A 72,089-nucleotide genomic window follows, 5' to 3' on the forward strand; every position below is an offset into this window, starting at 1 on the left:
ATTTGTGCACCCAGGTTGGTCTATACTTTTTAACTTATCTTGATGTCAGGAATCTCCTTCCAAGCGTTTTCGGTGTTGTCTTGAAACACCCGATATATATATGGATCCCCGCTCAAGCCAAGTGAACTTTGTGGAGGTCAAAAAACGTGTGCGTGGGTTTTCTCGAGATTCTCCCGTTTCCTGCCATTTTTTTTAATTTACCATTTCATTCATTTCTAATCATCATCGTCTTCTTTAGCCTAGCCGGCATAACCATATGATGTAAAACTAAAAGATTTCATTTTGTCATTTTCTATATGACCACAAAACCATGTTTGGCTAAAGTGTACTGACTTTCTACTGAGTTATTGTCCCATGTATGGACTTTTCCACAAAACAGTTCATCACTACAACTTTAATATAAAATATTCTTATTAATAATGACAGAACAATGAGAGACAATAAGAATATATACAGGGTGGCCCAAAAGTAGTTATACATCCCTGCATTGATCAAGTATAGCATTGTAGCTTATAGGTTAATTTACTTCGGCTGTGTCGAGCATAAAATATAACTAAAATGTCATTAAGAACAAATAATAAAGAAACAAAGTCTACCAGATGGATAACAATAAGAAATGGTATAAAAAGCAATGAGTTGATCAGTACGGGAATGCATACCTACTTTTGGGACACAATGTAAATTGCATAGTAACTTCTAATCAACCATACGCAATCGAATAAAAGAAGTATTACGTGCAAACATGCGTGATGATATAATTCATTATGACTTCATTTCAACTGTGTAGGTGGGAGTATAATTATGTTCAACTAGGGAAGGTGGATAAATCTGGTTAAGCGAGTAATGTAAAACGAAAACAAACATATACGTCACTTTTAGTGAAACGAACTTGTACTAAATATATTGATCGTCATGATTATTGATTGGTAAGAACATTTTATGAAAATAAAATTATTGCCTTAAAAAGCACTACCTTCTGCTGCAGCTTCTCCGCACTACTCAGTCTAATCGAAAAGTGCATGTATAATTTGTCCTTTGAAATGAAACCACAAATGAAGTGAAGCGTAGATAACCAATGACGCTTCTTGTATTATCGGAATGCTACACATGGTATTAACTTATTTATTGCTGTTTGAAAGTAAGAGGGAACAAAGAATTGCTCATATTTTTTTATACTCTCTTGTAAACTCTAAATAAGCATTAAATACCAGAACTACTAACATTAATACTTCTGGTATTTAAGGTTTATTTAGAGTACTTATATCTGAAATTTTTGTATGAGTACAGTACTTAAAAATAGTTTTCAAACAACATACAAATGCAAATCTATTTTTTACGTGCATATTTTAACATGAATTCTCAAACTACTTACGTGACCATATAACTTCAAACTTATAAGAAATAAATAACTCTCAGAGAAATAATAATAATAATAATAATAATAATAATAATAATAATAATAATAATAATAATAATAATAATAATAATAATAATAATAATAATAAGTGTTTAATACTGCACATAAATATTTGCACGAGGTTTGATTGTGTATTGCTTGAAGATACGTATTAAAATAAGTCAAGGTAAGTGGAAAATGTGTTGTGTATATATGTGTAGAATGTAGGCAAAAATAAATAAAAAAAGGCATGCAAAAAAGAAACAAAAATATGATGGATTAAGGTGTAAGCTTTCATACACATGTATATATCTTGAAGGCACAAGAGATGAAGACCGCACGAGGAGACTTAGCCCATTCGCGATTCGCGTCAACACATTCTTGTATATTTTCACAGGAAGATGCATGAGTACGACGCCCCCTCACACTAATATGCATTAGTGTCGTGAACCTGTCAAACCAGGATCTCACAACTCTTCCGTGGAAGAGGATGTGGGGGTGATTTCTCTTCTGTTTCTAAGCAGGGGACTTCTGCTTACTTTCTGTCGCCTTCCTATATATCAGCAAAAGCAGGTGTATCAAAAGAATGATAATGTCGTATATACGTGTGTGGTTGTAGTCCTTGGGCTTTCCTTAAGTTATTGTTGTCGGGGACAAGATTTACAATACAGTCATGGCTGAATTTACCAACAACAAAATCCATCTTCTAACTTCAGAGTAATGACATTACAAAACCCCTGCAAGAGAGTAGCTTTGTTTCCATATATCGTGTCCGTATCAGAATAGTTACCTATTAAGAAGACACTGTGTATGTAACGACGACACAGCGAAGTTTATTACAATATGTTGCGCCCACCCAAAAGACACTTCACGATTATATATCTATAACTTTTATTCCGTGGCATTTCACATCTTAAAAACCTATTTAATATCTATGGCAAGATCATAATTAAATTCCACAAGGTCATAATTACATAGTGTAGCTTTTCGCATTAAACGATCCTACATGCTTATAAACACAACACAACGACATGTAACTTCACCAATGCAATGAATATTAATGTCCACCTACACGTTAATAGTCTGGTAATATCATAAATATACATGACATAGATGAATGTAGATACGAAGGAAGAATATAAGGCAGACTGTGCGGCTGAAGTGTCATCTTTATTAGCTCAGAAACTATTACACACACACACACACTTCTAATTGCACGTAACTACAAAATATGTTACGGGATAATATTATTTAAAAAGTGTATTAATTAGATCACCAAAAATACACAATAAATTATATAAACAAGTATAACACTTACGAAGAGGAGAAATAAAACATCTGCAATTTATTGAAAAGTTCTCTAGAGGGTCCCATATAGGACGCCGAATTTGGTTTTAAAAATAATAAGCAACGATAATAAGCTTTGTTTCTATATATCATGTAACAAAAAAATGTTATATCTGACATAAACGGAAGAGGTTAATTTCATATTTGTATACGAAATACAATGCCAGGAATATGTCGATCTTCACTACGTCTGCATGTACTTATACGCTCTGTAAAAATGCTGATAACCTTCTCGAAAATGTCTCTCCCAATGCATCCACGCACATGCATGATTTTTGATTTCAGTTGCAAACGAGTGTGTGGTTTGTTGACTTACACCTGCGATTTCAGAAATATCCATAAGAAGAAATCACAAAGTGTAAGATCACATAATCTTGCTGACCATTCCTTATATTTTGGTAAAGCATATTCACATTAGGAACATGTTGCTTAGTAGTGAACTGCTTCGTAAATGAAAACCAATTTAACAAACTTAATCGGAGTGATGAAAGATAACAACAATGGGGAATGCAGGTCTTCAAACTTCGAAAAAAACTTGATTCAATTTCGCCTCCATGTATCTAACACATTTTATATATAAATATTCAGTTTTATGTTACAGCCCGAAAACTATGGGTTCGGCACGAAGATTAGTCATTTTCGGTTGTTTCTACATGCCACCCCTTCCCATCCACGCTCTAGGATGCCTTAGTCCACAGTATTTTGACTGTAAGACTAAGTGTACCACTTGTTACTGAGTTATGTTAGAACTTCCATACATCCAATTATATGTTAGATCATCAAAATTCAGTCCAGCCGTCTAGGAGAAATTCGATGGCAAACATATTATCATTAAATTTTATTTTTATATATAAAATGTTCTTTGCCCTAATATATATATATATATATATATATATATATATATATATATATATATATATATATATATATATATATATATTAAGCTGAGACATGTGTTCCATTAGTATTAACGGGAAGTTTATATAGCTTTCTAAATTGACTGGCTCATGAAATACTGCATTTTTGACGTGGATTTCGATTCCCCTCTGCTCCATTATGGTCTTTCATTCAATAAAAAATATAACAGAAAACTCAGCTCATAGACTCATAGACTCAAGTGCTAAAAATGAACAAAATCAGTGAAGCAGCAGCAAATCGTTACATTAAGTTTGGGTGATTCCCGACAGTCGCTGAATCTGGACATCCTAATCTTACGATAATACTGCTCTTTGCGTCTGTAATGTAGAGACTTGTTGTCATGCCCATTTGAAGCGCCGTACCTTCCTACACTTCAGTGCTGAGTAGGAAATGCAAAAAGTGTTATACGTAGTTTCGACGGTGAGGGAAAGAAGAAGAAGAAACAGGAAAGCTCAAGCACGTTTTTCGACCTGATGTAACTTTTTAGAGGAAGATGTTAAGGTTTTACTCAGAAGTGGTTATCAGCAAATGGTTAAGTAAGATATATGTCGAAGAGAAGACCTTACTTTACTCCTCACATATTGGAATAATTCTATTACTTTGCGAGTGCCTGCTGAACGCGTGTACAAGTTTACAGTGCTCAAAACTGGCGAATCCTGGCGTTTAGGGAAGGGTGAATTTGGACACGTTTATTACGATAAGCTGAATCCGGACAATGCGATTAATGAACTAAGAGGGTTCAGAACACTCTCTCCTCTCTAGCTTTTCACGTTTATGAGTGTGAAATAGTATGTGAGGTCTATTGCTTATATCTAGCGTCTATTCATTTTTGCCACAAATGGACTCCGAGGAATCACCAGAAAAAGCTATAAAATTATCTTAGGATCTACAAACACAACTAAAATACGAAATGCAAATAACAAGGTGCCCAAAAATTCTACACCACTGAATGGCTACATCATCTGGTATATTCCCATTTGGTCCGCAACAAGTTCGGGAACATGAATTTCTTTAGTAGAATGAACATGATATGCCAGCAGCTGGAAACAGTTCATCTTCTGTGTCATTAGACTCATCCTCAAACACATCTCAATCGCCTTCAGAGTCCTCAGTTAAATAGTTCATATCTTTTCCTCCCGTTGCTTCTTCCAAACGCACATCCCAAAGGCCAGGTGTAGCTAAAAGATTAAGTATCACGAATTGCTGTTTGTTTCAAACTGTCACCTCAAACACAATCGAGGGTATGAATGAAAATAACTGTGGATTTTGTGAGAAGAATTATTATGCACCATCATCAAGCAAATACGCTTCCTGGGTGTCCTGTATTGTGTATAACACCTGATTTCATGAAAGATGTGTGGGAGGTGGTAAAGAACTGCATTTTATCTGTGGTCAATGTGTCTGAATTATAACTAGTGCTTCAGGAAACTGGCAGACATCATTAACGCAAAAATAAATACATAAATAAATAAATAAACAAATGCTAGTCTCAGTGCAGACATAAGATATGTTTTACTAATAATCTAGTTGTTATTAGCAAAGAATAGTAGTACAATGTAGTTCTAATGGAAACAAATGTGATTACTGTTTAACGATTAAACGCTATAGTGGTAGTTACATTACTGTGCATTTAGCTCACAGTTTCAACAGTAATTAGTATATAAATTGCTATGTTAGTAATTTGTATGCATTTCTCATGCATTTGTACCATATTTATATTCTGTACTTATCATGTTATTATGTTAGTGTAGCCAGATAATAAGCTAAAATATACCCATCATGTATATATCTTCCTTCAAAGTTCAGTGTTCGGAATCGCCAACCCACCGTCCGGATTCACCCTTCCAAATTTACAAATCAAAGATTTTGTCAACTTTCAGAAAATTATTATTTTTATTTCTTAACATGCCATTCCAGGAAAGCTATTTTAGTTTACATGCATACCAATATATCATTAAATAATATGACGAGGTATTGGATATGTTCGTTTAGCGGGGTAGTAGTAAAAGAAACTAACTCAGAACTGTCCGGATCTACCCAAACTTACCCCATATATATATATAGGGTGCTAATGAACTATACCGACACTGGAAGAGGTGATTCATCAAATCAAAATAAGAGAAAAAGTTCATATGGACCTGTGGCGAAAAGTGCAAAGTTTCAGAGTTAGTGCTGTCCAAAATCGCAAACAAGCTAAATTTCAAAAGGCAATATTTCGAATTCCACAAATTGTGGATGTTGGTCCTTATCAGCGTAAATGAAACATGTATACACAATCCAAAAGTGCATATTTTATCAATTTTTAATAAGTGTACAAGGCATTCCCTACAGAGTGTAATTTACATAGACAATGGTCATATATTATGTATACATGACATAAATGCTCTTCAACTAGGTTCTTTCTCAATATGTTCTTACCTTCTAGGATTAATAGCTTATATACGAATTTCAACAACAACAACAACTACTAATAATAATAATAATAATATATAATAATATAATAAATATAATATAAATATAAATAATAAATAATAAATATAATAATAATAATAACGGTTATCAGAGGACCAGTTTGGATTCAGGAGGAAAAGAGGAACAAGGGAAGCAATAATGATTGTGAGTCTACGGCTGATCATAGAATAGCACATCAGAATAAACAAACCAATTGTGATAGCATTTGTAGATTGGACAACGTAGATTGGAATATTATGTTCAGAGCGTTGTTCAGATTGGAATATTATGAGTTGAGAGTAGATTGCAGAGACAGAAAACTAATATACCAACTTTATAGGAACCAGACAGCTGTTATAGGAAGAGATCAGAAGGAAGCAAGAATAAGTAAAGGAGTGAGGCAAGGATGTGGACTTTCAGCTCTCCTGTTCAACGTCTATATAGAAGAAGCTATGAAAGAATTCTTTGAGAAAAAACGAGAAAGGCGTAGAAGTAAATGGTCACGTTTTCAGCACTAAGATTTGCTGATGACATAGCACTGATAGCGGAGAACGATGAGGACGTATGGCTAGATGGAAAGAAAATCAAATACGTTAAGACGTTTCCCTATTTAGGAAGTCTAATATCCTCGAACGGAAGAAGTGAAAAAGACGTAAATTCCAGAATAGCACAGGCTAAAGAAGTATTCAATAGGAAAAGAGGACTACTAGCATAAAGAAATGTGTTGCTGGACGTTCGTAAACGATTTATTAAGACACTGGTATGAAGCGTGGCGCTGTACGGATCAGAGACGTGGACATTGAACAAAGCTGAAATGTCTAAGCTGGAAGCATTTGAAACGTGGTGTTCGCGCAGAATGTTGCACATATCATGGACCGAAAGAAAATGGAATGAGGACGTATTAAACGAAGCTAACGAAGGATGACATATCATGAAGATAATAGGAAAAACAAGAAACAGCATGCTTGGACATCTTATTCGACACTCCGATAGGATTACTGTGCTGATACAGGGAAAAGCAGAAGGAAAACCAAGAAGAGGAAGACCAAGGATAGAATATATAGATGCAGTTACGAAGAAGAGGCCCCCAAGTGAGAGAAAAATTTTAAAATTTCCATGTTGCCCACCAACCTACGGTTGAGGTGAACTAAAAGACAAATTGTCAATTGTCTGTCCTATTTTGTCCTCTTTCGTTTATTGCTACTGCATTTACTCTATATGTCAAGACAACATATTGAATGTTATTATAAATATCAAATTTGAATTTCTTTCTTTTTTTTAAAGTTAATGTCTTGTAAATTACTTCTGTACCAGTTATTTATTGCTTTGAAAAAAGTGTAGCAAATAATTATCACATTCAATGTCAATAACTGGTAAAAGATAATAATAATAACAATAATAATAATAATAATAATAATAATAATAATAATAATAATAATAATAATAATAATAATAATAATAATAATAATAATAATAATAAGTGTTTCTTTCTAGTGGCACGCAACGAGAATGAGTGCCATTTTTGAGGTTTTAAAAAGTGATATTCCTCTAGTAGCCAATTTTATTGTTCCATCTGTGAAGTAAATTGTATATTTGAAGACAAACAATACCATAGTGCATGCCTATAAAATATTATACGATTGATAGATGGCAGCACTTGACAATTTCTTCAATTTGTTGAGATTTTGAGTTGACGCTTACCTCAGAAACCAATCAGAATAGCGTAGCATAGCATATTCATGGTGAATATCGGCACTTTTTTTTAGAACAAAAGTAATAATAATTATAACAACAATAGCAATAGTAACAATAATATATTTAATTAGAACTTTGAAGATCAAGAAACAAGGTAGACTTTTTTTTCAGTTATGCTTTATATTCCTTTGAAAGTCATAGGATAACAAATAATAACATTGTTCTTCCAAAAGAACGAGTTCATTGGTGGAGCAAGGGTCGATAAGAAAAGTAGGGACGGGATAAAAGAAAAGACAATAGATGCGAAGAGTGTGGTGAGGTGGAGTGGCCATTAGATTTCCGTCCTTATACACTAATGGGCTACCAATCATTGAACATCTGCGCCATCTAGGCATTGTTGCATCGGAGTGCAGCTTAAAAGAGCTAATTTTTTTCTGCTTTTATTATATATTTCGTCTTTTTTTTCTCTCTCTCTCTCTTTCTGGGGAGAGGGTCTCTTTTACGGTTGTTCGCCCCATGTCAAGCAGGACTCAGAAAATATAAAGACTTCCGGAAGATCATCGTATTGATTCTGTTCCTGGGTTTACAAGTGCTTCCTCCATCCATGGACAATGAATCAGTCAGACGTTAAGGATCGCCAAAGCGGAACTCAATGGAGTCGATTTTTCCACGAATTGTCACCGATGTCCCCGCTGCTGCCAAAATCATCTCGTATTGTTGACCAGGCCAAGAAGATGAAGACAATTTATGTATATACGATTCACAATGTCTCCTCATGTATGCGTATGCATGTAAGTTTTCGTTTATGTCTATGTGTGTGTGTGTGTGTTTGAAAGAGCCAGAATACGGAGGGAAGCTCGCTAGAAAGGAAAGGATAGTTACCATGAACTGAGGGTATCCCTTCATCCTCTTCAACCCACAATTTCATCACCACCTCCCCTGTTACCTGACAAATGATGCATGCCGTGTGTTTCCCATGTTTTCAGCTTCATTTATCGGCACCCGACACGCCGGCAACTGTCAACCCCACCTTGATTGATGAGCCAAATTAATAAAACGAGATCGCAACCAGGGTGCGCTGAGTGCCACCACGAATCAAGCGAAGAGACCTGCATTTCCCTGTTTAAAGTTGGTCCTTATATTCAAATAATCCTGCTGCAGTGAATGGAATCCCTATAAAGCCACTGAATTTTGTGAGATCCGTACAGAAATTTATGACCGGTTGTATTACTTGTTTGTGCGTTTTAATGTTACATTATAACCTGTGATTATTAACAGGAATATAATGAAATAATAATGCAAGTTAGCTACACAGAAAGGTTCAATTACGAGAATAAATGCATCAGAGAGTTTTAATCACAATAGCTTACAAATCACAAATAATGAACCAGCTGTAATTACAGTTTTCGTTATCCTGATAACAAAACTGAAAGCATTCCTACTTTTTTACTACCTGAATTCTCTGTACGAGGAAAGCAGTTTCACATATTTGTAGATGCTCGATGCCTTTTTTTTTTTTTTTTTTTGTTTGGCTAAGCAAAAGACCGTCTGGCTGTTGCAGCATGCATATGCAACTTCGAAAATAATTGCATATTGAGCAAACCTCTATCATACATTAAATGTTTCTTAATCGTTGCAGCTTCTGAACGTTTAAAGCAGTGGTTCCCAACTGGTGTATCACGCAGTCTCATGCGAAGTGTCTCAAAATTTTAAAATTTAAAATTCATGAAGCATTTAACAATTTGCTAAAATCAATTGGAGACAGAGTGTATTTCGTCTATGTCAGCTGTAACAATGCTCACTACTATATAGTCACTGCTTTATAGAAAATTATAAGCTTACAATTATAATTTATACTATTATTAATAGGAAATATCAAACAAATACCGGTATGTCAAAATAATGTGGGCGTCCAACAAAGTGTAGCGCTAGGCAGAAAAGATTGGGAACCAATGATTTAAATACTAGAGACAAATTAAGTTTAAGTAGTTTCGTATTAAACATCGCATTAATTGTAATTTACACGAACACTAAAAAAAAAAAAAAAAAAAGTGGGATAAGAATAATGTATTTTCCAGTGGCGTAGAAAAGGGGAGATTTCTTGATCTATAGCATCTATCTCGCACTTCAGTGCTGGTACAGAAAGTCTAGATCCACTACTGATATTTGAACAACGATGTGCAGATTTCAAGTATTTCACATAATTGTTGAATAGATTACCCTAGTGTGAAACATATTACACTTATTAAATATTATTATTCTAAAAAAAATACTTTTAAAAATATTAAAAAAAAATGATTCTTGATTTTTTTTTTCAGTTTACAACCTCGATTAAATAGCCGTTATTGCATGGTTTTGTACAATTCCAAACGAAGTGCAATTCCAAAAATATCAAGCTTGTGTATCCTGTCCAAACAACAATTCCTTTGAATTGTTTGAATGCATTTAGTTCTCAATGAGCAAAGTTTCAATGTTTTGCAAACACAGTTTTTGAATTATTATGTTTTTATATTCCAACATAAAATCGTACCATAAGAATCTAAGTGGCAATCTGTTTTACTTGTAGTTCACAATAATGTTCAAAGATAGCGCTGGAGATATGATCACAGGATGTTTCTGTTCTAATAGAGCTAAGTCCCAGCGATTATATCACCTTTGTAAAAAGGATTGTTGTTGACAAATTTGCAATGTCGTGTATCAATCCACCAAAGCTTTTGCAGAGTAGCATCGAAGAAGCAAAGTGTATTTTAACCCATTAGACGCCAAGACAATTTCAAAGTCTAATTGAACATTTCAATAGGATTGTTTAATATTTCTTTCATAAAGCAGACAGATCACCACCGCTTCCCATTATTTATTTATTTACCTAGAACATGTCTCAGTCAATTACGAATCCCGTCTCAGTGACTGGCGGTGACAACTAACCGTACGATAAATTTACATTATAGAACAAGCTGCCAGTTATTTTAGAATTTGTCACTCCGCTAACAAAAACTATTGGAGGATAATACAACTGGGCCTGCATCGAACATTTCTACTTTGACTACCTACTACCTTTGCCAAGACTTGTGCTACGAATATAATATTTGGGGCAACTTTCACTTCTACTAACTTTATGGGACATAAGTAAAAAAAAAAAAAAAAAAAAAAAAGCGTGATCTGCAGGGAACGCTACCACACGTGTCATAAGAAAACATAGACAACCCTCTCAGATGATTTGTCTAAATTTTGTCATATTTTGAAACACAACGTGACATATGAAAAAGTTTTATAGTAAGATTGGCTATATATTTTTTTTTAATCCTCGGCTTTACCTTCTAAAAACTAAATACTTAATTTGTAGTGTTAATTGGCTGTATTTTTAATTACTGATCCTGAAAATACATGAACTTGCCAAGCAAGAACCTCACGAAGCCTCAATTTTCCATGTTTACAGGAAGCATCCTATAGGTTTGAATCGTTGTCAAGCGTGACTTATTAATATTTACTTTTACCCTTCTACCCTAATTTCTCCCTTGAAGGGAGAAATTTAGAGTTGTCGGACTATTCCTTTACTTGTATTATAAGTTTTGCATCTGTGCTAAAATTTGAGATTTCATGTTTACTGGAACTAGCCTATAGATTTTGAAAAGTGAGTGTGTCAATAAGTACCAAAATTTCTAGTTTTCGGGACTCTCTGAATGGTTTGAGATTAAACCTCGAAATTTTTTCTAGGTCATGACCTAGTTTAGCTTAGTGACGCACCTAATTTTCATGGAAAGTGAAATTATGGATGCTCGAAACACACCATGAGTTGCTTCGTGTAAATTCGCACATGGCGCGCACCACCTCAGCGTGAGTAATAACTTGTCTTGGAACACTACAGCATTTAAGGCAGGCAACAAATATTTGTGCACACATTTCTTATGTTAAAAATGTTGTCTTGATTTTTCTGATGGGCACAGGAAAATTTATTGGGCCAATATATCATGTCTAAATCCTATCGAAAAATTATGTATTCAAAGAATTTTAATAAACATTGCTAATTTCATAAACGATCGAGACAATCTGATATTTTACTTACTTACATTTATCATTTATACGTAGCTATGAATTTAGCTTTGGACAAGATGTTATGGCTTGTCTTTGCAGTTTGGTGATATTTAAATTTTTGCAACATAGAAAATGATAAAGGAAACAGCGAATCAGTCAAAGGTACTTTTAAATAATTTGCTCTGAATTTCAAAATGGAAAAGAATTGTTTCAAAATTGTTCACAATAGTTCTGACTTATAAAATAATAAACACTTACGTCATGTTATTATACATTTGGAAGAAATAGAAACATATGATTGAAGATTATTAATTCTCTTTATGTTCCCTCTTTCATCAATTTATCAAAATTTTAGTTGTATTGAAGTAAAAAGCGGGGGAAAAAGTAGCACTGAGAGAAATTGCAAATTAATATTTGCCTTTATTCGTAATGTTTGCATCACATAACTTCAACTTGTTCATTATTTATGTATCATTGTATTGATTATTCTTTCACGATTTCCTATAATTCTGGAGTGCTTCTTTTGTAATATCTAATTTTCCTTCCCTATTATTACTTTAAAATTATCGTAAATTACAACGCAGAATGTTTGTACAAGAACTTGAATTCATTGTTGTGATATATATCACTAAACACTATAGACTTATATCATTAGATACTATATGGAAGAGCAAAACATTACCTATATGCGAAGCAAAAGATGTTTTAACGATTGACTTTGTGACATTGATTGAGAGACGAATGACATTTTAATTTTCAGAATAATGGCTTAGCTAAGAATCACATGAATAACCAAATGTGTACTTTTTTTTCTTGTTGTTTCTTTTATTGTGTGTTAAAACCTAGATACAGGTGTTTGTTGTCTACTGCAATATCGGTAAGTGACCGAGATTACGTCATAAGATAGTTTTTGGCTAAACAGTTCATGTCATAAAGTCAATCATGCTGCTTGTTTACCTCATTTACCCTTTTATGATTTATGGTAGAGTTACCAGATTACCCGTTTCTGAGACCCATTCGCCTTCCATCGCTTAATTAACGCTAAAACGTAAAACACCCGTGATTCTGACTGCAGCAAAAGGCTTGTCTTTCTGCAGCTCTTAGAAGAACAAAGAAATAAAAACAAGGTAGCTGTTGCACCCTTTGTTTTGTATGGTTCATTTCAACCCTTGTGCACTTCTGTTCTCTGTATTCGCTTCCAGACCTTACCACGTGTAATAAGGTCAATATGTATTGTTGAACAGACGACTTAATTTTCTGCTTGGTATGGTCATTTATTCAGTTCTGCAATGCATGTCTAATCGTTAAATATTCTACACGAGTATACAAGTTTTAGAATAAATAGATTTTTTTTTTTTGTGTGTGTGAGTATAAACAAAATATTATTTGTATGTGGTTGATATATTAAAATAATAACCAAACCTTAAGGCAATTGTGTCGAATGCAAGTTTGAAACAACTTTTAAAAAAGGAGAGTTAAATGTTCAGTGGATTGATGTAGAAAAGTAACTTGACATATTTTCTACAGAAAGCTAGAGGATGAGAAAAAAAGAGAAAAAAAAACTGAAAATGCTGTATCTATGTCACAAAAAAAAATAATTTGTTCAACCCCCTCCTCTTTCTAATTATGAAAAAAAGTATGATAACCCTAATATACGATTGTATTCTATTGATAGATCCAAGACTGTGCTTAGAGGATGGATATTTGTTTGATATCCAGAAAAATAAACTAAGATACTCAAAAATATTCTGAAAAAGAAGTACCAGCGTTGTGTCCAGGCAGGTCAACATAACGTAAATGATTATGTATATGCACATAGGTATCATCATGACAACTCCTCTGCAGTTTTCAGTGTGTGATTTTATAGTCATTCATGAAACTTTGAGATTCTTACATTTAACTTCAGTTTGGAGCAGGGATGCACCCCCAAAAGCTCCTAACTGAACATACATTTGAAAACTTTCTCAATAAAATTATATATTTTTTTTTTCTAACAGGGAAATGATTGATGTAGCATGAAAATTTGACTTTACACTTCATCTGTACTCTTTCTCTTATAAAAACAACTAGTTCTGTCACTTTTCTGTGTACGTATAGGTGGAAGTATTTTACAATTGATTATCGCCTGCTCGGATGCAGAATAATGCCTGTTCAATACAGGTCCGCAACCATCCCCAGAGATTTTGGGGGGCCATGAATTTTTTAGGGGATCAAGTCATCAAAAATTATCTTACAAATATATATATATATATTTTTTTTGAGTTAATAATAGAATTTTGTATTGAGGTCTGGAGAGGCCATGAAAAAGTTTAGGGGGACAGCCCCCTAGTTCCCCTCTGGTTGCTGGCCTGGTTTAATACTACCTCGACGTACTGGCTTGCAGTATTGAATGCCATCCAAACCTTGGATCCCTCCCAAAAAAAAATCTGGGTGCAAGCCTGATTTGGAGATATGAGTGTATCCGACTTTAAACAAAATAAATAAATAAATAAATAAATAAATAAATAAATAATTAGGACGTATTCTCTTTTTCTTTTAGCATAGGCTACTGCTTAAAGATGAATTCAAACCACTATTCAGGTCCATGTTGAAGGTAAGGCCGGCAGGTGATTAAGCACGAGAAACATGCTTATAAGTAGCCATCATCATTAGCCAGTTGGTCGAGAAGGAGAACAAGAAACGTTCTTTTAAACTTAAATGTTACAAAGATAAAGAATAAAGCTGGTATTAATTAGTCTACTAGTACAATACGAATAACAATAAAAAAAAAGAGTCAATACAGAGTATAGAGAATAAATAATGTAAAATGAAACAACACAGTAAGTAGAAACAGCGAAGAAAGAGAAAGTGATTGTCGCAGTTGCGTCGCTTTCGGAATAAGGATGATTTACCGTGATTGGGTTTTCCCTTCTCTGCTGGATATTGATCGCATAATTGGATGTGATTTTCGGCGTAATTAGCAGTTCTAAAGAATCGTTGCCTACGCCATAGCTTCTGGGATTGGTGGCTGCTGCTTTGGAGGGTGGCTAAAGGCGGAGAAAAATAGGAAGAAGCTTCCGATAGCGGATGTGGAACACTTGTGTTGGAAAGACCAGTAGCAGATTCTCGTTCCACAATGATCCCCTTAATTACTCGTGTACAACATAATGCGCTGTTTAATTTTGTCCAAAGAGCCCTGCTACATTATTTATAACTCCCCGTGTGATTTATTTCAGCGGTGGTTCGGTATTGGATGCAATAATAGCATGTTCCACGTTCTAAATGCAAAAAAAGGACGAACTAACTTGAATACTCTATATTTAAGTATTTCATTTTGTGCTTTTAGAAATTTCAAACATACAAGATTACGAGTTATTCACGACATATATTTTCTATAATATTTCGTACATGTATATAAGTCGAGTAAATACATCAATTTATCTATAGTTTGATATGTAATTTTCGAAGAAATTGTAACGTAAACAATCTTGTTACAATAGAACATAAGAATTGCAATACAGAGCTGCAAACAACAATATAATTGGTTTGTAATTTTATGTGTACTTGGAAGGAATTTATTAGTTTCTTTAAAAAAAAAACTGTCTTCTATTTGTAATATTGCTTAATCCCTTTTGATTTTTTTATATCAGTAACATATTTTCACCCGTTCCTATAGCTCTGCAAAATACAAGAACGAATGAAAATGAAATTAAATGGATTCTTACAGTTTATCGTCCCACGATTTTGCATTTTAGTCTAAGAAAGACGACGATTAAATCAGGTGAGTGATAATGGAAGAATTGGCGGAATAAAAGGTGGGAGGAAACGGGAGTACCCCGAAAAAAAACTCACGGAAACGATGTTGTTTAACACAAACTTACTGGACCGGAGATCGAACCAAGAACCCCACACACAAAGCTAAGCGCTCTACCGCTGAGCAACAGTGCTCCCTACAAGAACAAATGAGTATGCACTAATCGCAGCAAAGGTATCATGTTCAATCTGACTTAGAATTCATTAACTTCAGCTGCTCGTATTAGTAGCTTACTGATTCTCTAAAGAAACCAATCCTTTAGCGAGTATAAAACTACAAATCTTGCAATGCAACGCAACTCTTAATTTAATGTATTTAAGACTAACAATTTAATGTTGTTTCTTCAAACTCAGTTATTAAAATACGAATACGAAATTGCAACAATGGTGAAAATTACAAAACCTGATAAATAAAATTTTGATTGCAGGTTATCGAAAGTGAGGACACAATGCGGTGAAATTTTCCTCTGAATGACCTCACTGCTGCTTCGAAAGTAGTTATTACATAGATGTATAGTGTTGTTCCCTGTGGGTCTGTTGTTGCCAGGTAAGAATTTTATGTGTGATCGACAGTGGCACTGAGATTGATTATGCAATTCTATAATACATTATTTCAGTTTAAATTGGTCTCGTAGCCTGCTTGAAAATTTATTTAATAATAATAATAATAATAATAATAATAATAATAATAATAATAATAATAATAATAATAATAATAATAATAATAATAATTTGATATATTTGTAGTCAGGCTAATTCTTTTTACAATGATGTCTCGGAAACCACAAGTTCTAGAAAGATACCGCTTTCACTGATAGACTGTAAATTTTGCGTAGAAAGTTCAGTTCTAATTGAATATTAAAAAAAAAGGCGTTGTATTTTTATTGCACTTTTATTTGTATACTGGAAGTATTGAAATTTTAAAAAGTAAAACATAATATCCTACGAGTTATACATTCCAACACCACATATTTGTATACGGGGTTAGTATATCTCTCAGACGTTTGTTTCATGGTCAAATGACAATGAAAAACGAAGGATAACTATTTCTCCAGTCTAAGATGAATATTTATTGTTTGGAGTATGTTGTCCAATTAACATCATATATCACTGATATTACAATTAATTGTATGTGTGATGTATTTGCTTATTACGTGCTGCAAACAAGAATATAGCAAATTCTGATCATACATGAATTAGAAACTCCAACCGGAGGTAGGCTCAATTCTTGCAAACAGTGCGAGATATTAAAAAAAAAATCATCTTTAATATAGTTCTTGTCCATTTTTATCAAGATGTCCTTCACGTGTACCTGTTGGTATAGATGTTGTGAGGAATGACAAGGATTCATGCTAATATGTGAATGATGTGCTGTATAGAGAGCGCAGGTTCAGGTAATAATAACAATATTATTATTATTATTATTATTATTATTATTATTATTATTATATTATTATTATTATTATTATTATTATTATTAATAATAATAATAATAATAATAACAATAACAATAATAATAATAGCAATAAATCCAATATGGTTAAAAATGTGTAGCTACAGACAGTTAAAATTATGACAGTTTCTCAGAATGAAACTATTTTAAAAGTATAATTGGCTTGATAGTAGTATCTGAAGAAATATTTTATGATATACTTGAAAACTAACTTACATATCATTTCTCGAAACATATCCTGTGCTTCTAGGTTATATGTGGTGGGAGCAAAATTTAACATAATCCTTTATTTATTTACTTATTTTTTTATGTATTTGTAAATCAATTTCGCACGCATTGATATAACAATCATTATATAATTATCTCATTTTTGCTTCATCATCTTGATTGTAGCACACTTGAGACAATCCGAACTTCTCTTTTATTTGATTAGAAGTTATCTTATGAGAACAAATCAACTGAATTTCCATTACAGAAAGGGGACTTCAATGAGTGTTCGGTGTAATGACTATTCCATCTACAGCCAACGAGAATAGCTATCGTCAGATATCTAACGACAGGCATCTACACACCATATATTATACTGTATTCAAATGCAATTCTAAGTCATTTGAAAGATAATATGATGAAAAGGAAATGTATTTCCAAGAAAATATTTCTGTTAACACGATTTTATTCAGCTTAATATCTTTGTTTGGGTCAAATTTTAAAATTAAAATTTTGTCCCCATATAGCTAACACTATTTTTTTTTTTTTAAATTTAGTATGTATGCTTATCTTCGGCGAGGATACTGTATTTAATCAATGATCCTTAAGTTTGGTACGCCAAAATTACGCTTCTAGCTAATGAATGCAACGAGAAACTTTGAACGCGTCACAAATAATTACTATGAAACTAATTATTATAGTCTAATTTCCAACCCAAATGGGACTATTCGTGTAGCTTTAGTAGCCATCAAGCGACCGGCATATGAAAACAATGTAATTTGATATTGGAAGATAATTTGTTTGACAAAGTTATAAATTATATGATATATGCACAGGGTGTCTCAACAGTCTCCTGACATAGGGAAACTCTGTTATTATCAGATTTAGAACGAAATGTAAGAAGGGAAACCATCTCCAAATATATGTTTTCAATCTAAAGTGAAGGATTTTTTTTAATCGGATGAGCCGTTTGGGCTGTACACCCTTCATGCGCCTAATGTTAAATGAAAATGCAACGCTGTCATTTATTTGAATCCGCAACGTAATTGAATTAAGTTACTGTCTTTACGCTAACATGTCGATGGCCAGCCCTCATATCAAACAGTAACTTCATTCACTTATGTTGTGGGTCCAGGTAAATGGCAACATGGCATTTTCATTTAACATTATCCGCATAAAGAGTGTACAGCCCAAACGGCTCGTCCGATTTAAAAAGTTACTTCACTTTAAATAGAAAACATCATATTTGGAGACGGTTTCCCCTGTTAAATTTTGTTGTAGCTCTAATAAAAACAGAGTTGCCCTATGTCAGAGGACTTTTGAGACACCCTGTATAAGTGTAATGTAAAGAGTCTGGGACAGGTCACTTTGGTCAAGGCGTGGTCGGTTTGTGTGTTAGGTTCCATATTACCATGACCTAAGCACATACGGAAGGTGGTTAGCCCACGCTTCAAACAAGATGCGATAAATAGTTTAGTGCAACCAATCACCGAAGAGTACTATTGTGAAGAATATTGAAGTATGGCTCGATAAATACTTTTTTTTTTCTGTGCTTCGCGTTCTGAGCATGTTTCTTGGCAACACTGCACTCTAGACTTGCGGATGTACTATAAATATACCACATTGACTTGATCCCTAGTCTTTCGTTGCAAGCGCTGCTATCGGCTGAAATAATTCCACTCGCTTTCTCTCGCTTAGCAACAGCTGAACCCTTATTGGCTCAACGTGTGGGTGTGCGAGGGTGTGAGCTTTAGTTCGCATTTTTGCCACGGCTCAAGACATTTTGGTAGCACAATAATTCCAAATAGAACATACTGACTGCCACTGTATAACTGAAGGTTTACCTCGTTTACGACAATGTTTCTGTTACTGAGCCACTGTAAATTAAATTCATATGCACGATACATATATCAAAACAATTTAAACTAACCCAGTTTTCACATTTTAGCTGTACGCCACGGCTGTTTAACGGTCATGTAGTTTGCTTGTACTGTACTGAATTTGTATATGCAAGGCCCGTAATAAGCATATTATTTGTGTATAGACACAGAGTAGCATACTCGAGACCCAGAAGCAAGATGCCATGTATATTGAATGCCATGCACATGAAAGTCAACATTTTAAACCCAAGAACGTATAAAGTATTCATACTAAATAATTTTACTAATTACTTAAATGGTAATTGGTAAAATTATTTACCAATTACAATTTAATTGATACATAATTTTATCCTGTAATTGGCTGTTTGTTGTTAGTTTTTTTTTAATTTTCTGCCAAGTATTTTTTTTATAAGTATATGCTTTAATTTAATTAAAAGGGCAATTATGATAGTTACGAAACGTTTTTGGATATTACAAAATAGCCATATACTATGCGTAGAATATATGTATAATAAGAGAGGACAACAACAATTTGCCCGTTGTTCATTGCATTCTACGCTTCTTTTCTGAAACTCGTGTCAACAATTCACTATTTTAATACGCGTACACATAAAAATGTTTAAGGTAAAGGCGAAACCCCATTTTTTTTTTTTTTTAAATATTACAGTTGAAAGTAACTGTGTTGACGTTTATCAGACATGACCTTTGTATGTCAACCTAACGCTAATCAGAGGTATACAGAAAGCATATGAATGTAGGATCTGACTTCACAAACTTTAAATCACGCTTTAAAAGTTCACTGAAGCCTCTCTGAATAAACTTTGGAAAGAACTCCTCGCTCTTAATTAAGAAATGGAATTATACGCAAGAAAGACGCAGCAACTTTTCAATCATCATAAAAGTCCCTGATCTAAAGCTTCCACTGGACTCTTCTCGCTTCGTAGTTCGAAAGAGTTTCCTTTTTTGAAATGAAATTAAAAAAAAAAAGACGTGATTTTGGCATCTTATACAAACCTTCCTTGTATGAAAAAGAGTGTGGGTATTTTTGGATTGTCGATGCTCTGTTTCATGCTGTGAAAGTCCCTCTTCTTTAGTCTTGCAAATAACAAGAGAATGACGAAAAGTTTCTAAATCCACAATCTTTCTAGTTGACACCAAAAATGAAAAAAAAAAGTAGAAAACTAACGCACCAACAAACGCAGCAGTAACTTTAGTATTCATGGTTTAAAACCATATCTTCCTCCTTCCCCATATATCCTTAAGAAAGAGAATTAACTTAAAAGTTATGATTTGTTTCTTTAGAAAATAAATCTTAATACTGACATAACTAAGCAATTAAGTAACTAAAAAAAGGCGCACACAAATTATATTCTTGATGCAGATTTTGTAATGTTAAACTGAAATTAATATTTTAAATGAGAACAGAGAACACTTAATATATATATATATATATATATATATATATATATATATATATATATATATATATATATATATTATGATCTCACAATGGGATGCAGTTTTTGTTGTAAGTACGTCCGCCCGCCCATAGTCCGTCAACTTTTGAACCAAGGCAATTTTTTAAAATACTTTTTGGGATAAATAAATGAATCGATTATCTCAACGGAGTAAATCTCTTAACGGATAAGAGCAACTTTAATTGTGATTTCATATAGCCCATAATCAGTAGAAGTGAGTTTTTGATTTTTTGGGATGAAACAGATAGCTAGAGTAATTATCTTGACCAAGTTTGATAATGGAATAAATCAGTCAACGTATTAACGGATAACGACGACTTCAAGAGTGACTATCCATAACCCGTATGAAAGTGAATTGTTGAATTCTGTTTTATGCAAAGCCAGAACAATTACTTCGACAGAGTTTGTTGATGGGATTAATCCGTTAACATCTTAACGGGGGACAGTAACTAACTTTGTCCTTCATCATCGTACATGGATGCAGTTCGCGCCATCCTCTTTTCTGTCTTTACCAGAGTTCATTATTTTTAATATTAGCGCTCCAGCAATACTCTCTCTCTCTCTCTCTCTCTCTCTATGTATATATATATATATATATATATATATATATATATATATATATATATATATATATAATCAAAAGCCTAAGCATACTACTGTTTCTAAACAATTTTCCAAATAAATGCAATGTATCTATACAAAACTCTGTTTATTGAAATTATTTTGTAAAATAAACAACATTGTTCATATAACGATACGAAAATGCATGATCCTGTTTACGTTGAGGCACATTTGTTATGGAAAACTGGTCTGCAATAAACAGGTAAGTAACAGACTGCTAACAGTATGCTTTGTGTTGTGATGATTCATTTCAATGACATCTAGTGGTGTTTGTATGAAACCATACCAGTAGTTGTTTGTTTACTAACACGGATAGTTACTGGCGCTACTCATCGTGTCGTATATGGGTAAAATTGGAACTGAACTGAATCTGTGGGATGTGATCATCCTGTTTTCATTTGCGTGAACCAGTTGAATAATGTGAAGAATGTGCAAGTACCAAAATGCGGAAGAAAAACTGTGAATAAAGTTTCATAGCACGTGCTAAATCATTGTATGTCGTGCTTTTCGGAGAAATTCTCACCTACAATGATAACTAAATTCCGGCATCCATATTTATAACAGTTTCTATTGGGCTGAATCTGATGGATTTTCCGATTATTACCCTGTGGGTAATATATCCTATGTCACTGTCTTCAGTGGTGCCCCCCCTCATGTCCATGACGCACCCCCCTCAATTGTCCATCCGTAGGTGTTCTTCCATGAAAATAAAATATTTTCGATTAATTTTTACACTCCTTCAAACATATTTATATAGATTTTTACCCCCCCCCAAATATTTCAATGACGCATTTTGCGTCATATCCCCCCCTTGTGGGCACCCCTGCTGTCTTGCTCTGCCGTCCCATGCGTGTGTGGACATTTGCTTGTCTTTCCACATCGGTCTTGTTTCTTTTTCTTCATGTTTTTACACCTGTGAAACAGATTGTTTCATATGTTGTACCGTACCTGCACTGCAAATATCGCCCTACAACCATTCGGCTGCATATTCACTGCATTTTTATATTCACATCTTCACTGTTGGCCACCATCAGCACCTGATGGTCATGCAACCATTCACGGCGGAAATAAAAGTGTCCACCATTTTGTATATGTTTGCGGTATCAGTCTGGTACAACGGCGTTATTATCAGATGGGAAACCTTTGCATCCATACTCGTTTCGACCCATCTTTACTTTGCAGATTATGCGAGACTCCCTACCAACCTTTGAGGAATCCCTTGCGAACGCATTGTACGGTTTTAAAAAAAATGCATGTTTGATTAGAACAGAACATGAATGATTTCGACAACATTCTTTTAAACCACGTTATATATATTTTTGTTAAATACGTTATATATATATATATATATATATATATATATATATATATATATATATATATATATATAGTATATTAGGGTAGGCAGAATATCAACTTTTTTCGAAAATCGATTCGGCGAAGCGGTTATAGGATGTCATTTAGTGAGCAAAGTGTGCTTTTTTTTCTTTTTTTTTTTAGAATTTTTAGTCAACGCCTTCATGGGCCGCATCGAGATTTTATAAAAAATGTATGCAACTTGCACCACACGGCACAATATTTTACGTTTTTGGCTATATAGAATACATATATTCTCGTCTTTTGTAGATTCAGCCTTACGGCAGCTTGAACTATACTTAATGCATCTTTCCAAAGCCCACTTATGTGCAGTTCTTCGCTTAAATTGGTCAAATTTCAACGCTTAAGGCAAGAAGATTGCGTTTTTTTTATTTACATGTACAAAAAGTTGATTTATTTCGTTTAGCCTAAAAGTAGAGTTTATTTACTTGTTTATTTATGTTTTGCTGTAATGCAATTCATTATCAACATTCTCGATCATTTATTCTTTGTCCAAAATATTCCAGAACTCACCACGAGAAGGTGACTGCACTTCGAGTTCCGCCCTGTCTTATTTTCTGCCATGGCTTTACTTGCTTGCGTCCTCACATACTTGCTTTACTTTTCTAGATGGCATAGTCTTTTTTGTTCGATCCGAATGTTGGCATTCCCTTGCTAGAAATCAAGACACAACATATTAATCCATCGCGACTTGCCAGCCAATACATGGATTGAGAAGCTTGAGTCACCAAACGCACCATTCGCTCTACTGCTTGGGTATGGTATGGAAACACAGTTATTTCTACTCTATACAGTTTCACTAATCGCTAATGCAACAATTCAAGATGCAGTAGACATTTAAGCGGAGCGCAAAAACCTTGTTATTGATAAAAAAAATATGATTAGGAGGGAAAAGAGTAAATTCAGCGCAGCTGTTCAAGAAAGTAACGACATAGCATGAAAATCTGTTAGAAGAGTCTTCTTCGGTGGAAGAAAAGACCAGACTCTATCGCAAGCGAAAAAAGGAAAACATTGGTGTTGACGGCAGATTGAAGAAGAACACTTAACAATAGTGGAAAAACCAGGTTCAACATATTTGGGCAACGTCGTGCCGAAGTTTGGTAGTGGAGAAGACATCGCCGCGTCTGCGTACGAATTTCTGGAGGAAAACGGAACTGATCTTTCAACGGTGGTAGCAGCTGGCTGTGACGGTACACCAATCAACACGCGAAGATTTAAAGAAGCTCTAAATTGTTAAAAAAAAAAAAAAAAAAAAAAAAAAACTAAATCGAAAACTTCAATGGACCGTTTGTCTTCTTCACGTAAAAGAACTACCACTTCGTTACTTAATATGACATCTCGACGGGGGAGCATCGGGTCCAAGAAAACTTTCGGGACCCATCCGAAGAAAGCTCGACAAGTGCGAAGAAGCGCCCTTAGTAAAATACCAATCAATAAATCTTGACTGGTTAGATGAATTCACAAAAGTTGAAGACCTCAGTGCAGACCAACAATATTTACTAGCAATCTGCAGAGCAATTCACTCAAAGTTGGCGAACAAAAAACCAGGTCCAGTTGTCCAGTCACGTTGGCTCAACAAGGCATATCGCATTCTTCGTTTGTACATTAGCACAGAGAGATCTTGCGAGGCATTCATGTGTCTTGTACAATACATGTCATGGTGTATCCCCGGGTCTGGTTTACCATTCAGCAAAAGCCATCATGCGGTGAAGGACCGCGGTATTTATGGAATTTGAAAATCTAGCTCAATTTCTACCCACGGAATCTAAGCAGATAGTATTCTCTTTATTTTCCAATAATTCGCAGTTCTTAAACATAAATTTTGACGCGGAGGATTACTACGACAGGGTGGAGTGGATATCCTTTACCCCGCAGAACCTCTGCTCACGAAGATGCTCTCCAACGACGATATTGAAGAAAATATTTACTCGTTTGCAATGCTCGGAAAAGTAATAACTACATTACCGTGCCATACCTAAGCAGCAGAGTGAAGGGTGGGTTTGGTGACACAAGCTTCTCAATACGTGTGTGGGCCGGCAGGTTGTGTTGGATTCACACGCTGTGCCTTGGTTCCTAGTAAGAAAATGCCAACACATGGATCGAGAAAAGTACTATGCCATCTAGAAAAGTAAAGCAACTAAGTGAGGACTCAAGCAAGTAAGGCCATGACAGATCGAAGTGCTGTCACCTCCTCGTGGTGAGTTCTGGGTTATTTTGGACAAAAAATAAATGATCGTGAATGTTGATAATAAATTGCATTACATGAAAAGATAAATAAATAAGTAAATGAACTCTATTCTTAGCCTAAACAAAAACAAATTAATTTTTTGTACATAAAAATAAAAAAAACGCAATCTTCTTGCGTTAAGCGTTGAAATTTGGCAAATTTAGGCGAACAACTGCACTGTGAAGAACTAAGTGAGCTTTCGGAAGGTGAATTAGGTATAGTTCAAACTGATATATATATATGAGTTTTACACAGCCAAAATCATTAAATATTGTACTGTGTAGTGCGGGTTGCATACATTAAAAACTGTTGCGGCACATGAAGGCATTGACTAAAAATTCTGAAAAAAAAAAAATGGCACACTTTGCCCACTAGAAGACACCCTTTAACAGCTTCGCCGAATCGATTTTCGAAAGAAGTTGAAATTCGGCCCACCCTAATATATATATATATATATATGACCTTGAAGTTCTCACTTCCCAAAGTTTGTGGGTTAAATGTTTTGGCATTCGATGCATTTATGTATCATCTTGTCCTTAGGAGGGGAAACTGTCATTAAAGGCGTATGAATCATAAGGTGGTCAACGACATGGAAATAGGAAACGGGAGTACAACCACTTTTTTTTTTTCGGGAGAGACTAAGGAAGATAATATAAATATAATGATAGTTCTTCCTAAGGTAAAACATTCGGAGGTAAAATAGCCCCCATTCGGATCTTCCGTTGTCTTCCCCCGCACCGCTCATATATATAAACCGGTTTTCCATCCATATTATATAAAAAACGGAAATTGGTTTCTAGAAAAAAAAAAAAAAAAAAAAAACAGGAAAGATATTTCGATTTTATCCTTGATAGAAAACCGAACTAAGTTTGCAAAAAGTCCATGTTGTCCATGTGTCCATTGTAAAGCTTGACCAAGTGTCATAATTGCTACTTTAAGCAGTGTAAATTTGAAGCTGAAAAACGGCTTTGCGTTTTATTTTATTTATTTTTTGCATGGAGTTAGCGTCCCACCAAGGCTATACGAAACATGGATCTACACTTTAAGTTTAAATCTGAACCCCCGTCATCCGTTCAAATTTCAAAAATATATCACCTGGAATAGAACCCGAGGACCCGCGTACCAAAAGCCACGCGCACTACCTATTAGAACAGCGGGATGGGACTCAAATAAATATAAAGACCACATAGCTTCCTACAGCTGTCTATATATGCACTTGCGTATGTGTACATTCGTCTGCTAAGAAAATATCTTTTTTTTTACACAGTAAAAAGTATTTTTTTTATCTCGAAGGAAAAGTAATTGACATGTGCCAGTGATTAGATGTGTAATAAAGCCACAAAGTATTCAGTCTTTGTATACGTTATGAAGTGTGTTTCTAACCCTAAACATAATATATTTTTCCATTCAAGTTCCCTATAATATATTTTACTATATTCGCTTGATAATATTTGTTATAGGAAAGTGATTGGTTCCGTAATTTTGACCTACCCACTTAGCGTCTCCGCCTAGTTACATTAAGAAAATTTAATCAAAACTACCTTTGGCAGAGTCCTCAAACATGTCAGTGGACACATCAATAAAACAGCAAGCCAATCTAAATGCATGATTGATAAGCACACTCTAGTGTATCTATACTTCAACTAGAATGCATATGAATGAATATTAACTTCCACTTTGCCAAATTTAATTTTGCTACTTTTTAATTTTAATTTTTCATGAGAACATATGATATTTTTCTTTAGACATTGTTAGAGTCACGAAAACAACATTATCGCATTATATTTAAAATGTAATGGGTATGCTTCAATTATCTTTTTAGCTGTCTTCTCTCTCTCTCTCTCTCTCTCTTTACCAAGGCAGTGTTGCTAAATTATAAACGAATAAAATAAGAAAACGAGCATTGTTTGTGGGGAAATTTTCAAAACTCATTTTATTTCCCAGTTGCGTGGAGTACCAAACCTAGACACGCCGAAAAGAATGGTCGACGTGATAGCAATTTAAAAAAAATATATGTAAAAATAGTACGGTATTATACTTTAATCAAAAGTTGAAGTATCTGTACCTTAGTAAATGTCTACGATTTTCCCTGAAGAAGGAAAGCTTAAAACATTTGATTGTCAGCAAGTATTGCTGTCAAGTAATTTGTGATTATTTTTCGTTGAAATACTGAGTTGAGGTATACTGATGAATTAAACTAAGCATTCACAGAAACATGGAAGTACATTAGTATATCATGCTACACTGAAATTTTACCATATAATATAACCGTGGCATGATGTCAGTGCATATTTAGTGGGGTTTAGACAAATTTGCATGCTCTCGGAGTAAAACGCTTGTTACTTAGCGAAGACATATAACCTTACATTCAGTAACAACAGTATCTACTTACATAGAAACTCGGATGATGCAGTACTTACCTAGAAAGAAACAAAAAAGAAAGAAAAATATATTATTTGTTATAAACATATTCAAGCAATATTGTTAACTTCAAAGCTTATAGTCAAATAGTTTGAAGAACATGTTTTCGAAGTGCTTCAATTGTTAATGCTATGAGAAATGTCAATATTATCGTAACATGTAAGCTAACATCCGCTTAGTGATCTACCACGCATAAACCATGATCAAAAACTGAAGAGTTATTGCTTACGCAAGGTGACAAACATAATATCATATAAATAATTATAAATTAAGAGTTTATACATACATTTTGCCCTTCATTTGATTTCTCCCTGAAAAATCAAGGAAAGCATACATATGCCGTACGAGTTCTGCCAAAGTCAGCCGATCGGTATCAAAATTGGCATTGCTGCAGACCTTGACCGGCTTTATAAGTTTGTGGAAGTTATGGTATGGAGACTTGAGTTCTTGAGTTATGGGCGGCCAAATTTTACGTCGTAGTTTTGAAGACAAAAGCTCATATATATATATATATATATATATATATATATATATATATATATATATATATATATATATATATATATATATATATATCGGGTGCTCTAAAAAAATATAACACACATGCGCTACACAACACTATTCTACAAGTCAAAATAATGCGAAAATATATACATTATTGTATACCTTTCAAATCCCTATCTGGAGATACGAATTGCATCATGTGGCAACATCGTGGATAAAGAACCATAGAATAGCTCTATCAATTCATCAAACACTTACATTGATTCCGTCCAGATGGTAGTCAAAGTCGATATTTGTTGACAGTAACACAACTTATTAGCGTTAGAACTGATGTAACTGCTTGATGGATGCTTGCTATACTCGTAGCTGCTAATGGTTTCAGATTAATCTACTATGTTGGCACATAGTGAAATTTTCGGTTTTCCATAGCGACTGAAGACCACGGAGGGTATGCTATAATATAGCTTTTTTGCCTTATTTTGACTTGTAGAATAGCGCTCTGTTGTAAGTAAGCACCATTTTAGAACATCCGATATATATATATATATATATATATATATATATATATATATATATATATATATATATATATATATATATATATATATATATGTGTGTGTGTGTGTGTGTGTGTGTGTAAATTATTCGATTGGAATGAAAATTGGTGCGTCGTCTTATGTTATTAGATCTTGATCTGCATATTATTGTGCATTACACTGTGCACGTTTGGGGTTTCCGAGTTATGCATAATCGAGTTGAGTTGAACTTGAGTTTAACGTCCTTTCCAGCAGGAAGGCTACATTAGACGGGACCTACTTATTAACGTGGAATCCGAACCACATGAGCTACCCACCGGGAATTGAACCCGGGCCTTCCACGCCAAAGGCGAATACGCTAACTGCTTAGCCAGCAGCGTACCCAGGAATTTATTTCGGAAGGTCCAAACTAAATATGAAGGTATTTTATATTAAAATTCCTAAAATTGCCCCTAAAATTAGGCTAAATTTTAAAAAAGTCGAAATTTCGGGGGGGGGTCAAACCCCCAGGTCCCCCCTTGCGTACGTCCTTGTGCTTAGCCATGAAGGAGCTATTATGTAAAATCGAATCCCTAAATCATTGGACATAACAAAAACATAATAAATACCGTTTTATTAGCAAGTAAAGATCAGTTTTGGACATAAAGGAATAAAAAATGAAGGACGATTTTTTATTGCTAGATGTATTTCACTTGTAATATACATCCACCACATTAGAAAGTTGACGACCAAATTGTTAGCTACTGTAGATGTCGAGATCAACACGACAAATGAAATAGGAATTCTGATGAAATTATTATGCAGTTAGGTCTATATCGTTTTGTCTTTGGTAATGATTGATATATTGCATTTGGTACTACAGTGAAACCTCCCTTAACGGACATCTCTCAATAACGGACACCTCTATAATACGGACAGATTTTTTGTCCCGGCAAAAATATATGCTCTCTTACGGAACAAAACCCTCCCTTTTACGGACACTCTCAGATACGGACGCGAACAGTCCTTTTCCCCCCAAACGTTTGAATAACCTCTTCATAACGGACAGGAATTGTTCTCGGTTCTGCTATATATTACAGTATACAGAAAAGTCTTTTCCTCATAAGTGTATCTCTCATGAGTCCAGACCTGGTGAACCATCAAACAGAGCAGCTGAACTTGAATTTTTTTCCGCAATAAACTGCTTTCTGGCGGAAATCCTAGAAAATTTTCAATAAACAATAACACTCATGCAGGGTTAGTCGTAAGGTCAGGAATTCTGTTCGAAAGATCTTCCCTTCCCTAACAAATTTAATCCTTTTCGTCTGGACCTTGCATCTTTACCGACAATTTCATAGATAACAAAACAAACATTGTTTGTTTTACAATAACATTTTCAACGAGCAATGTTACCTCTCTTACTTTTTTGAAAAAGAAACATTTTTCTTTCACTCATGATACTGGAATAAGTCGGGGTTGGAGTTTTCCCGGCTTCTTTTTCATTTTCTTTAAAAGGATATTCTTTGTGATTGGGCCTGGGTCAATAAATATATGCACCCCCAATAGCTTGCCTTTTCATCCTTTGTGCCAAGAAAGATGCAGCGCCAGTACACAAACACACACACACATGTTTCTTCTGCAATCGTACTGAGGATTTTTAGAGGACACTTGCTAATAAGTTTTATTACCGTTGTAGAGGAAAAAAGCATGCCTTTTTCGTTAAACATTCAACAGCAATAATAGGCTATGATTTAATAGAAATGAATTTCTGCTTCATCCCTCCCAGTAATTCAAATGTGTACTAAATAAGACTATTTTCATATTAAATTTTACGTATTTACGCCCATACATAATGTATTTACTGTAATTACTACATACAATTACCCTTATGAGAAATTAAATTTCTGTAACCTCTCTATAACGGACAAAACTCTCAGTAACTATTGAGAGGTTTCACTGTATTTACTTTCGCATAATACTTTGATACTACTTACTTTGGTACTCATTTCTTTACGCTCTTTGTACATTGCGCTGAAATGAAATAAAATATTTGAGCTTTACGTCCCACGATTAAGCCGTATAAGCTAAAGGAGACAGCGATGATGAGAATGAATGAAATGTGGAATTAAGACAGTGGAAGTAAATGACATAACCTCGATAAAGCACAAACACACGATGCTTACCCACGATAAAACCAACTTATTGCGAGGTGGGATCAAACTAGGGCTATTCTTTTTCTCCCCACTGGCTTTGCACGTTCTTGCCTAACAAATTTCATTATTTCACGACCAAACTTACTGCATCTGGTACACTATTTTCATCAGAGTCAAACCTTGATGACGAAGATATTATGATCCAGATTACTCGGCTGCAGTGATATGTTAGAATTCCGCGCTTTTCATATTGATGGCACTACTCTATTATCAAATGATACACTTTTCATAGACTTTTTATACTCGTTTCTTGGTGATTTTGCTTGGGGGAGGTGCGAGAATGCTGTAAGCCGCCCTAATACAGTGGTTTCCAACGAGTGTGTCATGCAGTCCCATAAAGTGTGTCGCGAAATTTTAAGATTTAAAAGTCTTTTTTTTTTTTTTTTTTTTTTTTTTTTTTTGCTGTGAAAGAGTTTGTGCAAAAATAATAAGTTAATATTTCTTCTCCTGAGTTCTAAAATTTCAAATTTAAAATTTTCAACAAGGTTAATGTAGCTTTCAAATTTTGGGTAGAATTTTGTTTTCTTAAGTGTAAGAAGCCTTAGAAACTTATTTTGAGTACGCTCAATCAAGAATGAGTATTTCTATATATTAGGGTTCCATATATTACTACAATATTCTAATTTCGATCTGACGCATGCAGAATACAGCACAGGCGTTGGCATCACAGTGAAACAATAACAATACTAATGATATTCTTAAAATGTGTACATTAGCGAATAGCTCATGCCGATGCCATGTGGCACCAATGGAGTCAACTTTTCTACCACACAGTTTTCGTTTAGCAGCACAGGTCGGACAGAGAGTGCCAGAGAGCGCCAAAAAAGCATATAGAACGCACATTTGTTACTCGTATTTTTTTTCACAAAATCTTTTTTTTTTTTGTTGTTGTTCTCTCAACATTAAAAAATAAGTGTTTCATAATCTTTTATATCACATGGTTTCTGCTGATATCGACACTAAACTATGTTTTCAATAGTGTAGTACAACTACGAAATCTATACTGTAAATTGATACCCCAGAAGTAAAACATTTTTTTAATCATATTATTGAATATTATTTATATTTATCTACGTAATTCATAAACAAGGAAAGAAGAAAAAATAATTTCAACACGACCAAAATTAATTCGTACAACAAAGGGTTAATATTAAAAATCAAGTATGTATGTCACAATGTCATAGGCATTCAGTACCAGAGGCGTAAATAAGGGCCCCGTAGACCCCGCATTGCGGGGGGCCTCAAGCCATCAGGAGCTCCAAGTCGTGAAGTGGGACGTAGAGAAGGGGCCCCGCTCCACGCTGTCTGCGGGAGAACCCCCAAGCCTTTAATTACGCCACTGTTCAGTACAGTATGTTGTCAGTCAAAAAAAAAAAATGTTAGGAACCACTGCTCCAATAAACAATGTCAAACGGAGAAACTTACACTAGTACACGAATCAGGTGATTCATACTCATAACCAATGGAAAAAACAGGGTTGGTCATCTACTGCAACAGATACGGCTCGGCATGTCATCTGTTGCGAGAATATCAAAATGTCTTCATACTTGTATTTTTGTTTACTTTCGAACAGCGAAAGGAAATAATGAAGTTGTTGATCGTGGAAAGAGATTTTTCGACATTTGTCCGTCTGTTCGTCTATGTTTCTGTCCGTTTGTCCTTGTGTACACTCGTCTAGAAGATATACAGTTTAACATACCTGAACGAAATTTTAAATTTAAGGCTCTTGGAGGACTTTCGATTATTTTTCCTACTGTAAGAATACGGATAGTTAACTGAAGGGTAGCACTAGGTAAATTATTTCTACGCACACACACACAAACACATATATATAGCGATTTTCACAAAACAGCCCTTGCGAATTTGTTTATCTGTAATAATGATAAAATAATTGTGTTTGTGTGTGTGTGTGTAGAAATAATTTACCTAGTGCTACGAAATTTTGCAGAAAGATAGACCTTTATCAAATATAATTGCCTCCAAAGAACTTTTCTGGAACTCTAGTATGAAAGTCGAAATATATACATAAGAGGATATAATGGATACACAGGATCCAGGATATTAGTTTTAAATTCATACTTTACGGAGTTGCTGAGGCGAATACAACATCCCCACTTTGATTCATTTAGTTCAGTTTAAATTCAAATTTAGCCGCCAATGTCGTAGGAGGTTGGAGAGAAGCGTTATAAGTAATACGTCCAAAATGATTGATAATAGTGCCAAATTTATAATTTTCGGGGACGCTGAGATGAACGTTAATGCTCCGGTTAGCATGCAAGTTCAACTTTAGACCCTATCGTCATGAAGCGTTGAAGGATGTCTGATTCACTCACCACAAAATTTTAGAATCCACTAGGCATAGAACGCTGATATTTTGTGGAAATGTTTCCCTTGCCCCATAAGATGTAGATACGGCTCTGTGTAGCGTAATCACTAATTGCCTCACCTTTACTACGAGCGCTCCTGGGTTCAAACCCAAGCTGGAATACTCGGTTAAAAACGTGTAATATATATATATATTTAGGCTGTGAGGTTATCCTGGAATTTTCTCATTCACACCAGGTAAATGCCAATATGGTAGCTTACATAATGGTCCCAGGCAGATTCGTCCCCAATACCCAGGGCAGTATGATCATCGAGGGATAATATCCCTCATATGTGATGTGCTAGCATGGCCATAGGTACTGGAAGTACAAAAATCTAATTCCTAACCCTAAGCTGTATATAGATAAGAATGAATTTCTCGATACATTACCTAAAGGGGATAGAGGCCTTGACTTTTTTTTTATGTTCACCGGATCTCCAAAATTATACGAGGTAGAACCTTGAAATTTTGCATAAATATTGTTCTTGCATCCTAGGGTGTAAACAAGACAAAGTATCGGAAATATCATACCCTTAGTATGGATTGTTCTTTTTTTTTACGTCTTTGTGTCGTTCACTTGCATTCAATATTGAAGACAAAGGAAGATATGACAAATATTGTACTCTTATACTCGTAACACGCGTAGGTACACGCTATTATTTGATAAAACAATGTGTCATTAACAACACCATAATGTGGTGTAAGTCTTTCTCTGGGGAATAAACCTAGAAGGGTTGTTTACGTTTTTGGAATAATTTCAAAAAAAAAAAAAAAAAAAAAACAACAACAACAATAACAAATCAAAGGGTTTTGTTCATGTTTCATAAATAAATATTTAATTGATACTCCTGCAATGATGGCTAAATCACTAACAGATGAATGTCTACAATGGGTAGTTTGCCCCTCACAATTTGTTGACAGTTTCGTTAAATACGGCTCATGGGATTTTGTTAATATTATATAAAAAAGTAATTCATTAATAGCCCTAATATATACAATAAATAATTTATTATGGGGAAAAAGTGTGCAAGGTATAGTAAATTATGTATTTGTATACATAACAGAAAATAGCAACAAAGCGTTTCAACCTTAAACAAATATTGTCCTTATAAATCCTTTCCTTCATTTTTTACAAGTTTCTCTAAGTAATAAAGAATAAAGGTTGTTAAAATTCATAAAGGGCGAAGCAAGGAATTTGCATTGACCCAGGGGATATTTTCTGAGATCTTCCCAGTTTTTCGTACATAGCTACGAATCTAGAAGGAAAACAATCGTAGCGACACCTGGTGAACCTCTTCCATCGATCCTCCAAACTCGTGGAAGAAGAAGAAAAGAGATGAAAACGTCCCCAACTACAGTGAAGCGGCCACTTTTGGAGACAGAGCATGCAAGATTCAGCTCCGGCGATTTATCAAGATGGTTAGGTGTCTTCCACGCCTGGAACTATCCAGCTTCTGATTGGTCGCGTGGCCTCGAAAGATGGATGAAAGTGTCCCGGAAGCCAACACATAAATTTTTCACGGGCGTCGGTAGCATTAGCATAAGGAACAGGAGGCGGGCACTGTCTGTCAAAAACTTCTCTTGGTCTACACGTACTGCAAACTACCGTCTTTTCGAGATATATATATGAATAGTATATCAATATGCAATATAAAAACAAAATTAAACGACACGTACTGTAGTTCTTTGTTTATTTTCTCAAAGTAAATTAATGTAGAATGTTACTTCTCAGGGCAAAAACAGTACCAGTATACAAGCAAATGTGTATGCCTTTTCCCTCTGTGGTTAACAATGGAAATATTAGCGCATGACAACAATGCATATTCAGAAGCGTATATTCAGTTAATTACGTATCAACAACAATTGAGCTGCATTCCGTTCAAATTATAATCAGTTTAATTTGGGTTATCATGACTGATATTTAATTTTTGATTTACTTGTATTTTCCTTTTTCTTTGGGTTACTTTTTGATTAACTTGCATTTTTGTTATCTAGTTTTTTTTTCCCCTCTGTTCCTTAACTCTTTCATTCTGTATGTCTATTTCAATGTGCATGCAGTTTATCGTGTTATTTTCCTATTCTTATAACGAAACACTTCATCTGAGAACATACTAAAACATACAGGGACACCAGGGTAACATGTGTTGTTTAGGTTCATTCCCGTTGTGCCTACTTCCCGTTCTGCCTACAGACCCTCCAGCACTTTAAAGAAAATATTTTTAATTATCTTATCTCTAGGCAGAACGGCAATTCCCGTTGTGCCTACTTCCCGTTGTGCCTACTCTTTCGAGACGGGGAATTATGTGCAGGGAGGAATTTTTGTAGGGAATATTTCTTTAGTATTTCTAAAAGCTTCTGTAAAAACAACCACCACCTCTACAAGTTTCATCATACATGGAAAATTGGTTGACTCAGTTGCAAGAATGTTAGACATTGTATGTGAAACAAACATTAAAAAAAAAAAAAAAAAAAAAAAAAAGATCTAATATCAAGCAATTTCAGAACAAAATTTTATTTGGGTTTCCAGTAGTTTACCTCCAGCATGCTAAGACTTGCAGTACTAAAAAATGCCACAGTTCACATCCCCAAGACATGTCTGGCCAACTATTTTCCTGTAGGAATTAAAAAGAAATAATATTTATATTTACTAAAGTAGATGCAAACAACCCTGCTAATAACAGAACTATATCCCAGCAATTTTTCCCAGAAGAAAAAGTAGAATAACATCTAAAATTTATGATGAAACTTGAAGAAATAGTTATTCTTCTTACATAATTTCTTAGAATTACGAAACAGATTATTGCGAATGCAAGACAAAACCCATGGAAAATTTCTGATAAAACTGACAAAATTCAAGGAACAGAATCATAGTTGCAGTTTAATAAAGAGATTTTTTTTCAGCGGCCATGCATCTAAAATGTTATATATAATTCTTCACTTTATTGAAATAACATTTTCTAAATACTGAAAACCCAACGAAACACATAAGACTGTTATAGTAATCAGATGCGTAGCTAGAGGGGAACGAGTGGGGCTGTTGCCCTGAGCGCTAATAGTAGGGGTCGCCGAACAAGCAAGAAGAAAGAAAAAATATGGGAAGTCAGTAAACGACGCGTCGCCCTGAAAACGTATTGGCGTCCGATTAAATCAATATTGTTAGTTTGCAAAGAAATAGATATGATAAAAATTTTCTTGCTTGCTCCGCTCGCAACATAAACGTTTCAATAAGAATCACAACAAGCTTTTACTTATTACGTTAAAAAGTTATTATATATGATTTGTTAGTGTCAGTGTGATAAGCAAGGTGCCTAGTAATGACTTATAGTCTACACAGGAGTGTTTTCAAAATCAGAAACGGTCAAAGTATGAAATACGTGTTCGGCGTTTTGTTGGTGATGAGTTTGCTTAGATAATCACGCTTCTCTACCCAATCGGATTACTCACGACGGTGAGAATGAAAACTCTGAGAAATTCGCAAAGAAGGCTCCTTCTGAATTTCCATTACATTTCACAGAATATTTTTACCGTAAAATAATCGAAATTAAAATGCTATTTGTGTGGTCACATACAGAATAAAATCACAGATATTTACGATTATTAGGAAGGCTGGAACCACGTGTAATAGGCTTGATGGCTTACATAGATGTGGTTGCATACTGTTTACATTTTGAACAACGATTATGAGATCTTTATTTAAATTACATTGGGTATATTGACGATATGTGGTATTTAGTATTTACATTGACAGTATAAATGAAATGAAATGAAATTTTTAAGTTTTACGTCCTACGGTAATGCTGGCTAGGCTAAAGGAGACGGTGATGATGAGAAATGAATGAAATAGTGGAAAGTAGGAGAAAACGGTAGAACACCGAGAAAACCAACGCACACGGTGTTTGTCCACCACAAAGCTCACCTGGCTCGAGCTGGGATCGAACCATGGACCCCATGGACCAGAGGTGAACGCTCTACCCCTGAGCCATTGCGGTCCCATTTTTATCTTTTTTTACAATATAAGTACGACATATTGCGTGTAATACAGAATCATGTATAGAGGACAAAGCACCTGATCATATATAGAGGTGATGCCGGAAAAAGATCTGTGATGTAGAAGACAAAGGCTTTTTTTAGAAAAAGAAAAGAGACCGAATTATGCATCTTCTTGCATTGTTTGTTTAATATATGGCCAAATATATTTTGAGGATGTGAACTGTAGCACCTATTACGTACTGCGAGCCTTAGAATGTTGGAGATGAACTACTGGAAAACTGAATAAAATTTTGTTGTGAAATGACTTGATATTAGACCGAAATAAGTTTATTTTCTTGTAACTGAATCAATTAATTTTCCATTTCTCTGTAAGTATTAAAAAAACACATCTCTACTAAAGTAGACGTGAATAACGCTGCTAATAACAAAACTGTACCTAGTCATTTTTTCTGAGAAGAGCAAGTAAGATAACATTTAAAATATATGATGAAATTTAAAGGAATAGTTATTCTTCTTACAGAATCTATTAGAATTACTAAAGAAAAAATCCCTAGAAAAGATCCCTCCCTGCACAGAATTCCCCGTCTCGAAAGAGTAGGCAGAACGGGAAGTAGGCACAACGGGAATTACCGTTCTGCCTACAGATAAGATCATTAAAAATATTTTCTACAAAGTGCTGGAGGGCCTGTAGGCATAACGGGAAGTAGGCACAACGGGAAGACACCGTTGTTTATACCCTGTTTAACTCCCTCAAAGTGTAGAACTATTTTAACGATTACAAGAAAATCAGGATTGAATGGGTTAAACTTGTAATCTGAGAATATTTAAACCCGTACGAAACAGCGTTTCACCTAACCATAATACTAATAATGATAATTTATTTATATGTTGATTTAAAAGGTCGAGTTTTCTTAATTTACAGTATTTATTCCAATGCCTTTGAGAGAACCATACACTCCATTTATCAACTGGAAAATAGCATTATACATATGATAACTTACAATACAAGAAATTAGGTGTACTTTATGTGTGCTGCCATTTTTGGAGTTCTTTTAAACTATACTAGCTGAACCTGCGCTCTCTACACATCGCATCATTCGCATATGAGCATGAATCTCCTTCTCATTCCTCACAACATACGTATATGTCCCTTTACAGACACAAGTGAAAGACGTCTTGAAAAAAAAAAAATCGGCAAGGGGTATCATAAAAGGGAGATTTTTTCGATTATTTTTTTCTCAATATCTTGCACCGTTTGCAAGATTTGAGCCTACTTCCGGTTGGAGATTCTAATTCATGTATGACCAGTTTTTTCTCTCTTCTTGCATGCAGTATGTAATAAGCAAATACATTACATATACAATTCATTGGGCAAAACACTCAAAAAATAAAGATTTATCTTAGACTCGAGAAATGGTTATCCTTCCTTTTCCATTATTATTTGGCCATGAAACAAACGTCTGAGACATATGCAACCCCAATATACAACAATGTGGTGTTGAAATATATAACACATAGGATATGGTGCATAGTTTTTTTTTTTTATTTCAACGCTTCCAGTGTACCCTAAAAAATGTAATAAAGAAATAATGGCCATGTTTTTTTATATAAATATTCAATTAGAACTGGACAATCTACGCAAAATTTCAAATCGATCAGTGGAAACGTCATCTTTCTAGAGCCTGTAGTTTCCGAGATCTCATTATCGAAATGATTGACCACAAACATACAAACGTCCTCAACATATAGCTTAAAAGAACTCGGAAGACGGTAGCACAATTCACATGAATTGATTTTAGAGGATGCTTATTAAAATACAAAGGCTTTGAACAATAATTTATATAATAAACTTTATGAAAAAGATAAAGTTAACTAATTTAATTAGAATATTTAAAGTACAAATACTTAAAATGTTTGTCTCTGGTAAACGTGAAATCACACATAACCGTAAATGAAGGATTTGAAAGCTAAAGTTATAGGTTGGAGCTCAAGCGCTTTTAATTGCTATTATAGCATTTTTGTAGCATGTTTGTGGACGTTTATACTTTTGTGGCCAATCCTTTCGACAATGAGATCTCGGAAACTACAGGCTCTAGAAAGATGACGTTTTCACTGATCGATTGCAAATTTTGCGTAGATTGTCCAGTTCTGATTGAATATTTTAAGAAATGGCCATTGTCTCTTTATTACATTTTTTACGGGTACACTGGAAGAGTTGACATTAAAAAATATAAAGCATCATATCCTACGAACTATACTTCCCAACATTACACTTTTGTATACAGTGGTTGCATATAACTCAGGCGTTTATTTTGTGATCAAATTATAATGAAAACGACGGATAACCATTTATCCAATCTAACACGTGAAGTTGAATCTTTATTCTTTGGAGTGTTTTGCCCAATTACCATCATATATGACTGACATTATAATTAATTGTGTGTGTAATGTATTTGCTTATTACGTACTACATGCAAGAAGAAAGATAACACTTATACATGAATTAAAAACTCCAACCGAAAGTAGGTTCAAATCTTTAAACGGTGAAATATTTTGAAAAGGTAATCGAAAAAAATCTCCCCTTTATGGTATATCTTGCCAGTTTTTATCAAGACGTATTTCAATTGTGTTTGTAAAGGGACATGCACAGATGTGAGGAATAATGAGATTCATGCTCGTATGTGAATGATGCGCTGTGTAGAGAGCACAGTTTCAGCTAGTCTGTATATCAAAATGCCAGGTTTATATGCTTGTCTCCAAGGAAAAGTTTATATGCTCGCCTCCAATCTTTTCGACAATGAGATCTCAAAAACCACGAGTGCTATAAACGTGTCGTTTTCGCTGGTCGATTCCAGATTTTGTGTAGATTATCCAGTTCTAATTAAATATTTAAAAAAAGAAACATGACCGTTATTTATTTCCTACATTTGTTAGGGGTAGACTGGAAATGTTGATTTTTTTTTTTTTTAAGTAAAGCATCAAATTCTACGACGTATACATTCCAACACCTTATAGCTGTATACAGGGGTTGTATATCTCTCAGACGTTTGTTTCGTGGCCAAATGATAATGAAAACTGAAGGATAACCATTTCCCCAGGCTAAGATGAATTTCTATTGTTTGGAGTATTTTGCCCAGTGAACACCATATATCAGTGACATGATAATTAATTATGTGTGTAATGTATCTGCTTATTACATACTGCATGCAAGAATAAAGAAAACACTGGTCATACATGAATTGGAAACTCCGACTGGAAGTAGGCTCAAAGCTTGCAAAAGGTGCGAGATATTGAAACACAATAGTAAAAAGAAATATCTCCCCTTATGGTACCCCTTGCCGATTTTTATGAATACGTCTTTCACTTGTGTCTGTAAAGGGACATGTACAGATGTTGTGAGGGATTACAAAGAGATTCATGCTCACATGTGAATGATACGCTGTGTAGAACGCAGGTTCAGCTAGTAGGAATACAGAATTCCCACAACATAACAGAACAGTATATTCTATTTATTTTAGCTGATCTATTATACATTTAAAAAAAATCAAATATCAAAGAAATTTATATTGAATGCGTTCTATATCGTCAATGTGAATTTGAAAGTAAGAGCTCCAGATTTCACAAGCATATTCGAAATCACTACGTGAAAATGTGTAATGTAACATTTCGATTGCATTTATGTGAGTCATAGGTTGTGTTGTTCTTATAATAAAGCCAAGGCGTGTATATGATTCAGAAATTAAGTATTTCAAATGTAGATTAAAGGTTTGTTTAGTGTCCAATGTAGCATTCAAATCAACAGTGAAATCGATCTTATCCAACTGAGTTCCACTGATGCTATATTCATATTTTATAAGCATTTTATTTTCTTAGTAAAAGTCATAACGGTACATTTATTAGTATTAAATGTTAAATTGTTAATTATGCTCTACTGATAACATGAATCAAGTTCCTGTTATAGTTCGTTAGAATTAGTAACTGAATTGACCCCCGTCATAATTTTTTAGATCATCGGGATAAATTAACAGCTGTGAGTATTTGACAGTAGATGGCAAGACGGCAATGAAAAGTTAAGGGACTAAATTAGATCGTTGTGGAGCGCCAGATGATGCAATATAATGGAAAGGTAGCATACGATTGAAAACAACTGTATTTGCCCGATTTAGTAAATACGAAGATAGCAATTTTAACAAGTCACCAGATAGAGTAAAAAATCTAACTCAGCCAATAAAATAGAATGATCTAGTTTATCAAATACCTCCGAAAAATCAGTATGCACCACATCAACCACGTGATTAGCGTTTAATGATTTTGATCTAAGTAAATATAAGACGATTAGTTAAGATTGATCGTTTAGGATGAAATACATACTGTGATGGAGTAATATAGGATTTCACCTAGGCAAAAATTATATCATAGAGAATTTGTTCAAATATTTTAGAAGCATTGAAATTAATAGTATATTAGTCCTGTAATTTTCAATTTGATTCGAACTATCTTTCTTTACAATTGGGATAACTTTACTATGTTTCCAAAGGTCAGGGCAAATAAATGTAGTTAATATGCTATTATAGACGAAAGTTAGTAGATATTGAAGAACATCCGCACAACCTTTGAAAAAAAAAATACTAATTCATAGTAGTATAAATATAATTTGAAAATATTTAAATACAACTTATTTTAGTTAAACGCAGTTAGCATGCTGTATAAAAGTTTATTAACAATGCATTCTACCAAGTAAGTACTTTGGTTTGCTAATGAATACAATTCCGATAGAAAAAAAAAACATTTAAATGTAATCCATTTTTCACATCAAAGTTCATCTGGATTATTTTTAAAACCTTGCCTTTCTTCGTCTTCCAGAAGTCGAACTGAAACCAGGCAAGCAGACAAAATCGCCAGATATTGAATTCACGAGAACTGTCGTGAAAATTTTAAAGTTTTTATCAGAAATGTATTGTCTTAGTAACACCTCACTTTAAGAAAATTAAGAGGGAGTGAAATGAATTTTAATATTTCTGTAAATTATTAGAGGAAAGACAAAGTTTAAAAGAGACGGTCTACTAACCTTTCTCTTTCTTCCTCACTTCGTAATATGAATTCATCGATTCATCCTAAATCACTGTGTTCTTTTTCTCTCTCTCTCTCTTTCATCTTCGTAGTAAAGAAAAAAAGTAGCATATATATGTAAAACCGATGGCAAAATTTCTTTTATCTAACAGAGCTTGAGTCCGTACGTTTGAGAAGTGCGGGAGCTAGGGTCCAGCAAGTTCTCACAAGTACCATTATTCAACCTGGTACATCAATTATTCAAACAAAGGTCGTGGTCCGCTGAAGAAATTTGGTTGTCGAAGAGATAAGAGGCATAAACTCGTTGTTTACGACCCAGCTCTGTGACACTTACCTGAGAGGTTAACCAACTTCCGAAGATGAGTTGTCTCAAGAGAAAAGAATGAATCTGTTACTGCAGGAGCTTCGCTTCAATCAGATAGAGTATTTGTTTGGACTTGGAAACACTGTATTTTATATTGCCAAACGGGAATTCATATGCATTGGTCACGTAAAATCGTTTGTTTATGTCACACTCTGATTTTAAGTGAAATATTTATTCATTGTTCCATGCAGTACACAAAAAATGGGGGGAAACAGCGGACACAACCAAAATTCACAGAGTAAAATAGTGTACAATGCATAGGTGAAAAATTATATATGGATATTTCAATAAGTGACATTAAAACATTTCTTTTAAAAATGATTCAGTAATCAAAACTATATTTAAAAAAAAAAAACATTTACATCAAAATGATATACTGCAATTGTTAAAAAAATGTAATGCAGAACTTAATCACGGAGTATTACTCGTTTGTTTGTGTGTGTTTTAATGTGTCGCTAGAATTTAAGGCCCATTGATTTTTGTTGTACAGTTTGCAAATTTGCAACCTGTTTGGGTTTCAATCATCATTATAAGTTACTTTTCTCCCAACTGAATTTTCACTAGGTTTCAATTTGTCTTTTTTGCAATGCTAACATGCTGAAGGCATGCTAGCCCCTTACAAGGGTTATGTCTTTTTCTCGGGAAGAGAAGGAATATTAATATGGAAAACAGGCAGCAGGGGTGGTCTAAGTGATTTAATAATTTATATAAACTTTATTGATCATAAATTATAGAGTATTGAAGTACCATAGCAGACATTATGGCCTTTAGCCATAATCATTAGAATGGGTGATGAGATGGAGATGAGGGTGAGTTGCACTGAACGCCACAACACAGTAAGGGAAGGGTTAGTTAGACGAATGCATGCTATCTTCCGATCCTTGGGCTGCTCAGGATCATGATGAGAGACACAATGAGCCCTGTTAAAAGAGATGGATTACTGTGCGTATGATGGGAAGATGTAGTGCGAATCTGAATGAATGGCAAAGGCTGATACGATGTCTTCATCAGGATGATTTGGTGGGAGTGAATAACGATATAAAGTAAAGGGGAGGAAGAGTGGCGAACAGGATGTTGTGGAGCGTAGTCGATATCACTGTGTAGAACATCAAGGAAAAGGGGATGCTTCTGAGCCAGTCTAAGTCTGGTGATGTAGGAAAGTCGAAGATTTTCGATATGGTAAAGGATATGAGGAAACGAGATGCTATCATACAGATCTTGTGTATGGCTGGGTAGCTTGATACGATATGCAATACGCAGGGCGTGTCTTTCTAGGATCTTGAATTTGTTGTAAAATATTGAATGTGCAGCTATCCAAGCTGTAAACCCAAAGGTGAGGACGGGTCGTAGGAACACTTTATATGTTGTGAGAATGGTATCTGCTTGTAGGCCCCAGGTTGTGCCTGTGAGTCGGCGAAGAAGATTCAGTCTATTGTAAACTTTAGTGATAATCTGAGCTAAGTGAGGCCGTCATGTGAGATGAGTATCAAATGTAACACCTAGGTACTTAACATGTTTGATAGGTTTGTTGGGAGTATCAAGAACAGATAGGTGCAGGCGTGCTGGGGTTCTATGGACGCTGGACCATCTCTTAAAGTCAAGAAAAACTATTGCTTGAGTCTTCTTAGAATTTAGGCGTAATCGCCATTTCGAGCACCAAATAACACAGATACCGATGGCAGATTGGAGTGCTGTGTTCAATTGATGGATCGTTTTGCCGAGAGCAAGAAAGGCTGTGTCGTCTGCAAACTGGAACAGATGTACATTTGGAGGAAGTAGAGGAAGATCGGCAACGAAGAGCAGATACAGAAGTAGAGATAATGCTGAGCCCTGTGGAACGTCGGAATGAATAAAGACAGGATGTGATAAGGAGTTGTTTATAGATATATATATGTAATGCGACATGATAGAAAGTTGAAAATGAATCGAATGTAGCACATTGGTAGTTAACAGGACAGAAGTTTAAAGAAGAGCGCAAAATGCCATACCTTATCGAAAGCTTTCTCAAGGTCGAGTAGAAGTAAGCATGAAGGCTGTGAGCGGTTGAAGTGATTCATAATGAGATTGGTGAGGCGTAAGAGCTGGTCGTGAACACCAATGCGAGGACGGAAACCTGCTTGATGAAGTGGGATAATACGATGGCGAGAGAAATGTGGATGAAGTCTTTTTACAAGAATGCGTTCAAGAATTTTGCGCAAAACAGTGGTTAATTGGATTGGACGGTAAGACAATACAGAGGTAGCTAGCTTGTTAGGTTTTAGAAACAAAAGTCTTGGAGGTTTTCGAATCGGCGGGAATGATACCGGTACGTAAAATGAAAGTAAAGATATAGGCTAACAGGAGCAGTAAAGAGAAAGGACTCTCTTTAATGTCATGGTAGGTGATAAGGTCCATGGCTGGAGCAGTGTTACGTTTGCGAGCTGTGACTTCACGAATTTCTGGAACTGTGATACGTGTGGTAAGTTCATGATGAGCTGGAAAGGTTTGATCTGTACTGGGTTGAAGATAAGGAGAATCAACATTAAACGCATATGCAGGATGGCGTCTTTCAGATCTTTCAGAACGAAATGGAGTGAAGATGGTTTGGAGATGATTCGCAAAGGCATCAGCTTTGACATTAGCTGAGGTGAGTGGATGATCCCCTTCAATGAGAGAATAAGGTGTTCGAGTGAGTTTGCCAGTCACTGCACTAAATCTCTTCCAGTATTTGCTAGGATGTGAAGTTGCGTCCAGTGTATTGCACGTTTTGACCCAGTTTCGAAGTTTATAGGCTACAACGTAGTTACGAACCGTACGTTGGTGTTGTCGGTGATGGCGTAGAGCCTATTCGTTCTTTGTACGTACGTAATTTCGGTAAAATTGTCGAGAACGTCTGATCATGTGAAGGTACTGAGGTGGTAATCGAGGACGCCATGGTTGTACTTGTGAGGTAGGTATATTCTCGGCAGATGCTATATGGATAGAAGAGGTGATAACATCCAGCGCCGAGTATAGTTCATCCTCAGTATTTGGTGGTTCGAGATGTTTAAGCTTAGAAGTGAGATGAAGTCTGTAGCTATCCCAATTAGCTTTAACAAATCTAGTGACCTCCCTAGGTGGAATGTTTACAGAACAGTGGTGTCGAAAAGAACGTTTGATAGTTAACTTCACTGGAAGGTGTTCACTGCCAAAGGGATCTAAGACTTCAATATGGCATTTGCCGGCAAGAGTAGTTGAGGTGATGACAACATCTGAGAGAGGGCGTGTTGATTTTGGAAGTTTATGCAGAATGCAAGGTATGCGTGTTGTAACGAAGTCCTGGAACTGGGCTTTTTGGCAAGCGGGTCTACTATGAATATATATATATCGGCCAATATAATGAAGTGGCGAAAACTGTTTGCGATATACTAAAGAAAGGAGTATGGCATTGCATGAACGGGGCGAACGTAGATGGTCGCCGAGGTGATGTATAAAGCCTTGAAATAGATGGTTGTTATAAGATATTCTAAAAGGTTGGAAATAGGAGCTTGGAAAGTGCGATAAGGTAACTGAGAAGCAAATCCAATGAGTACCCCGCCATTGGTGCAGAGAACCGGTGTTTGATTGTCGGCTGGAAAGATCTGGTATCCTGAGAACTTACAAGACATGCGAGGTGTCAGATGCGTTTCGTTTAGCACAAACGCTGATGCATGTTCTTCCAGAAGAAGATGCTGGAAGAAAGGTTTATGTTGATTGAGCGAACTGATGTTGAGAAAGATAATAAGGATATCCATAAAAAATAATTATCTTAAAGAGATGTTTCCAAGCGGGTGGTGTGAAAGTGAACTCGTTGGCCTGTGTAGGTGGCATGAAGGTAACGTGGATTATGCAGCGGGCAGCTTACTGTACTTGTTGTAGTACATGTGGCCGTAGAAAAGGATGCACGTTTTGCAGCTTTAATGTGATGAACTGAAGAAGCTGAGATACTGTAACAGGCTGAGAATCGGGTACATTGGAGGAAGGAGTGAAGTCGGTCGTTGGTTCACTTCGAGTGCGAAGTGGTGCCACTAAGTGAGGTTTATCCGGTGAAGTTGCGGGTCGACCTTGACACTTAAATCTATAAGTCGGGTGTTGTTCAGGACAAGCTGAGCACTGCGGTGGACGCAGCAGGTTCGGACAGGTGCGTGTGGAATGGAATCCAGCAGTGTATCCACATTTCAAGTTATTCCTGCAGTTGGCGGTGGTGTGCGTGTTATATTCTTGACAACGCTAGCAACGGATTAGTACTGGTCGTGCAGTGCGTGATGGCTCGACACGATGTCGTTTGCGATATATATATATATATATATATATATATATATATATATATATATATATATATAAAGCTCCGATATCAAGTAGCTGATTGATGGTGTCCTGCGTTTGAAATAACACTCGGACCATGTAAGTTGAACCGCGGTCGTTTCGAATGCGGATGCACTTGGAAACTTTGTGCCCTTCTGCTGTGAGCTCATCGTCCGTAAGGTCAGGATTTACACCTCGTATGACCACGGATAAAGCAGGCGTGCGAGGTGGAGGAGGTGGCTGTTTGATTCTCCGGTCAGTCAGTTTAGTGAGCTGTGCATTCTTGCCAAAAATTTCATAACTGATCTTGTTGCTAATAGTAGTACCCAAATGCTGATCTGGAGATTTCATGATCAACCTATTTCTGGTGGCAACAATTTGTGAGATCTGAGCTCGCCGATAATATTTGGTGAGCTGGAGATAGACGTGCTTTTCGTTCTGATATTCTGTGTCGAAATTTGTAAATAAGAACGAATAGATTGGTTGTTTTGTACTGTCAGATAGCGATTGAAATTCCGTGTCGTCGATTCTAAGTCGCATACTATCAGAGTCTGAGATGCTATCTCGGTGATGACGTTTCGGAGATGGTGTGTGATGGTGACCTATAACTGGAGATCGTGATCTTTCCGGGCTATTGTCGGTCCGGTGTATCTCGTTGCCTACGTCTGATATCCGAGTCTGCAGAGGAGACGGTAGGACCAGGTATTACCGTAGGAAGTCCAACATGTTGTCCTCCAGTCACCATATCGGGTCAACCAGTGATGGTCCCCAGGCCCACTGGTCGAAATGAGAGATGAACAACAATGAGATGTGAAATGAAAAAGTAGAATGAGTGTGTTGAAGTTCAAAACACAAGGAACCCTTCGAAAACGATAACTTTCGTCAATCCTGTAAGTGGAATATGCGTGTTATGCTCTCAGGTACGTATTGCAATACCTGGTCCTCGCTGACACACTAACAAACACAAGACCGGCTAGGTTTCTTGATGAGGTAAGTATGTTGTCTTTGTACAAAGTCTGAATATTTATTTCTTGAATTTCAATGAATTATTGTGAGTATTAGTGCACACAAGAAAATGCAATACTATTTGAAAAGGGTGCTGCCATCTGTTGGTTATTAGCGCTTTCTAAACTCATCACAAGCATTCCAGATTTAGCCGGGGTCTGTGGAATATGACAAATATTCGAGTCGACCGTCATCATACACAACTCGAAACAATTGCAAAAGTATATGGAATAATCTTTGAGGACAGAAAGCAGACAACCCATGATGTTCGTAATAAGAGGTGAACTGTCATACATTCAGAACGTATTATCGTATTCTAGCGGATGAACTGAATGTGAGGCGACAGCCGACTATTGAACAGAGGACAATACAGGCAAGTCAAGGCCATTGTGCTAGACAAAGGACTCTCCATCAGTATGATTAAAATACATCAGGTCTCCCTATGCACCATCTCCTGCCTCTTTGACCCTCAGCCTGTCCTCTGGTCAATGTATGGCTCGACTTAAATGAAATTCCAGTTCAAATAGCGCTGATTTAACCCCATCAAATAGATCGAATTGGAATTACAACAATTCTTGAACATTCTGAAACAAGAAGCTTTCCAGCAGTGCTATTTTAACAAGGAGAAAATGTATGGAATAGCTGTACACAAACTCGAGGTGAGTACTTTGAAACTGAAGGTGGAAATTTGTGTTGTAGATAAGTTTTCTCGTTTTTATGAGGAAATTATTCTAAATAAATAAATATATTTTCGTATGAATAATATGCTACCTCAAAACTTTTCATTAGAACAAAATATGAACGAATATTTTCGAAAATTAGATTATAGTCGTGGGACGTTCATATAAATTTAGAGGTAAATTAAGAGCATATAGTGATTAAATTTGCACCTTCAAGGAAAAATTTCAAGCTAGTTTTCTTGTTGCATTGAGTTTGAACTTCCAAAACCAGTCACTCTTCTTGGTTTCTCCTTTCTTTCTCCCGTATTGGCTCTGGTAGCGTGCATCAAGAAACACGGCATTCAGGAATGTTAACGAAAGTTTATGAAATATACTGCAGAATGGGGAAGTCAGAAGTTAGTTGTAACTTCGTAGTTTTCCTACTGGACAAAATTTTTATTTATTTGATGTCTTTTTTCCTCTCTTTTCTTTACACGTTAGAGTAAACTACTGACCGTAGTTTCCTAGTTGAAACCAGACTTTTTGGCGAATTTATTTTGTCACTGGAAAACTTTTCCGTTTTGCTTTCTTCTTTTACCCTGAAAACTTCTGTAGAAAACAGTCAACACCGTGAAAAGATAACGGTAGGAAATTTCATTACCCTGCGGGCTTTGAACACGAAAGTTGTATAGATTCTGAAGATTCAAATACTTTATTTTTTTTATTATTATTTTTTAGTCTTTCCAACCATACTTGCCAATAATAATCATATTTCTTGATATTAGCATTACTACTAAAATTTTCAACTATTGTTGACTTTAGGACTTTTGTTTATATTAAAGCATTAGAATGAAGTATTTCATCGTCTTTGCAAGCATCTGTAAAGTAGATCACAATTACCAGTTCTTCTATACTGTACTTATTACTTCTAATGCTAATTTTAATCTACTCCCGCTTGCCTAGTAGCTAGCGTGTGAGCCTTTGGAGCGTGGGGTCCCGGATTCCATTTCCAGTGGAAAAGTCATAAAATTTGAACGTATTTCCGTGCTTCGGTTTCCTTCTTAAACTGTAGGTTCGCGTCTGATATAGACTTTGCACTGAAAAGGGAAGCTAAATTGCAACCATCCAACTAATTTTAATCTAAGTATTCACTTCACTTTCACTCTTTATCATAAACTGTTAAACCACAAGAATGGTAACTGGTTGTTCCTATCCCTGTTTTCCCAGCTTAGTGAAACCATCTATCCTATGTTCAGTGATTCTGCCAGAGGCCAGTTAAGGCCTATTATACTAGAAATTCAGTTTTCGACAACAAAAGATGCCCAACGTGGATATTATATATATATATATATATATATATATATATATATATATATATATAATAGCACACCAAGGGAAAAAATGGGAGGGGTAACATACAAAAATGATCGAAAACTACCTGATTAGTGTCGAATTCACAGTTTTCGGGGTTCATGAGCTGATTGGTGTCACTTCGTGCCTTTAAGTCCGAGTTCCGCCTCCCAGTCACGGTGGGGGGGGGGGGCGGTGGCTCAGTGGTAGAGCGTTCACCTCTGGTGCTAGGGGTCTCGGGCTCAAACCCTGCTCCCGCCAAGTGAACCTTGTGGTGGACAAACACCGTGTGCGTGGGCTTTCTCGGTGTTCTCCCGTTTCCTCCCACTTTCTTCATTCCATCATTTTCATTCATTACTCATTATCACCGTCTCCTTTAGCCTCACCGGCATAACCGTGGGACGTAAAACTCAAAAAAAAGTCACGGTAGGACACCCTATCACACCTAGCGGGAGTAGGATGGCTATTATTTAAAAATGATCGAAAACGGACGATATTAATATCAAATCCGTTGCTCTTAGGGTCGCAGAGATGAATAGTTGCAATTATGATGTCGTTTAAATATATTTAAAGCTCCCATTAATACTACTGAAGGGAGGGTTGGTGAAGTGTAAACATAATTGAAAATTACGGAGATTAGTGCCAAATCCATAGTTTTCTGGCTTCTTAAGTTGATCGGTGACAATTTTGTTGCTTTTTAACTCCAAGGTCAGCTCTCAGTTGGGGTATGACCTCCTTAGCACTCCTACGGAGAGAGAGATGGAATAAACATACAAACATTATCGAAAAGGACTGATATTAGTGTCAAATCCAAAGTTTTTGGGGTCGCTTAAATAGTGACACTCCCGATTTAAAGTCCCGAGTTTAAGTTTGATTTAAGCCGGGATGGTGAAATGGTGTCATGCGATATTAGTATTAGTAGTAGTGAACGACCGATATTAGTATCGAATCATTAAAATTCAGCCTTGTTAAGTTTATTGGTAGCTGTCATGATGCTGTAGTCCAAGTTCGACACTCAACCCTGAGTGGGGGAAAGACCACTTTTGCAATCCTAGGGAGAGTAGGAGAGGCAGACATAAAAATGAATGATTAAGAACCACCGATATTAGTGTGGAATCCATAGTTTTCGTTGTCTCTCAGATAAAAAAAAAATGGCTCTCCAGATGCCGGTAAGTTCAAGTTCAGACCCATTACAATTCTGAGGGATGATATTGTGATATGTGAAAATAATTGAAAATAGTCGAACTTAGTGTCGAATCCATAATTTTGGGAGGTCCTAAGTTGATTGATGACACTTGCTATTCCATCCAGTAGCGTAGCGTGGTATTCCGAAATGGGGATGCCAAAGTTAGACACTTGTGCGATACAATACTACTAAAATCAACAATACATAGCTATGCCGATGGGAAATATAGGGTTGTAAAAAATTAGGGGGGAGGCCCGCTAATTGGTGGTCTAGTGGGGCATACAGAAGCAAATGCGTGGATTATGTCAGAAGCCAATAAGCAATTGTCTCAGCTTCTTCTTACTACTACCGTGTGACAAGAAAACTCGGCCCCGCTGTTGTATGAACATTGTTTCCAGTATAGTTCCCTTTATTTATTTCTCGTGGGCAGCTTCTTTCTTCACATACCATACTTCAATCTCGTTCTTTAAAAAGTCACCCCTAGAAATTTATCATCTTGAGTCCGGAACTCAGACGCCCATTCGTGAATATGGGCTTGCGTGTATACGTATATCATTTGAAGATGCAAATAGAAAACACTTAAACCAACTCTGGGGATCTGTTTCTGTGTATATATTTCGTTGTGAGATATCAAGATACTGAAGGCAGGGGCGCAAATCTGTCTTCAACATTCGGGGAACGGGTAAGACCGTTGTCATTTTTTTAAGCGATGCTCAAAATATTTATGAAGTTGAAAAACAATGCTGTGGAGGATCAGAGTTGTCTTCAACATTTGGAGGAGGGCAGATTTGAGGGAGGAGGGTATATTTGAGGCTTAGTCTGGGGAGGGGGATTAAACTCATATTACGGTAGATGAATCTGATTTCTGAGGTAAACCTGTTGTATATTATATACTAGGCGATGTAGATGAAATTGTGATACGTATCAAGTGCCGTGAACACATTCTGAAATCTGAATACATGCATATTTTTAATTGATATGTTTCTATTTACGCATCCACAATGACCCTCATTAAAATTTTAGGATATTTGTTTTGTAATAATATGAATAATGACTTCCCCGAAACTATGAAAGAAAATCAACTATGTATCGCGCAACAATACTCTTATTTGAGCAAAATTATGATGATCGCAATAGCATTATAGGAATCGTTACAGGAATTAAACAAATAGTTGAAAATAGACTAACAATAATTAATGACAATGAAATATTTAAAAAAAACACGATTTTTTAAATGAAATAAGTCAAGGGACCTCAATTTCATCCCACTTTCCTTTGTGGCATTCGGATACAAATCATCACAATTTCAAATCGGATAGAGGGGACATGTCCCCCTCATCTCCTCGGGATATGTGCCAATGACTGAAGGGACTAAGCAATCTTTGCGAGGCTCTCTTGAAATGTTGGCTCTCTTGGTCTACCAGATCGGTGACCGTGATTCTACAGAATGCTTTATATTTATGCTTGTGTGTGTAAGCTCCCTCAAAGAGTTTCTGGCCACGCCACTGGACATACTATGTATTTATGATGAAGACTAATAGTTTGCCTTTAATTACGATTACAATTACAATGCATTTAATTGCGATTAAAGCATAACTATTTTTATTATATTATTTACATAACTATTTACATAACCGACATGCTTCAAAAAGGCATTGAACTAGCCATTTCTGTTTTGTTCTATTTCCTTGACGTTAGCGCTCGTACGTTCTGTACAGAAACTATAGCTTAGTTCAAAATAGATAGAGTTGGAAATACTTGAAGATATGCCAGCGTATATCCAAAACAAAATGTAATGTTGCAAGAGGTGAAGAGAGTTAAGAAAGCAAGTAGTTGCGCATGCGCACTCGACAGAAAGCAGACGAAAACCCCATTTATTGCAGTAGGCCTGGATGCCCAAGAAACATAGCATACGACAAGAGGAAAGATAGAAAGTGTGCATCTGAGTAACGCGCATGCGTAGGTTCCGCTTATCAAAGTAAGGCGAGAGAGCACATCCAGAAGATTGCAGTGGAAATAATTGTGATAATTACAACCAAACAATTTATATACAATGAAATACGTACGTTTTCTTATTAACAGAGGATGCCGGGCATACCGGCGTTCCCTTACGCTACGCCGCTGATTCCATCTGTGTCTACCATTAGCACCTCCAGTGTGTCGGGAAGGGGTTGACATGTAAAAATAAATAAAAATGGCCGATGTAAGTGTTGAATCCATAGTTCTTGATGTCGGTTGGATTAATAATTTCACTCCCGATAGCATTAAAGTTCAAGTTCTGCTCCCATTGACATGGGCATGGGAAATAATGAAAAATAAAATGTCCCAAATGACTGAGATTAGTTTCGAATTCGTAGTTTGGATTCGTCAAGCTATTGGATTGCAATCTGGATGGCATTTATTCTCAAGTTTAGGCATGAACGGGCATATCAGCTGGATTGAGAATTTACAGGGACAATGCTGAAAGCGTTGCTGGAACTTCTGTATGTGCCTGCGGACGTATTTATATGAATGGGTGTTCCAGATTGACTCCGGAACGTTTGGGGCAATTTTAACCAAACTTGGTAGACTTCTGACTTTCAATCTCGAAAACATACTACGGGAGTAAGACATCTCAAGAGGTGGTATTTGGAAATAATTACATGTAAAAGTGATGCAAAACTACTATCATTAGTGTGCAGTCCATAGCTTTGAGTCGCTGAAATTGATAGCAAAGCTCCAAGTTCATTCTCATTGGCATAGGGTAGAAGAGAGGCGAAAAGAGGCACCTAGTATTAAAATCCGCCACATCCATTTCGCTTAGTTCGAGTATTCTCGAAAAATGTGCAGTGAAGCTCCATATACACGCGTACAAGGTCCCATATTTGAACTAGTTTGTTTAGTATGAAATATTAAGTGTCTTCATCCCGGCGAAATTAAAATACCGCTAATTTACAGTAATTATGTGGTATCTTCAAATAGATAAAGGGTAATTGAAATATGGAACAAGTGCGTCCTAGACAGTATCATTTTGCGTGAAGTACCGTTATCACAAGTCACCTAGTGGCTTTCCGTTTTCAGCTGTTTAGAAACGCAGAAATAAGTGCCAATTTTCAAAATGGCTCGAAATCGAAAGCAGATAAGTGAGTTGTGATAATGGTTTCTCATGTAAAATATTATTATCTAGGGCACTCCTGTTCCACATTTCGATTATCTTTTATCTATTTGAAGATATCACCTAATTACTGTAAAATTAGCGGTATTTTAATTTCGCCGGGATGAAGACTCTTAAGATTTTAAACAAGATGCTACTTCCATGAAACTCCTTTAAACCAAACATATAACAAGCGATATGGAACCCAATTTCGGTTTTTTAAAAAAAATGGATTTGGCAGCTTTTGATACAAGGCGCCACAAAATTAAAACCTAAAAAAAAAAGAGAGAGATAGACTGAGATTTGTGTCGAATTCATAGTTTTCGAGGTGGAAAACATCTGACACGATTGAAATGACTTTTGAAAGATATATACCTACTTTAAGTTGATTTTCTTTTTTAAATCATACCAATTTGCTTAAAGGTGTATTCTGTGGGTGTAGGATATTTCAATATTTATGTCGAAAGTAGAGTATCTTATGTATTTTTTATATAATTACGCTTTCATTGAAATAAATATCCTGAGAAGGAAGGATATTCAAAACTATCCCATAAATATATTCTCCCCGTACGAAGAACGGGCTAGTTAATTAATAAAATCAATCCGTTTTACTTCATCAAATACACGAATACAAATTTTACTCTGGTACGTTTCCTCCCAATTATACAGAGTTTGGCAGGGAAATTTGTTTTGTTTTTGATATTACAGTACAAGGCTATAATTCGAAACAATTTTTCTTTCTTTCTTTCTTTCTTTTTCTTTCTTTCTTTCTTTTTCTTTTTTTTTACTTAGAGGAAGTGAAATTTCATTTGTGAATCATTTAAAAAATACACGAATGAGGTCTAAGTTTTAAAAATCGCGACAGTCAAGTGATAATAATTTTCATGAATGCACTCTCGCGATCTGTCGCTAAAAAAAAAAAAAAAAAAAAAAATCCACACGGGACATCGCACATTAACTCGTGAGGTAATTTTTAAACATGTATTTCATTCAATCTGTTTTATTTTCAGGAATTCACAAATGACACTTCATGTCCTATAATTAGCAAGTAAATAAATTTCATTTTTTATAAGTGCGAACTTGTACTATTATGATTGACAAAATCGCCGGACACTGTATTTTTCTCACCCTTCCCCCTCTCTAGGTTTTATTTTGCCAGTAAATACGACACGAATTCACAAATTTCAATGAAGATTTATCTAACATATAAATAATTACGTTCTTTCCTTGCGGACAAAACCTTGGTATACTATTGTTGGTGACTTCACATATTAACATGCGATGCAACAACAATTCAACAATTTAGAAAACAGTCTGAGCAATGATACACTATCAAAGATAACTTCTTTCCATTTGTTGCATAGTTGATAAAAGAGGTACATATGTGTTGAATTTATTTGTGTTTTGCCCATGTGCGTGACTATCAGTAACTTTTTTTTTTACTGAAGTCATGCTTCACAATACGTCATGTAATACATGAGACTACTATCATCATATCTCAATATTCTCAACACAACACCTATCACAATATGTTGAAAATATTATAGCGTATGTAGGATCAATATTTGATTTTATTATTGAGGGAATTGTATCCAGTCAATCGCAAGTGTCAAACGCTGATACCCGGCTGGCAGCTTAGCGATGTCAAAGTGTCATCGAAAAACCAATGCTTCATCTCTGGAATTCATGTCAGCTGGGTGTTGTCAAAAATCAAATTCGTTTTTAGAAGTGTGATATGTCACTCAGGGACCAATGAAAGCTATATTCGATTTTTCTTCTTCTTCTTTTTTTTGCCTAAATGCAAAAGTGGATGAATATTTAAGTTTTGAAAATACATAAAATCACCCACATAATGTTCATTTTAATTATCCATGATAGTAACGCACGTATATATTATGTTTATTATTGTAACATTATACTTTTTTGACTTAAGAATGAGTTGAATATTCCACACAACATATTGAAAGTTCACGGAAGTATGCCACATAAAGTAATGGTTTGATGACAGAATTGCACTCAACAGTATTTTCTTCATGACATTACAGGTTACCAAGAGATTCGATCGAGACCACATCGTTTGTTAGTTCGATCCTATATGCTACAGCATTTTACCCATGTGCTCATATGAACTTCTTTCCTTACTTTGATGTGAGGAACATCTGTTAAATTTTGTCGGTGGTACAGTTCATTAATCCATATATATATATATATATATATATATATATATATATATATATATATATATATATAAAGAGAGAAAGAGAGAGAGAGAGAGAGATGATATATAAATATGCATTTTTTTAAATATTTTATTTTAGAAAAAAAAACGTTGAATTAACTGGTAACTGATATAACATCATTTGAACGTATTAAACGAAACATAGATAGTAAATGCAACCACAGTTACATCATATGTTTATTTAGCGATGCGTAATGACATCCCATTGTCCATTCCCCATGTGTTTCTTCATGTTTCTGCACAATTTCCACATATCCATTTCCCACATATGCTACGTAAAATCTACTCAGTTAGCGAGACACATACCTCCAGTTTTTAATGATTTGTTTGCCTCGTTGCTGACATCTTCATTTAATTGTTAGCCCTCAAACAATCATGTTTCTTTGCCTCGTCATGACTTAGAAATAAAGTATTTCGTGGAATAGGTGTTTTATGTCGTATAGTATGCAACACACTATCGACTGATATCATAATCGCGCAACATCTTTTCATAAAAAAAAATGTTCCTTAATTTTGGAATATCCTGTTTTAATTTTGAAATGTTCTGTTTAAGCTACCGATATTGAAATCTAGGACCAAGTGCAATAACGTAGGCGTACAGAATTGTTCGGGTACATTATAATATGTTTCTCAAGAAATGCTGATTTGTTTGTTTTGTTTGTGTCTTTTAAAAAGCACAGCGAAATGTTCGAAAAAAAAAGCTTTAATTGTAAAAGTTGGCCACCGAATAGGAGCAATTTTAATTCGAAATTATGCATTATATATATCTTAACTAAGTTCGTCAAGACGGAAGGGTTTCCTGAAGAAAAAAAAAATCAGCACCTTCAAGAAATTATCATAATGCAAATAGTTCATTTTTCTTCATTTGCTTTAATTAATCATATTGAAACAATAAGTGATCAAACCAAAGTGGAATTGGTAAAGCACTTTTGAATATTATAATTTACATATAACATTTATGTATGTCTGTTTTCCTTTACTTTACATCAAGCAATACTTTATTACTTTCATTTTTTTAGTCCTTTCATTTGAAGAATATACCACGAAGAGAAAACAAAGTTTGTTTAAAATTATTTTTAAAAAAATACTCCTGTAGTAAATTATGTTACTTGATTTGTAACGAATACTTAACTCATAGTAGCAGCACGGAAAATATGTGAGATATATTTACAGTATCAAATATATCCACATGCATAGGCACAACATCCATTTGTTGCTATGGCAACATAGTCAATACAACGTATGGCTTAAGTAATCCAGAAGCATCATTATTACAGTATGTTAAACTACTTTCTGTACTGACAAATGTTAACTGCTTGCGTAAAATAAATAAATAAATAAAAGAGAAAATATAGAAAGAAGGAAGTCTTATTTCGACTACTAAGATTGGTGTAGCCCTAAAGAAGACATTCATTTTTCTTCAAGTTGGTTATAAAACAAATGATACTCTTTAAAAACAAACAAAAAAATGTGCAAGATTGTCTTAAACTGACTATGATCTTGTTATGATGTGCATTGACACTAGTTTAGATAACACGTCATTACTTGTAACATAACATGTCATATCGTACAAATGCAGCGAACCTTATCCAATCAGAATTAAATCTAGAATGGTGGTAGACATTTGTCTACTGTGTATATATGCGGAAAATTATGTGGTATAGGCTTTTGATTCTTGAGTTATAGGCTGTCAAATTTTGAATATAGTTTTTGAAAAGAAAGAAAAAAAAACATCAACGGAGTTCATCTGATTGGGACCAAACTTGGAATGCTAGTACACCTTGGTCCGTTTGGCAAATGTATGAAAAACTGTGGTTTCTAAGCCATGTACAGTCAAATTTCTAAATGTGTGTGTGTGTTTGTGTGTGTGTGTACGAAAATTATTGCGCAACTTCAAAAAATGTGGAGGGGGATAATACACCCTTTGGTTTTCTGTGATCTTCGGTCCATCCAGAGAGGGTGATTGAGTTGAATTTTGAGTTTAACTTCCCGTTCAGCAGCGAGGCTATATGGGACGTGGACCTACTGATTGACGTGGCATCCGAACCACATGAACTCCCGCCGGGAATCGAACCCGGGTCTCCCGCGCGTACGCTAACCGCTTAGCCAGAGAGGGCGATTCGGAAGCCTCTAAGAAAATATTCGGCCCATTGGATCAAATTCGAATACCTTTCCAATGTGTATGGAGATAATTGGAATCCTATAAGAAAAAAAAATATGTAATACGTTTTGTTGAAATTAAATATTCTTTACGTAGATTATCCCGCAAAATTATTTGTTTTGGAATCTTTGAAACTTGGAACACAGGGATTGGGCTAATTTTATTCCATGTGACCTTCTTATCCTTTGTGGATTGCAACTACAAGCAAAAAGGGTATTTATGCACGTTGAAGAAAGATTCATACAAGTTTCGCGAAAATCGGGTAAGTTTTACGAGAGTTATCATGGAACATACGAACAAACACACATATAAATGTCATTCGGTCAATGGTAGAAGTTTTACTCACCCTTGCTTCAAATAATACTATGGGTGAACTTGTAACAATGTTTATTGTCATAGAAACAAGAAGTTTTCTTTGCGTTTAATACTGTGCTAAGCTAATTCAGTCACAATTCCTGTTAGGTGATTGATTAATTTTTATATCACCAGAAATATAAATCAAAATAAATAAATAAATAAAACATAGAGCAAGTTCTAGTATATTATGACTTCGTTTGCCAGGAAAATACAGTTACAGATTTGAATCGATCTCAAGCTCTATTGAAATCCGGAAATCGGAAACTGACACTTGTAGCCTTATTGTTGAAACAAACAAACAAACAAAAAAACTGCCATGTAAACTCGTCACGAGGTAACATTGTACGGTACTCGCGAGAACAAATCATGTACAGGTTGCAACAAGTTAAGGTTGTTCTCTGTAGTATGCAGAACTTCAATTTTCTGTTGCACAAAGTAGGGGCTCAGTGGCTTAATGGTTGAGCGTTCACTTCTGGTATGAGAGAATCCTGGTTCGCTACGAGGCCATGCGTGTTAATTTGTAGTAGACCTAGACAACATCGTGTACGTGGGCTTTCTCGGCATTGTCTCGTTTTCTTACACATTCCGCCTCCTTGGACATAAAGAACATAACAATGAAACGTCAAAATGCAATTACATTTTCTAGTCCAGCAAAAATCACATTCTAAATGACCAACACTTTTTACATACTGAGAGAGATCATATGGTGAAAACGTAATTATAAAAAAAAATGAAATTAAATCTTTAAGTTTTGTATCCCGCTGTTATGCCCGCTGGGTTAAAGGAGACGGTGATGACTAGAAATGAATGAAATGGTGAAATCAATAAAGTGGGAGGAAACGAGACCCCGTGAAAACCTACCTGCATGGTGTTTGTCCATCCCAAAGCTCGCTTGGGGTAAGCTGGAATCGAACCAAGGACTCCATGCACCAGAGGTAAACGCTCTATCACTGAGCCACCGTGGCCCCACAGCACGTAATTTTAGTCACTGCAAGGTAATTAGTTTACTAAGGTTTATTCAGATTATGTTGTGATGGGAATAACAACAAAGAAGTTGATCGATATAGCAATTTTCTAAACGCTTTCGTCACCAAAACTGAAAAGGATAAGTAAAAAAAAAAAAAAAAAAAAAAAAAAACTTTGTTTCCTTTACTCATAGATTTATGGCTTTTATTTGTTACGTATCACCCAACATTTTATCTGAAATGTTTATGGTGAAATATGTTCATAATGCAGGCACTTAGTTCAAAGAGAGAAAAAAATGGCGCCAGTTGGCCAGAAACATGACAGTCGACAAATAACAAGGATGAATAAAATGTCATAAAAATCATATCAAAGTCTCCTTTTCTGAGTCACACCTTTCAAGATCTCGGAAGCTCGGGATAGCAATTCTTCAAGATGCTAACGTGGAGTTTTTCCGTTCCGTCGCCCATCATCTTGAGAAAGTGGAAACAATTTTTAAGAAACCTTAAAATGTGTGAAAGTGGAGAAAACGTGTCGTCAAGAATGTGAGTGCTTGCTTTTTGCGCGCGCGTGTGTGTGTGTACTTTCTTTCAAGTACATTTAATTTGTTCTTTCTAACCTGAGTGAGTTCCTGACAGCTTCGCCTTTTTAGACGTTTCAAACTTAAAAGAGAAATACGTAAATAAAACTTAGATTCAACAATTTAAAACGGAATAGAATAAACAGAGAAATGTATTAACGTTAATTAGCTCAGAATTCATTTTGGATATTTCGGCAACCGGTGCTGCTATATACATAGGGTAAACTACTTAAAGTGACCCCTTCTTGTAACTTTTAAACTAATATACAAAAATAACTAATATTTTGTACCAAACAAATATCAAGATGAAAAAAAAAATAACATACTCGACAATATCACCAGATCAACAGTGTTATCTAAATGTGAAGTTTTATTTCTTTCAAATGGCATCATGTCAAATTACTAAAAATTTCAAAGTTATATGCAAAACAAAACATTAAAATACCACACTTTTGTTCAGTGTTGCCAACTAAGGATGTTACAGTATAACAAATAACCACATTTCGGAAGGTTCTACGACAGTAACAAAGCAACTGAGATGAACGAGGCGGTGCGTATCTAAAGCAACGTAGTGCCGGATATGATGCATTTTGTTCAAACAGGAAAAAAGTCACAAGAAAATATTTTTTTTTATTTGCAGGCTTTATTTTGAAAATGTGCTATGATAAATAATATCTGAAAGTTTGATAATTACCAACAGACAAAATAATCATAGTTCCATTTACATCAATTTGATATTGCAAACCGTTCCTGACATGTGACAATCATAGGTAAGGTTTAAAACAGTTCTTAAAATTATTGCAATTAAAACTACCAATACTATCGCTGTAAAGTAATACTTGATGCAAAATAAAATAACAATAACTTTAACATTCCTTCCAAATTCGACTTGTAAGCAGTGTTGCAGATTCTACCTGTGTTCATCATATATCCGGAACGATTCGATGTAAAATTGGTGTAAACAAGATTATGATTGGTTTGACTGTTGAAAGCCATCTAACTCCTGAGATATAATACTAACTTTTTCACATTTTCAAAATAGAGCCTGAGTATTTTCTTTCAACTTTTTTTTTTTTTGGTGATTTTGTTCCTATTTAACCGAAATGCTTCATGTCCTGGTCGTAGTATCCATTACTATGAGTACTTTATATATGCACCGCCTCGTTCATCTCAATTGTTTCATGATTGTTGTAGAGCACTTGGAAATTTGGATATTTGTGATACTGTAATATTCTTAGTTGAAACAATCGAGTTCACCAAACATTAAATTATTAAATCAAATGTATGTTGGGTAGACACAAAGTAGCATTCTCCAATATAAGCAAGCTTCACATATTGGTGAAAGTGACTTTGTACCACCCTATGTATATTTGGCATTACTTCGAGGAAATTTTTAAATATTTAACAAAAGTCATATTTCAGCATGAAACATGAACACAGTCTTTTTTATACTAAGAACAAAAGCAAATCGTTCTCACGTTAACGGCATGTTATTGCAGTCATTTCCACAGTTTGAATATAGTATCCGACATACATCGTTTTCGTCACCTCTAGGTCGTTTACGCGAGTACGTAAATCTGGGAGTTCTCATTGGTTGCGAAGGTAATTGTCAAAATAAAAACATAAATATGCAAGTTCTGATTGGCTGCGAAGCCAATTGTCAAAATCTAAGGAAGTGGAAGGAAATTGCAGCTGCTCTCATCTATTGGACGTATCAACTTTGAAATGTATATAATATATGTTCATCCTAATCTTTGAATAAATTTATTTGAAGAGCTCACTCGTGGTTAAGCTGATCGCGTAGCTCGTTTGGAGTGAAAGATCTGGATTAGATTCCCGGTGGGAGCTCAAGTAGTCCGAATACCACGCTAAGCTGTGAACTGCATCTCATATCTGGGGGTCAGAGGTAAAGTATGCCAAGTCACTTTTTGGTCGAAATTATCATATTTTCCTTACATTAGTACGAGGGACACTAGGAAACGTTTGAGATGTGGACAACTGGAAAGCAAGGAAGAGAAAAAATGTTTCCGTCAATAAACAATCAATACAATTCAACAAAATATTGTCTTGCAAACACTTTTTGTCGCTTCTCCTGTGAAATTAATATTTTATGACTTATACAGCTTTACTTCTTAACCCCAGATATAGATCTAGGCTCGCTGCTGAAAGGGATGCTAACTTCGAAATTAAGTTAAATCAATTTATATACACACACACACACACACACACACACACACACAAAAAAAAACACACACACACACACACACACACACCATTGATACATCACTACAAGAGTACAAAATGATTAGCTAAAATTGCATTAAAAATAACTTCTTCAGAAAGAAACACCTGCCAGTACTCCGTACCGTTGTGCACCGTCAAAAGAAATCGCACTTCATATACCAAGTTAGTAACGAAATTAATAAAGTTAAGATATAAGTTGAAAGGTATTGCTTGCTTTTCTACCTTTATCTTATATACCAATAGAGAATATAAAGTAAATCTAATACAGTAATGCATCAAAAGTTAAAGAGAGCTAAACAAGAACATTCTACTAAAATGTACAATAACACATTATGGAAACTTTGACATAAAGATGAATGGATATCAATCTACATGAATTTTAAGAATAGTGATATAGCATGGTCCAAAAAAAAAAAAAAATTGAAGTCAGGCAGAATATTAATATGTTATATTTATTATAAATAATTAAAGAATCAATTGTTCATTACAAACATGTTCTTTCTTCTTTCACGCACAAGTAGGCTGTATGTTTCTGAAAGAATCTTCTTAGTATATGGGAAGCTTAAGATTACTGCTATATCGCCGCAATAAAACTGCCCTTTCCTTGGGAGAAAGAAAATATACCCCAAACACTTTGGGAAGAAATACAATTAAATAATACAGGTGGAATGTGAAACATGCTTGTAAATAATCCAGTCCCTACGACACGTGGTAAGGCATCTGTTTCCATAGTAACATGTTGCTAGGGGAGAGAAGATAGTCTTCGGGTTCCTTCAAGTCTCGGTAAGAAAGACGGCTCACTCTCTGAGCCTCAGGATGAACAATGCCCCATGGGACACAACTTCGTCTTCCCTTAAATGGGCATAAAGATATTTTGGAGATAAGATTTCGAAGCTGATCGACTGCCACGATGTAAAATCAGACCAACTGGTTGAGAAGTCAATGCAACGTGAAATTATAAAGCAGATTATCAACATTAAGTGTTTAGACTAATGAACTAATATGTGGCAAATTAGACTTAAATAGCGGTTAAAATATGAGTTACTTTAACATTACGTTTCACAATTCCAGATATTGCACTAATTTCCACATTTATATAGTTTCTTTTTGTTCTCTGGATTTTCTATATTTTAGAAATTTATTTATTAATATAACACGTATCCCTTAAAAAGAATATGAACAAATTATTTCTCAAATTGAGCATTAAATCCTAGCTATATATAAAACTACATGAACTGACATAATTCCGGTTGACGTGGAAAGTTGGAACTTGGCATGATTTTAGCTTTCCTAGACTAACCCACAGGAAAATTGCCAAAAGGGAATATTCTTATTTTTAGGGTGTCTAAAGGGACGATGAAGACATTTCCCATGTTATTTAAATAATCTTTCTTTTTACCTATAATCTAATGTTTTATATACTTGAAATTGGAATAAAAACTTGAAATTCGGTATGCTTGTACGTGCCATTGGCGTTACCTAAGTAAATCACTGAAAATAAAAAAAAAAATCAAAATTTACAGTGGTTTTATGGGGAACTGAAATATCTTCCTTATGTTAATTATATGGGATGCCTTTTACACCCAAAAATTATTGGACAATTCCTGTAGGGACACAATGATTAAATTTTACGTGCTTGTAGCTTTTCAGGACTAATCGACAGGGAAATTGCCAAAAGTGAATATATATATATATATATATATATTGATTATTTTTAAGAGGTCTAAAGGAACAATGAAGACATTACCCATGCTATTTAAATGGACCTTTTTTAACCTATAATCTCATATCTTGGGTACTTAGAATTCGAATAAAAATTTGGAATTTGGTATATTTTTACGTTTTCGTTAGCGTTACCTAAATAAATTACCAAAAATTAAAAAAAAAAATCTTTCCCATGTTATTTGGGATATCTTCTACACCCAAAAATGTTTAGGCATTTCTGGCAGGATTAGAGTGATGAAATTTGGAAGGATTTCAGTGTTCCGAGACTAATCGACAGGATTTTTTTTTTAAAAAGTTAATATTTTTAGTTGTTAAGAGACCTAAAAGAGAATGAAGAAATTCCTATGTTTTTTTAGATGGGCGTTTTCTTGGAATACAAAATCAAATCTTTTAGATAGTTGAAATACAAAAATGAACTTGAAATTTGCTAGACATGTAGATTTAAGAAGCGCGACGCCGTATAACGAGTGAATGGTAGAGTCAGGGGTAGAATCTCACAGCTGGGTCATATTCAGAAAATGTTAAGAGCAAATGCACAAATTCACTCTTGATGCAAAAGCTGATACATAAGAGACGTTGTTCACCTCTGGTGCTTGGGGTCCCGGGTTCGATCCCAGCCCCCGCCAAGTGAACTTTGTGGTGGACAAACACCGTGTGCGTGGGTTTTCTCGGGGTTCTCCCGTTTCCTCCCACTTTCTTCATTCCACCATTTCATTCATTACTCATCATCACCGTCTCCTTTAGCCTAACCGGCATAAGCGTGGGACGTAAAACTCACAGATTTCATTTTTCATTTTCATAAGAGACGTGAGGTCATAGACAGAGCAAGCTCAGGGATGTGGGGGCTGAGCCCCCAGCTAGTCAAAGTGTAGTCCTAATTATAAAAGGCAAACATGTCGGTTTATGATATTCTAAAATGTTATGTAACCTCATGTAAGAGAGCTTGTAATGTTGGTTGTAGAAATACAAGGAATACAATAATTCTTAGTTAGAATAAACGGTAAACATCTCAGTCGGTCACACTAATTCCTAATAGTAAAGCGTCACGCTGATAGATGTCGCTACATATGCCATCACTTGCTTGCTTGATGCTAATGTATACTAGTAGCTGCGGGATCGCTGTGCATAAGAGTTCTTGAGCAACTGCAGTAACAAAAAAAAAAAAAAAAAAAAAAAAAGAAAGAAAGAAAGAAACATGGTAAGGTGTATGGTTGGTAAGCAAACTCAAAATAATAAATAAATAAAAAAGTAAGTGTGTTAAATGAAAACAGATTTTTTTTTTTTAACTTAGAAAATCACAACTTTAACCTATAGTGTGCAGCGGGGCGTAGGTTTGGGTGCAGTAACTAATAAAAATATCAATAAGACGAAGCGATTTTCTTTGGCAGTTGTAACTAAAATAAACTCTGTCAAAGACAGTGGAGAGGATCACGTGAAGTACTTCCATGTATAGGATGCGGATAACAACCGTTACACGGTAAGATATTAAATGATTCAATCCATTAATGAACTCCACCGAGATAATATCTCAAGTTCTCAGCTGCGAAAAGCAGAATTCAAAAATTCGTTCACTTCTATAGAATATGGGTTATAGATAACCCACTGGTATAGTATCCATTATCAGCTAATAGATTAACGAATTGAAAAAAAAAATGAAATGAAATTTTTGAGTATCACGTCCCACGTTTATGCCGACTAGGCTAAAGGAGACGGTGATGATGAGCAATGAATGAAATAATGGAATGAAGAAAGTGGGAGGAAACGGGAAAACTACGAGGAAACCTACGCCCACGGTGTTTGTCCACCACAAAATTCACTTGGGTTTGTCCACCGCAGGGTTTGAACCCGGAACCCCATGCAGCAGAGGTGAACGCTCTACCACTGGGCCACCGCAGCCTCTAGGTTAAAGAATTGAGTCCATTAGCAAAATTCGTCGAGAATGTTGCAAATAAACAAAACAACAATTTTTTTTTTTTAAAAAAAGGAAATCACTTCCGTTTATGGGATATGGACTAGAGAGGGTCACCGTTAAAGTCGCCGTTATATGTGAGTACTTTAACGGATTGGCTTCATTAACAAATTTGATCGAGGTAATTTCTCTGTCTATGTGTTGCAAAAGTAGAATCAAAATAGAACTTTAAAAAAAAATCTTGAAATATGTAAGAAGTTGTTGAATGGGAAAGAGTTATGTATAGGAATATTCTTAGATCTAACAAAAGCCTTTGACTTTGTAAACCATAATATATTACTAGAAAAAAGTCATTTTTTTGGTATTAGAAGCCCAGCAATAAATGGTTCGAATAATACCTTTAAGGTCGGATGAAAGTAACTGAACAGGAATACTTAATGATCAAAATAAATAAATAAATAAATAAAACATGTAACAAGCAAAGAAGTTATTAATAGTGTAGTGCCACATGATCAATTCTAGGCCACTTCTCTTTCTTCTTTATATAAATGATTTTTCTTAAAATAACAACAGTTCATGCGTAACTTTATATGCAGATGATGCTAACATAATAGTCAGTGGGGAAGATGAAAGCGAATTACGTAGCTCCAAATTGCCAACTGGCAGTGAATTAACTTCCAAATTAGATGAATAAAAACGAGCTAATTATTAATGCAAATAAAACTTGGGTCTTGAAATTGCATAATGTTAAAAGTAACCAAACCAATACAATAATAAAAATAGATAATAAAAGAATATGTGGAAACTGATATATAATTCGACTTGAAATCACATAGAGCACACAAGATGTAAGTTAAACAAAGTGTGTTACACAATCATTTGCGTAAAAAGATAATATTAATGTAAAAACAGCTAAGTGTATACATTACACAAATTTCCATTCTATAATAAAATATGGTTTCATGTTCTTGAGAAGTACAGCTAAAAGTCTTGTCATCTTTAGTCTTCAGAAGAAAGTGGTAATGATCCACTAATGATAAGCAAACTAGTGGATCTGGAATAATGAATGTGCAATAATTGCATATGTCTTTATATACAGACATATAAATGCATATATATATTAGAACTGATATGTCCAATCTTATTGTGTGAGGTTTATTACCGAAGTGAGCTACAATACAAAACAATAGACCAGCGTTTCCCAACCTTTTTCAACTTGCGGCACACTACGGGTGTTACTTGGATTCTCGCGGCACACTTATAGATATTATTATTTGTAAATATGAAACACAGTGGTATTTTTTTCTATGATTATTGATCTTCTCACAGAAAAGAAAGCTCTGGCACTGGTCCCCTCCCCCCCGTGGTAAATCGTTATGCTTATTTTTCATTCTAATTTAAAAATAGAAAATTGCAATGAAATATTGGACTCAGGTTTTTAAAAATACGCTTTCTTTTTATAAAACTGGATCCAGCCTACTACTAAGAAGGAAGATCACTAAATAACGAACGAACAAACAAATCTCTTTTACTTTTAAAACACAAATGTAGGTAATTTGTCGAAAGGATTGAATGATATTTTAAATTTTCAAGTTACGAAATAGTCTGCAACAATAAAGAAGCAATAATGGTCAGAACAATGATAACAAATACTTTTTTCAACATTAGAAATGTACAGAATAGTAACCCGGTATGAAACTTAAAATTGTAGATTCATAGTAGAGTTTCATAGTAATGTGAAACACAAATATACATTTTTCCCTACGTTTTGCAATTTGATTGCTATAAAATTAATAATTTTGTTTCGATTCCTCGCGGCACACCAGCGGCCCATTCACGGCACACCAGTGTGCCGCGGCACACCGGTTGGGAAACGCTGCAATAGACCTACATTATTATATCTTTTAAGACAAAATGTTTTTCTTTCGATTTCACATATACTAGTACGCGTCCAGTAATAAATATCCCCTCTATCGAAAACTCAATCTTTCCTCTTCAGGTGCATTTCAGGTACTCAGTAATACAAACCAATCAATTACGTACTACACACCATATTACTGGAGATTTGTCGGACAGTAAGAACTGACGAAAAATATACTTCGTGTATTTTGACATTGCATTGCATCTGGAAATAAAGTTTTTTCATGAGATTTCGATATGCAACACCATAACTTAGTTTAGCAAACAAGCTTACTAGCAAAAACTGAGATTTTAGCGGTATCATCTTTTCTGTCCTTCTATCTTTTCGTAGTTGTTTCAAGTTCTGATAAGTTCATAAATGACACATATAATTCTTACATAACGTCGGTCCAGAAATATATAATTGTTGTGAAGTCCTCTCGTTCTTCATTGAAAATAGGAAAAGAAAACTTGTGTTCTGTTTAAAACTTTTTAGAACAGTGGGGAAATGAACTGGATCCGAGTAGCACGTGACTCCAATACTAGTTAGGAGATGAACGTCTGTGTGCAATTAATTCACTGTGATTTTTATCGTAAAAAATAACTTCAAAAACTGTATAATTATAATTCTCCGTTTTGTGAGGGTGTTACGGGTTCAACACTTAATAGAAAACTCGTTATCGATACATTAAGAGCCAGCTACCAGCTTAGATAATCTATAGAACAAAATTAGCACTTTCAAAAAATGCAACTGACAGTACTTTTCCCTTTACTTTGCTTTTCATTGTCGCTGATGCTTATGATTTACAAATAATGTGTATTCTTATTTTCAAACCACATAAGATAATAAATATAACAATAACATTTACTTACACTTAAGGAAGTGATATTCAAAATCTACAAATTACTACGTTTTTTTTAGCAATTTAAACCCAAAATCTAAAAGAAAACAAGAAAAAATAGATATATATCGTTTAAAATAAATTATAAACTTCATAATAGCTGTAGGGTATTAAAGTGAATATTTGTTTATACACTGCATTTGTATTGAGCTTTCAAAAAAAAAAAAAAACTAATGTGTGCTAAATTTTATGCGTCAGGGTACATTTATATGCAGATATTTATATGTATATAAAAGTATATGACGCGGAAATTTCAATAAACATATGTGTAGGATGACAATTGCATTAGTTACTGATCCAGTAAGTTGAAATTCTCCAACTGATTTTACAGAAAGTTCGATTACATACAATATCATTATCAGACTATTACCATTAACGATGGAAAATCTGTTAGCATTTTATTGACTACTAAAGCATGATTTGCAGAAAAGTCAGCCATAAAACGAACTGCACAAAATGTATGATAAAGGCAATAAATTACACGAGTGTACACTAGGCACCCTCAATATTTATTTACCTCAATATAAATTATGTACAGAGAAAATATCCATAAAATGCTAAAACAATAGTGAAAATTACATGCATAATGTCGTGGTCAGTGAAGGCGTCAACCCATAATTCTATTCACATAATCTGAATATTGGAGCTCTTGTTTTAAATTTTATTACACTTAATTCGAGGGTTTGAGGCAAAGAATTGCATTTCTTGTACATCCTTTATGCAATTTTCATCACCTGCCATTAACTTCTAACGACATGAATAGGGATGTGTTTCCCGTACTAGCACTTTACCTCCCAGGCAACATGAACTTCTGCACATTCCACTCTTTTTTTGTTTGTTTGTTTTTTGTTATGTTTTCAGTGAAATTGGAAATGACGTGTGAAGCGGGGTTTGTGCCTACACAAATACTGACAGGAGCATCAAAAATCTTCATGATGAAGGTTCTGGCAAGTTTCAAACGATGCTCGATTTTGGGTTCGTGCGTTGGATCATGTCTGTTGCAGGTGCTCCTGTGGTCATCATCACAGACAGCCATCAAAATCGCCGGCGCGTTCGTTTATTGTTATTTTCTACAGTGCATACTGGACGTCGGTTTGTGTCGCTGTTTTCCTCTTAACGCCTATAGCGACAGAGGTTTTGATTGACTCGATTGTTTACAGGCTCTCAGCTTTAGCCATACAAACCAACAAGCTATTTTTTTTTTAAATCTTAATCTGGTTACGTGTATGCTTGATAACTACTTCATTTTTCAAAATACAGTAAACATTCGATTATCCGAGGGTGGATTATACATGGGTTCCTTTCACATTTTTCTTTTTTCGACGATACATTACGATCCTAAAATAAAATCTACAACAGTAGGATCAGTTATACAACTGTGAGAAGAAAACTATTATTAAAGAAAAAACTTTAATCACAAATAAACATTTTTAAACAAAAGTAAAACAGTTGACCGATTTTATTTTGTGAATATATAAGTAAATTATTTGTAAGTGCCAAAAAATCGTTTATTAAGACATAATTGCGTGTGTAGTGCTTCCAGTGTAAATTAAAGGTTATTCAAAAGCACTTTACTATTGCTTTATGCCTTTTCTCGGCAATTTTGAGGATTATTCCCGGTAACCACGCCATCCAATTTCGCGGATAATCGGTAGTTTACTGTACAGTGAGACGTTTGAACAACGGATACCAAAGGAACATGATTATCTGTTCGTAAAATGAAGATGTCATTTACAGAGAGATTGCACGAATTTAGATTACGCACAATTCATGTTGCACTTGTATACAGTTTAGCGCCTCTTCGCTATCGTGGTTATGTGAGACATAGGCCTAAAGTTTAAGGTATAATTCGAGCCATTGTAAAGTTTTAAATGCTATCCCAGCGAGAATCGAAACCTAGTCCCCATGCACTAAAGCTGCACATGCTAGCCACTAGACCAGCGAGGAGGTCGGTATCTAGTATGCACTTAATCGTGAAGTTATGGATGTGAGTATATGCTAATTCTGAAATATTGTAATTAACTGCTTCGTATCAGCTTTGATATCTTAAATATCTTAAATTAGAAATACAAATTACTGAACGTTCATTTTAAAATAATAACTGTGTAACAGTTTCGCCAACTTACTGAGCATATTAACTTCAACAAATACTGTTTGTGTCTGTGAAGTTCTGTTTAGAACAAAAAATGAAATGAAATCTTTGAGTTTTACGTCCCACGGTTATGCCGGTTAGGCTAAAGGAGACAGTGGTGATGAGGAATGAATGAAATGGTGGAATGAAGAAAGTGGGAGGAAACGGGAGAACCCCGAGAAAACCCCCACACACGGTGTTTGCCCACCACAAGGTTCACTTGGCGGGGGCTGGGATTGAACCCGGGAACCCTAGCACCAGAGGTGAACGCTCTGCCACTGAACCATCGCGGCCCCCTCTGTTCAGAACAAGTGTCTGATAAACCCAATATTAATTTAGTTGGCGAAACTGTTACACAGTTATTATCTTAAAATGAACGTTCAGTCATTTGTATTTACAGTTTATAAAATACTGTGTTCAGTGCTAGAATTGCTAAAGGATGAATGGGGACTCTTTCTCCGAAAACAACAACAAAAAAGAGTCTGATGTATTCAAGTAAGTATAAGCATATTCTAATAAGATAGAATATCCTTTCATACTAAAATAAATAAAGATATTCGAAGAAACTCGTATGAACCTATACTATATGCAATCAATCACGTTCCAGTATAATAAATGAAATGAAAAGAGTACTTTCTCAAAGTAGATTGATACGTGAAATATTCCTCATCAACACGTTATCGTTAACAAATGGCATTTGTTAATTTATTTTGGTCACAATGCCAAGAAAATAAGAGTGAAACTTGTCGGCGAAGGAAAGAAGTTCAGCATAGAATTTTTGGCTATGCGACCAAGGGCTCACAAAGATTTTTTTTTTGTTGTTGTTGGGAGAGGTTCAACCAAGGTTCAACGACAAGGCACTTTGCTTATATAGTATTCAACTGGTGTTACTTTGCATAGTAAGACGATAAGTAATTGTTAAGTGCTTCCACTTATATTACAGAAAATCATAGAAGATTTTTTTTTCTTTATAAAAATAAAGAGTACAGGTAAAGTTTAAAATCAAGCGTTAAGTCGGCATCAACCAC

The sequence above is a fragment of the Thermobia domestica genome, chromosome 6 (genome assembly GCF_964235325.1).
Source record: "Thermobia domestica chromosome 6, izTheDome1.hap1.1, whole genome shotgun sequence".
In the NCBI taxonomy this organism is placed as follows: Eukaryota; Metazoa; Arthropoda; class Insecta; order Zygentoma; family Lepismatidae; genus Thermobia; species Thermobia domestica.